The sequence below is a fragment of the Phyllobates terribilis genome, unplaced genomic scaffold (assembly GCF_046119375.1).
Source record: "Phyllobates terribilis strain yellow unplaced genomic scaffold, ASM4611937v1 Scaffold_11__3_contigs__length_659146591, whole genome shotgun sequence".
Lineage (NCBI taxonomy): Eukaryota > Metazoa > Chordata > Amphibia > Anura > Dendrobatidae > Phyllobates > Phyllobates terribilis.
Genome location: NW_027362771.1, coordinates 506,642,540 through 506,714,628, shown reverse-complemented (window position 1 = coordinate 506,714,628; position 72,089 = coordinate 506,642,540). Strand labels below are relative to the sequence as shown.

The 72,089-nt window shown below is 45.3% G+C and overlaps 1 protein-coding gene and 1 long non-coding RNA gene across 2 annotated transcripts in view; one reads left to right on the top strand and one right to left on the bottom strand.

Annotated features, from left to right (window-relative positions):
• The window catches only part of LOC141165258 (uncharacterized), a 14,121-nt gene extending 8,670 nt beyond the window's left edge, over positions 1–5,451 (bottom strand). The window contains exon 1 of the long non-coding RNA XR_012251120.1: positions 5,348–5,451. This is a non-coding gene — a long non-coding RNA (uncharacterized lncRNA). The remainder of the gene's footprint in view (positions 1–5,347) is intronic.
• A 28,130-nt stretch (positions 5,452–33,581) lies between these two features.
• LOC141166670 (hexokinase-2) lies at positions 33,582–68,049 on the top strand. Its single transcript, XM_073653584.1, has 18 exons — positions 33,582–34,338; positions 42,996–43,158; positions 48,907–49,055; positions 50,461–50,580; positions 51,468–51,563; positions 53,006–53,105; positions 53,188–53,371; positions 54,345–54,500; positions 55,530–55,763; positions 55,871–56,175; positions 59,590–59,738; positions 59,857–59,976; positions 60,935–61,030; positions 61,152–61,251; positions 63,129–63,312; positions 65,270–65,425; positions 65,732–65,965; positions 66,260–68,049. The coding sequence occupies exons 1-18, from the start codon at positions 33,874–33,876 to the stop codon at positions 66,402–66,404; spliced, it is 3,156 nt and encodes a 1,051-aa protein (XP_073509685.1). The 5' UTR covers positions 33,582–33,873; the 3' UTR covers positions 66,405–68,049.
• The last annotated feature ends 4,040 nt before the right edge of the window (positions 68,050–72,089 follow it).

The following is a 72,089-nucleotide window of genomic DNA, read 5'->3' as shown; positions in this document are numbered from 1 at the left end:
CTCGGCCAACGACAAAGGGTAGATACGCCCATGGGGTGGATTGGCACCGGGTACCAGGTCGATATGGCAATCATATGGCCTATGAGGTGGCAGTGTCTCTGCTTCCTTCTTGTCGAAGACATCTGCATAGGACCAGTAAGGTGCCGGTAGACCAGGTAAATTAGCCGGAGTAGACGGAGGTCGAGCCGGGCGAACCGGGACCAGGCAGGTCTCATGGCAATCCTGCCACCAATGGAGCACCTCACCGGATTGCCAATTCAGAACGGGTTCATGTCTCTGTAGCCAGGGTAGACCTAGCAAAAGGGAGTGAGTGAGACCAGATAGCACATGGAAGGAGATCCTCTCCGAGTGCAGCATTCCCACCTTAAGGGTTACAGGCTCAGTGACGAGCTAGATGGTCACCGGAAGAAGTCTTCCATCCACGGAAGCGACTGCCAATGGTTCAGCCAGAGGTTTGGTAGGAATCTGATACTTCTCTACAAGGGACTGAGAAATGAGATTCCCAGCGTCTCCGGAATCCAGGTGGGCGGTTTCAAAGAAGTGGTTCTCTCCACAGGAAATAGAAACGGATAAAGTCAAGAACGGAGAGGATTTACTCTTGCCTAGGACGACCTCTCCGAGTGGTCCTAGACACTGGAGTTTCCCTGCGTTACCGGACAGGAACGGATCAGATGATCCTTACTACCACAGTAGAAACAGCTCCCCTCAGCTCAGCGTGTTTCTTGGCGAGACTTGACCATCTTGGTCTGGTCGATCTGCATGGGTTCGGGCGAGCGTGCCCGGGGAGTTGCTGGTTGGGAAGCAGGTTTCTGGAAAACAGGAGCAAGACGAGGAAATCTCTCCTGGGTAGTCTCCTTAGCATGTTCCAGGAAACGGATGTGAATCCGGGTAGCTAGTGACACCAAGTCATCCAGGGTGGTAGGAATGTCCCAGCCGGCTAGCTCGTCCTTAATCCGACCGGAAAGACCCTCCCAGAAGGTGGACACCAGGGCCTCGGTGTTCCAGGCAAGCTCAGAAGCGAGGGTACGGAACTGTATGGCATACTGGCCCACGGTGAGACTCCCTTGGTGGAGATGGAGCAATGAGGAGGCAGTAGAAGTTCTTCATCCGGGCTCATCGAAGACCTTCCGGAAGGCAGTGAGGAAAGCCGGAACATCGGACACCAGGGGATCCCCTCTCTCCCATAGAGGGTTTAGCCATGCCAATGCTTCCCCGGTGAGGTGAGACATGATGAACGCCACCTTGGCCCGGTAGGAGGGAAACTGATGTGCCAGTAGTTCAAAGTGCAGTGTGCACTGGTTCAGAAAACTCCGACATAAGACGGGGTCACCTCCAAAAGGAGGAGGCGCAGAGAGTCGGGGTCCAGAGCTGGATGCCGTGGTACTGGTAGGCCGTGGCACCGCCTGAGCGGGTGTCGCTCGGCTCGAGGCGGGCACAGGTGGGACACACAGCGTGTCCAGGTGAGAGTTGACAGACCGCAGGTAGTTCAGGATGGTTTCCTGTTGGGATCTCTGACAAGAAACCTCCTGGTACAGGTCAGCAAGCGAAGGAGCCTGGGGGCCACCGGGTTCCATGGCTCGTGCAAACTGTTACGGATCCGGGTGGTGGAACCTCTGTGCTGCGGTGCAAGGAGGAACCAGAGGGGCATAACTAGGTATCAACTCGGACTGACCAAGGTTGCACGGCGGCTCAATCGACTCCGTGAACCAGGGAAGGACCGAGCAGAGGGACCAGGTGGTACTCTGGGCCAGTCCTTGTATGAGAGCAGGTGACTCCCACAGGTAACTGGCAGGAGCCTCCAGGTAGGCTGGCTGATAGGCACGGCAGGTAACTGGTAGGAGCCTCCAGGTAGGCTGGCTGGTAGGCACGGCAGGTAACAGGTACGTTCTCCGGGTAGGCGTGCAAGCCGGGCCCATAGACAGACTGGCGGGTTTGGACCGTAGGCAGACCGTCGGGCTGGAGAGTGAACTTGGCTGGCGGGGAGACAGGTAGTCAAGCTGGCGGACTGGACTGGTAGTCAGGCTGGCGGACTGGACTGGTAGTCAGGCTGGCGGACTGGACTGGTAGTCAGGCTGGCGGACTGGACTGGTAGTCAGACTAGCAGTGGGACCTGAGGGCTGAAGCAGAGTTTAGAACACAAAGCTACAACCTTGCACGGGCACTTCCATTTTGGAGGAGGTGCCTTTTATATGACAAGTCCTCCGGCCACTGGCCGAGGACTCCTTAGGACGGCGCGGCCCCTTTAAGAGGGAGGGAGCGCGCGGCCGCGCACCCTAAGCACAGTGCCCAGGAAGCTGCGCGCGCTGGCAGCAGCAGCAGGAGAGCCGGAAGCCTGTCAGGGGGCAGAGACGCTGATGCTACAAACGGTTTATTTGCTTCATAAACCGGTCAAAAGCAAAATGCAAACAAACAGTCTTTAGTGCAGGCAAAAACAAAGAAAACAGTCCTTTAAGCAAAGTCTCTGGATAGCCAGTCCTGTGGTCAAACAGGCTGGTAGGCATCCAGTCCACGGCTCAGTCTGGAGACAACAACACACCGGAGGCCTTCTCCCTCCTAACACACAGACCATGTGCCAAACAATGGCCTCCATTTTATAGGCTGTTAACCACACCCAGAGGTGAGGTATGTGGATAGCTGGACCCGCCCAACTCTGTCAGCTACCCATAACCTGGTCCCAGGTGCACCAAACAGCCTCCTAGTGGTTATGTGCACTAGCGAAACACTCTGGGCTACATCACAGAAGGCAGCCATCTCTGCGACATATACCCCCCATCGACTATGTGACCATTAGCCACCTTACAATATATATATATATATATATATATATATATATATATATATATATATATATATATATATAAAAATATATATATACTGCTCAAAAAAATTAAGGGAACACTCAAATAACACATCCTAGATCTGAATGAATGAAATATTCTCATTGAATACTTTGTTCTGTACAAAGTTGAATGTGCTGACAACAAAATCACACAAATATAATCAATGGAAATCAAATTTATTAACCAATGGAGGCCTGGATTTGGAGTCACCCCAAAAATTAAAGTGGAAAAACACACTACAGGCTGATCCAACTGATCCAACTTTGATGTAATGTCCTTAAAACAAGTCAAAATGAGTCTCAGTATTGTGTGTGGCCTCCACGAGCCTGTATGACCTCCCTACAATGCCTCGGCATGCTCCTGATGAGGTTGCGGATGGTCTCCTGTGGGATCTCCTCCCAGACCTGGAGACCTGGACTAAAGCATGCGCCAACTCCTGGACAATCTGTGGTGCAACGTGACGTTGGTGGATGGAGCGAGGCATGATGTCCCAGATGTACTCAATCGGATTCAGGTCTGGGGAACGGGCGGGCCAGTCCATAGCTTCAATGCCTTCATCTTGCAGGAACTGCTAACACACTCCAGGCACATGAGGTCCGGCATTGTCCTGCATTAGGAGGAACCCAGGGCCAACCGCACCAGCATATGGTCTCACAAGGGGTCTGAGGATGTCATCTCGGTACCTAATGGCAGTCAGGCTACCTCTGGCGAGCACATGGAGGGCTGTGCGGCTCTCCAAAGAAATGCCACAGGACACCAGGATTGGCAAAGTCGCCACTGGCGCCCTGTGCTCTTCACAGATGAAAGCAGGTTCACACTGAGCACATGTGACAGACGTTACAGAGTCTGGAGACGCCATGGAGAGCGATCTGCTGCCTGCAACATCCTTCAGCATGACCGGTTTGGCAGTGGGTCAGTATTGGTGTGGGGTGGCATTTCTTTGGAGGGCCGCACAGCCCTCCATGTGATCACCAGAGGTAACCAGGAGACCATCCGCAACCTCATCAGGAGCATACCCGGTCATACAGGCACGTGGAGGCCACACATAATACTGAGCCTCATTTTGTTTTAAGGACATTACATCAAAGTTGGATCAGCCTGTAGTGTGTTTTTCCACTTTAATTTTGGGGGTGACTCCAAATCCAGACCTCCATTGGTTAATAAATTTGATTTCCATTGATGATTTTTGTGTGATTTTGTTGTCAGCACATTCAACTTTGCACAGAACAAATTATTCAATGAGAATATTTCATTCATTCAGATCTAGGATGTGTTATTTGAGTGTTCCCTTTATTTTTTTGAGCAGTGTATATATATATATATATATATATATATATATATATATATATATATCCATACATACACACACACATTTTTTTGTGCATATACTGTACTTTTATATGTTTTGATATTGGTTGTTTTACTAACTTTCTGGCTTTTTGCCGTACAGTGCCTAGTAACGTGGAAGAAAGTCATTTGCTTCTCTGTACTGTTACACCCCTCAACACTTGAAAATTGAAAGAAAAAAAGAGAGTTTGTATCGGCTCACCAAGTGCAGGAAAATGCCTCGATTGGGGAGCGGTGGACGGAAACTCCAAACCGTTTCAAGCCTAACCACTCTTAGTCCAGAAGGCTCGAAACACGGAGACCTGTGTCTGTCTTCACTATCCCTGTATGTCTTCCATGTGAAATTTTATTCCGTTTTTAATAGTCGCAAATAAAGTCATGTTTTAATATACTTACCTATTTTTCCTGCGGATGCTGGATTTTTTTGCTTTCTTTTCTACTTGAAAATTGAAACCTTATAATGGAAAAACTACATTATTTTTTTTGCTGTGTTTTTCCTGACATTTTATTTTGCCTTTTTTTTCTTTTATGTTGCAAAATAAACTGCAGTCAGATAGTTTCTGCACAATGCATGAAATTCATGGTGTTTTTTACAAGCCAAAAAAAGGCACAAAAAAACCTACTTATGATATCAGAGTAAGAGTTTAAGCCAACCTCAGATACACATTTTCAGTCCTTACTCAAAGCCACCTTAAGTCTTTCCACCTCTGCGCCTCTTAAAGTATGTGCACATGACGGATTTTAGGTGTGTGCGAAACCGGAATGTTTTTGAGGAAGGAGTGGAAACACGACAAAACAATGACAGTCCAGTTTTTGTTTTAACTTACAGATTTAGGATGTGCTTCTGCAACAGAAATTAATATTTTAAAAAAGTAACAAAAGCTAATATCCACACAGATTATGAACCAAAAATAAAACTACAACTCATCCCCCCCCCCAAAAAAAACCCCAAGCCCTCATACGGCTATGTGCATGGACAAATAAAAGATATGGCTCTTGGAGGAAAGGGAGAAAACAATGAAAGAGAAAATGAATAAATAAAAATTTCCTGTCACGAAAGGGTCAATTTCCTATGGATTTACAATGGGATGTCATAAAACCCCTGTAGGTGTAATGTGTACATGAGCCTAAACTTTTGTCCTTTTAGTGTAAGTACTTACGGTGGTGGGGGTCTGCTGTCCCTCCATCTGGGAGCTTTCCTCCTCTCAATTTCTCACCATTTTGCACCTGGAAGGAATGTCTTCATGTGTTGTTACGTCACATACCCCAGGGAACAAATGCTGCAAGGACTGGAACTGCTCTGTAAGCAGAACCTTAGCATCTTCTAGATCAAAATGGTAATGTGGTGAGGAGGAACCTACAGCACAGCGAAAGCCGTCGCCGCATCAAATCAATGTGCTGCAAGATGGACCAACATCTCCGAGAACGGGGAACACACTGATGTAATAAAATGGGACATTTTGATGGAAATAGATGTGTAACAATACAATATATAAAGTAATTGAGATGGGCTTACCATGTCCGTAATGTCATGTCCTATGTCAGGCATTTCATTTAATATGGCTGGTCTAAAGAAAGGGAACAGGAGTCTTACTCCTGTTGTGTGCTTTCCCTTCGTGAAAAAATAGAGGAGAGCCGGCACATCCGTAGTTTTTTAAAATCACTCTCCTTTATTGAATATTCATATTAAATATTCCATAATAAAAAGCTTGGCATAAAGTATTCATTAACACGTTTCGCGTTTGTTGCCAGAAACGCGTTAGTGATAAATAGGGTGAATTGCTTAGAGCTGACCTTCATTACCTACCCAGTACCGGGTCAGGAATGACATTTTCCATGAAAAAAATGCCATTGTGTTTCACTTCTGATATTGTGGGAGTCCCAGAGACAGGACCAGATTAATATGCAGGAGCTCATCCTGGTGCAGAATATTTGCATCTTATTTGATCATTTTTTGGAGGGTGTGTTGCCCCCTTTAGCCTGTGGCGATTGTCTTTTTCGTCTTGTAATCTAGCCATGCTCAGAGATGGACCCTCCATATCAGTAAGTGGTTCCATCGCCTAACAAAATGCACCCAACATCAATAGGAAAGGAAGCCTACTGTATATAAAAAGTATGAAACAAAAAAACTTCTACTCACCAAGGTGATGTCTCCAGTACCGCAAATAAAAGCACAGAGATCCAGCAAGCCCGTAGGTCAAGGTAGCAAAATGTCTATTTGAAAAAAGAAGAAAGCTGGTAACTCCGTAAAATTTTTGTTTGCTTAAATTCCATTAAAAAAATCCAATCATCATAGCAAAACAGTAACAAATGTTGATGCGTTTCGACTAAACTATCTTAATTGTACACAAAGAAAAACGGCCACTTGTTCCCTCAATGTTAATCCATCATAGATGAACATAGGGCTCACGTGTCAGAACAAACGCACGAAATCCTCGGGAACGCGAGTGCCGACACTGCTGGAATGGCGCCAGTACGGGAGGTGAGTATAGGTATGTTTTATTTTATTGTTACCAAACATTCAGATGGAGAAAGGGTCATCGTAGCAGTGGATAACCCCGTTAACAACCAACAATCTAACGAATCTGTTAACATCCATTAGATTAAAGTCACATGATGGTACAAAATTTAAACCTTTACACAACACTTGTAATTGAAAGGAACAAATATATATAGGAGACAAAATTATTTTACTTTGTTGCCATAAATCAACATCAATTATCTTTTGTTCCTGATTAGGTATCGAGTTCTGGATATGTATATATATTTTTTTTCGGAGTTCCCCATTTTTTTGATTCAGGATAATAGTCCCGTCGAGAATCATCACCTGATGATAATGACAATTCCTCAGAGTCTCCTTTATTTGTAGATATTGAATCTGACATAGAGCCAGAAGTGTCCAAATCCGTAGATGTCAGGTCAAAATTCAAATGAGACAATCCAGGTGACTGTTTCCACTGCCATTTAGATTTTTTTCAAAATAGATTTAGGGAAACGATTAAAGTCCTTTTTCCACGTTGTAGCACAGCTGGGAAGGACAGGGTTACATCCCAGCTCCGCAGGGTCTAGATTAGATGCACCTGTAGGGTTTTGCTAAGAACCAGGAAGTAGCTTCATGGAGCATTGAGATAAAATTTCATTACATTTCTCCATAAATGTATCAGAAAATTAGGTTGTAAGCAATTTTTTTGATCCTCAAACCATGGGGGATCATCTCTTTTTCAACATACTTTTTAAGAAAATTATGATCGTGTAGTGAGCTGGCCGGCTCTGGCTGTTCTGTGATAATTGAAATAGAGCCTGTGACAGAAATGATAACGCAGGATGGTGTTGCCACCTTGTGGCCACAGGTTGCACCTGCGCAGTGTGTGATGACAGAGAAAAAGACTGTCACGTGACCAGAGTGAGAAGCAGGAAAAAGCACGCGAGAGTCTGAGAGAGTCTGTGTAAAGAACCAGGACGGTGTGCAGGTCCTCGTGTGTGCCGTAGAGGATACTCTCAACGTGGCTGCTGCTATCTGACATCTTTTCCTCAGAGCTTTCCCCAGCTTCCGCACGGCTGAAGGATTCAGCTGTTACACTCCCCACTACTGGAGTGTGGACTACACAAGGGAATCCACAGGAGCTGCTATCCGGATCAGAGAGACTGTAAGCGGGACCTCTGGCGAGAGGCCGAAGTATTCCTTCCTTTCAGCGAAATTTGTTGTTCCTGTTTTTTTCTTCGGCTGTGACGCCTTCCTGCAAAGACAGACAGGCCTGCGACGGGGGACACATCCTTCTGGAGTAAAGGACTGGTAACGTGTGAGTAGGGACAGTGAGGGTCAGCTTATAAGTACACGTTATTGCTGTGAACATTTACGGTTGTCATTTATTGTGTTCTGCTGTGTTAAAAATGTATACAAGTAAAGATACGGTTATCAAGATAGAGTCTGTGTGTGGGGATCTTGCTGGGCCAGATCATAGATACCAACGCGCGGCCTTGCCCGCGGTCACTTCAATCCCACCAAATCTTCATATCTTGAATTAGTAATTTTTCCAATTTAAAGATCTCTACAACCTCTGTCAATACCTTCAACGCAGGTATCAAACACCAGGTCTACTCTAGCCAGCCTTGTAGTATCCATGATATGTCAGTCTCACCCAAAACAATCAATATTATTTGTATTTTACTCCAGAAAAACAGTCCTTAGTCCATTCATATTTATATTGGCACTAAGAAACTTCCACTTACCAAGGTGATGTCTCCACTACTGCACATAAAAGCACAGAGATCCAGCAAGCCGTCAGTCAAGGCAGCAAAATGTCCATTAAAAAAAGAAGAAAGCTGGTAAATCTGTAAAATTGGTTTCTTTATTTAAAAAAATATCATAGCACTGCAGTTGTAAATGTTGGCGGGTTCTTTTTTTCAAATGTACGGTATATAAATAGTGGTAGCACAAACTTGTTAATAACTGGAGTTGGGCGCATCGATTCATGGGACTCCAGTCCATCGGCCAGGTCAGTAGTCTCTGGCCACAGGATAGGAGGCTCGCAAATCTCTTACCTTCTGGGATCCCCAGCATAGATTGTGATCAGCTGGCTACATGTGACGTAATTTACGCATCACACTGCAATAATGATGTTGTGAAAGCCCGGCTAATGAAAATCTGCGCTGGGGATCCTGGTAGCTGAGAGATTAGTGAGCCACCGATCCATCGGCCAGAGACTACTGACCTGGCTAATGGACCAGAGTCCCGTGAATTGATCTGCCCAAATCTGTTAATAACATAAGGTGTTAACCTCTTTGTGACTATAAAGTGTAAATATATTGGTGCAGGGGGTTTGCGCCTGCTCCATATACGGTGGGTGCTGACTGTGTTATACTGCTGGCACCTGCCTATTGCTGCAATTGACAGCGGCATTTATGTGGCTAAATAGCAGCGAGCTGTTATTTTGCTTCTCCTTGCCTAGTTGCCGCCATATTTTCAATCCCAAGAAGCCCAGTCACTTGCTAAGTTTCATAGGAGATTTCTTCTACTATATACTGCAATACTGAAGTACCACATAAGCACAAGGTTTCGAAAACTTTCATTCCCTTGCATGTAACAAGTTTTCAAAATAAAAAAAGTTAAAGTTCTTGGAAGTATTGGAGTTAAAAACAAAAGCACATAAGCAAACAATGGATCGCACGGGAAGGGGTTGAGGTATAATCACAGTTCTAATTAGTTCTTTTTCAGAGGTCTATTCCTACATTGTCTGCTCCCTAATTCTTTGTCACCTTGTGGATTCTTTACGGGACCACCTATAATTCGAGTGACATTCTCTAGGAAAAAGACCAGTCAGAGGGTAAGAAGTCCCAACCCCCCTACAATCACAGAGAACAAGTGTTTTCCACTGGTGATATTGTTTGATGTGAGGATTACAAGACCAGTGGTTTACACAAACAACCTTGGAATCAGAAACAACCTATTTCAAATAATAACCTTTGTTAAAGGGGTTGTCCACTACTTATAATCCCCCCACAATGTATCTCCCCGGGGCCCATAAGTGTCTTTGTAATTACCTTCTGTTGCAGTTACTGCCTGTGAGTGGCGCTATCACTGGCCGCTAACAGGCATCACGTGACCCCGGCTGCAGCCGGCTCTGACATCTGTTGATGTCACGTCATGATTCCGGATGCAGCCGGGGGTCTCTGTCTTCTGCGTTCCACCGGTGGATGCTGGGTTGTGGCACCTGGCATCGACCGCATGCTTTCCCTCTCCTCATTCATCGGGAAAGCGCGCGGTGGATGCTGGGTGTGACGCGTGGGGTAACCCCGCCCACATGCTTCAGGTAAGATGAATCTTCTGTCAGGTTCCTTTTATGGTCATGTTCACACGTTCAGTATTTAGTCAGTATTTTACCTCAGTATTTGTAACCCAAAACCAGGAGAGATGTATACCCCTGTATACTGGACGTACAGTATATCCTAGGACCAGCGGGCATACCCAGTATCTATCCTCTGCAGGTCCCACAAGAAAGACCTAGCGACAGCCCTGTAGGTGATTTAAACATGACTCTAGCTGTCGGGATTGTCACAAGATATTGCTCTGCAACTACACAGGGACGTCCATGTACTGTAACACAATCCAGGGGTGCAGATCTAGTTGGTGGAGGCTGTTACAGATTTTGCGTTGGTGCCCAGGAGCATAACGTTCTGTCTCTCACAGTGTATCATACTCTATTTTTTTTATACGTGATGATTTATTTTTTACCCCTGTCTCGTAGTGAATAGTGATGAGCAAGCATGCTCGTTACTCGAGATTTACGAGCATGCTCTGGTCTTTTCCGAGTATCTTCGGTGTGCTCGGGTGTTATGTTTGAGTCACTCCTGCGCATGATTTGCGACTGTTTGACAGCTTTAATACATGGGAGGAATGCCTGTTTCTTAGGCAATTGGTGAGGAATGCTGGGTGTCAGATCCTCATCAACCTGATATTGATGAAAAATCCTAAGGATATAGTATCATCAATACTACACTGCTCAAAAAAATAAAGGGAAAAATCAAATAACACATCCTAGATCTGAATGAATGAAATATTCTCATTGAATACTTTGCTCTTTACAAAGTTGAATGTGCTGACAACAAAATCACACAAAAATCATCAATGGAAATCAAATTTATTAACCAGTGGAGGCCTGGATTTGGAGTCACCCCCAAAATTAAAGTGGAAAAACACACTACAGGCTGATCTAACTTTGATGTAATGTCCTTAAAACAAGTCAAAATGAGGCTCAGTATTGTGTGTGGCCTCCACGCGCCTCTATGACCTTCCTACAACGCCTGGGCATGCTCCTGATGAGGTTGTGGATGGTCTCCTGTGGGATCTCCTCCCAGACCTGGACTAAAGCATCCGCCAACTCCTGGACAGTCTGTGGTGCAACGTGATGTTGGTGGATGGAAAGACATGTTGTCCCAGATGTGCTCAATCGGATTCAGGTCTGGGGAACGGGCGGGCCAGTACATAGCTTCAATGGCTTCATCTTGCAGGAACTGCTGACACACTCTAGCCACATGAGGTCTGGCATTGTCCTGCATTAGAAGGAACTCAGAGCCAGCCACACCAGCATATGGTCTCACAAGGGGTCTGAGGATCTCATCTCGGTACCTAATGGCAGTCAGACTACCTCTGGCGAGCACATGGAGGGCTGTGCGGCTCTCCAAAGAAATGCCACCCCACACCATTACTGACCCACTGCCAAACCGGTCATGCTGAAGGATGTTGCAGGCAACAGATCGCTCTCCACGGTGTCTATAGACTCTGTCACGTCTGTCACATGTGCTCAGTGTGAACCTGCTTTCATCTGTGAAGAGCACAGGGTGCCAGTAGCGACTTTGCCAATCCTAGTGTTCTGTGGCAAATGCCAAGAGTCGGCACGGTGTTGGGCTGTGAGCACAACCCCCATCTGTGGACGTCGGGCCCTCATACCACCCTCATGGAGTCGGTTTCTAACCGTTTGTGCAGACACATGCACATTTGTGGCCTGCTGTAGGTCATTTTGCAGGGCTCTGGCAGTGCTCCTCCTGTTCCTCCTTGCACAAAGGAGGAGATAACGGTCCTGCTGCTGGGTTGTTGCCCTCTTATGGCTCCCTCCACATCTCCTGGTATCTGCTCCATGCTCTGGACACTGTGCTGACAGACACAGCTACCCTTCTTGCCACAGCTCGCACTGATGTGCCATCCTAGATGAACTACACTACCTGAGCAACTTCTGTGGGTTGTACTGTGCAGCATCGGCATCTCTGCCCCCTGCCAGGCAGAGACGCCGTCCCACTCACCTCCTCGCTCCCCGCTCTGCGCTCACCAGCGCTCCTCTTCCTGCTGCCGGCGCGCGCAGCTCCCTGGGCACTGTGCTTAGGGCGCGCGCTCCCTCCCTCTTAAAGGGGCTGCGCGCGCTGTCCTAAAGAGTCCCCGGCCAATAGCCGAGGGTCCTCCCATATATAAGGCACCTCCTCCGAAATGGAGGTGCCCGAGCAAAAGTTGTTGCACAGTGTTTCTGACCTCTGCTTCAGCCCTCAGGTCCCGCTGCTAGCCTGACTACCAGTCTTGCCCGCCAGCCTGTTACCTGCCAGTCCGCTCACCTGGGAGCACTTGCCTGTTGCCTGCCTGTTACCTGCCAGCCTGCTCACCTGGGAGCACTTGCCTGTTGCCTGCCTGTTACCTGCCGTGCCTGCCAGTCTGCTCACCTGGGAGCACTTGCCTGTTGCCTGCCTGTTACCTGCTGTGCCTGCCAGCCCGCTCACCTGGGAGCACTTGCCTGTGACCTGCCTGTTACCTGCTTGTTACCTGCCGTGCCTACCCGGAGGCTCCTGCCGTCACTTGTCGTGACCACCTGACAGCTCACCTAGAGACTCCTGCCATCACTTGCCGTGACCACCTGCCAGCCAACCTAGAGACTCCTGCCGTCACTTGCCGTGACCACCTGCCAGCCCACCTAGAGACTCCTGCCGTCACTTGCCATGTCTACCTGATAGCCTACCTGGAGGCTTCTGCTCGCCAGCCTGCCTGCTGTGCCTACCAGCTATTCCGGTCAGTCCCTGCCATCTGTACCGTGGGAGTCACCTGCTCCCTTACAAGGTCGTCCCCAGAGTAGCACCTGGTCCCTCGGCTCGGTCCCTCCCTGGTCACGGAGTCGTTAGCCACCGTACGACCAGGGTCGGTCCGGGTTGATACTTAGTTACGCCCCTCTGGGTCCCTCCTTGCACCGTAGCACAGAGGTTCTACCTCCCGGACCCGTAACATACTGTAGACACCGCCTCATGCTACTGTACCTCTAGGGGTGACAGCAATGGCAAAATGAAAAAGTTACCAAAACATCAGCCAAAAAGGATGAGAACAGAGAAATGGTCTGTGGTCTCCACCTGCGGAACCACTCCTTTATATGGGGTATCTTGCTAATTGCCTATCATTTCCAGCAGTTGTCTGTTCCATTTGCACAACAGCAGGAGAAATTGATGCACAATCAGTGTTGCTTCATAACTGGACAGGTAGATTTCACAGAAGTGTTATTGACTTGGAGTTACATTTTGTTTTTTAAGTGTTCCCTTTATTTTTTTGAGCAGTGTATATGGCCAGACAACCCTTTTAAAGACATTCAGTTTGTTCTGCCAGTACCTGGTGCAACACTTCACTTTCCTGTGCTGAGGAATAAAAATATAAGGAAAAAGAAAGGTGAATTAGTTTCTAGCTAAGCTGGTGGTGACTCAGTACTGTACAATGTCTCCCTAGATATAAACAGTCCTCCTAGGTATCCTCTGAGCTAAACAGCCCAGACTCTAGACTGATAAACTTTACTTTTCCTAATACCTAGTGGTAAACTATCAGCCAGGAGAGAGATTTGTGCTGCTGATATGATTTGCCCCAAGACATTGCCTGGACTGGAAGCCTTGGAGCAAACGATCAACTGTAAAAAGTTTCAGTCTCTGAAAGCAGTAAAGTTTCTGAGTTTATTTTGACAATTATAATCAATGAGATTAGCTGCTAAATGTGTGTTCCAAAATTAAAGTGATTGTCCCACGAAGGAAGTTCATTTTAACCCCTTCACGACCTTGGTATTTTCCATTTTTGCGTCTTTGTTTTTTGCTCCCCTTCTTCCCAGAGCGATAACTTTTTTATATTTTCCGTCAATATGGTCATGCGAGGGCTTATTTTTTGCAAGACAAGTTGTACTTTTGACTGACACCATTGATTTTACCATATAGTGTCCTGGAAAACGGGGAAAAAATTCCAAGTGTGGTGAAATTGCAATAAAAGTGCAATTCCACAATTTTTTTTTTTTTTACTATGTTCACTAAATGCTAAAACTGACCTGCCATTATGATTCTGCAGGTCATTAGGAGTTTGCAGATACCAAACATGTATAGGTTCTTTTTTACTTAAGTGGGAAAAAAATAAATAAAAAAAAAGTCGCCATTTTCCGAGACCTGTAGCGTCTCCATTTTTGGGATCTGGAGCTGGGTGAGGGCTTATTTTCTGCTCGCCAAGCTGATGTTTTTATTTACACCATTTTTGGGGTAGATATGATGTATTGATCGCCTGTTATTGTAATGTTACGGTGTCCAAAAAATAATAATTCTGGCGTTTTTGATTTTTTTGATTTTTTTTCTCGTTACATTGTTTACCGATCACATTAATTTGTTTTATATTTTGATAGGGCAAATTCTGAAAGCGGCGATACCAAATATGTGTATTATTTTAATTGTTTTATTTTGAATGGGGAAAAGGGAGGTGATTTGAACTTTTTATATTTTTTAAATTTTTTAAATATTTTTTTCTACTTTTTACTTGCTTCAATAGTTCCTTTGGCTATCTCCATCAGTGCAATAGTGATAAAAGGCAGTGTGTAAGCATGACTGCAGCCTCATTGAAACAGGGGACATACGTCCCCCCAGTTCTGGTGATCTGTGGAGGTCTTATTAGATTACTAATAGTTATCGCTGATGGATAGGTATTATTATCAGGAAACCTCCTTAGTGTGATAGTACACGTTGGTACTGGCTGCATGCCTCCGAATCACCACTCACCTCAGTGACCATTGTCCGCATGATTTGTTTTAAAAAACTTTGGGCATCATGGTGGGCAGAGTTTCAGATGGGTTCTTTGACAATAAAATGATCTTAAAGTGTCTCCCTCGCTGGTACCCCCAGCAATAAGTCATTATTTTATGGAGAAAAGTGGCAGTTTCCATGCTTGTCACCACACGTACATACACATTTCACATTCATTTCACGCTGCTGTATGCTTTGTTTAGGAACAGACAGTTTCTTCATATTTTTTGATACCGCTCTCTGCCCTGACAAAGAAATGAGGATATTTTTGTACCCCCAATTTATTAATTCTGAATTCCATAAAAGGGGAATGAAAATTTGGCTTTCTGAACTGGACAATCCCTTTAAATAATTTCCTTAAATATAAGTCTTCATGTTATCTTCTACTGTAATGTGCATAAAACACTTTGCTGCACAGATTATTATTCATGTAGGGAATCACTATCTTAAAGCTATGGGTAATATTAGGTAATATACTTGTATCATCCAAATTGTTCCAAGCAGAAGCAGTTTAGGCAATGGGGGTGACGTGTGGTCTGCAGGAGAAATTGATCCTATATATTTTACCTATTTCTATACACATTACCTGGGTTGCCCATACTTATAAATTCGGCAGTTTGGATACTAGAGGTGAACTAGAGAAGTGAGACATATAGAAAATACAAATCTAAATGTATGAAACCGAGATGTCCCTTCTTTACATGTGAATCGGGTTGTGTCTTCAACACGTGACACAGATTAATGCAAGTCCCTCACAGATTAATAGGACAGTCGCAGCAAATCTGACACGTGTGAACATGCACACATTATATGGAGAAAAGTATTGGGACACTCCACTTAATCATTGAATTCAGATTATGCACTCAGTTACATTGCCCCAGATGTATAAAATCCAGCCCATCACCGCGCCGCCAAAATTTTGTAGACATCGTTGTCAGAAAAATTGGAGCTGTTACAGCTGCAAAGGGAAGACCAACTCCATACTAATGCCTATAGATTTATAATGGGATGCCATGACCGCTCCTGTGGGTGGAACGTGTAGGTGTCCCGATGCTTTATTCCATATAGTTTAGTTACCAACATTGCTGTTAGCAAGGACGTTTCAGCCTCGGCCCTCTCAGCTCCATCCAATCATGAGAGTGTACGCCCCACTTGTTTTATACATGGGACATCCCCGAATTTGCAGGACTGTCTCTACAAATATTGGTGCAGTGCTGGCAGATCCAGGATTGTTGCCAAGTACACATACAATATAGTTATTTTTTGTTGGAGTGATGGAGCTTGACTTTAGCCTGGAGGATATTGATTACACAGTGACCGTCACAACCTTACAGTCATGTTACTGTCATGCAACAGAAATCATATAGTCTCAAAAAAAAGACTGTACATGACAAAGAAATAACATAGTAAAGCAACAACTACATATGATGCATAGTATGTGAATGTTTGTATAAATGTGTGATTGACTGTCACTTCTGTAGCTAGATCTGCTCCAGTGATTTCTGCTTTTGTCACCAGGTGTTGCCATATTCACTCTGCGGGGGCGCTAGAAGAGGTGTCATGGCCAATATCTCTGGGCAGAGCAAGTTCTGTTCAGCCATGAATACTAGTGTGTCTGTGTGTTGTCCAGCATCTTAGCAAGAGTAATTAGCTCCCTGTGGCCAACAGGGCAGTACCACACCCTACTTAAACTCCCCTTGTACTGCTGGAAGTTGCCAAATACTGTGCTTGGTTTACTAGTAGGGCTCTGATGCTATATTCCAGGTGGTTCCTTATTGATTGTGACTCATATTGTGGTCTTGACTATGTCTCCCTCTGTGACTGCCCCCTGATCTTGAGCTAGGCTTGTCTGACTTTGCTCTTGCTACTTTTGGTATCAGACCCCGGCTGCTTCTCTGACTAGGGTTTGGCTACTGAGTCTGTACCTTCTGTTATTGACCTGGTTTGTTTGACTATCTTTGCCTCAGGCTTGCTACTCCAGTCATCAGCTACTCCGTGGACGCAACCCAGGGGGCTTCCATTGTAAGTCCAGATCCCTATATAGGTGTTTAAGGGTGAAGGTTCCTCTGGGACCTGTTAGATAGAGTAGAATGACTAGTACCAATTCTGTCTGAGGTTGCCTAAGCCAATGGCTTCAGACAGACTATAGAATAGCTAACCTTAAAGGGAGCCTGTCACCTTGAATAAATGCTGTTTACCTGCAGGTATAGAGTTAATCTGAAGGTAAATAGTGTTACAATGCTGCCCAACCTCCTTACTGAAAGTGCGGCTACCAGTAGAAAATTGACTTATTTCCTCCCGGAAGCCACTGGCCTCTAGTTACAGGGGCATACATGGAGCGGTTGCGGTCATCGCTCACAGCACCACTCACTATACTGTACTGTAAGCACACCCCGACACTATGATTTACAGCTCTGTCAATCAAAGCGGCGATCAAAGTCAACTAATACCATAACACAAAAAAAGAGAAATGTTATCAAAAATTCTGAAAAAGATGAATCGCACCCTATGTCTAATCCCAAGGTGGGGACAGGAGAACGTAAATGTCAGAAAGAAAAGCAGAAAAGTACAGAGAATTTATCATACAATAGTAACTCCCGAATGAATATATATAATTTTCATTTCTAGTTTCTGTTTAACTACAAGTTAGACTTCCTAAACACTTAGGCAATCCCAATGAATGGAGCAGAGATCGAGCATGTGCACCTCAGCTCCACTCCACTTAGGTGCCTGCAGACCCCGTTACTTAGGTTCTAGAATTCGATCTTTAGATTGCGAGGGTCCAGCAGAATAAACTATAGGACTTCCCGGAACAAGTGACTGTGTTTCAAATTTTGGAATAATGAATGTCATTTGTTGAAGCGATTCTCAAAACTTCCACAGAAAAATCCAAAGACAATTTGTATTTTTTCTTGAAAACTATGGAATGTTTCTTGGAGGTTTTTAAATTGTTTTCGACACAGAATACGAGCCAAAATCCATGTGTAACCAGATTCTTGTGATCGAATCGTAACTCTATAGGACTAGAGTGGTGTAACTTGAAGCTCGTGGGCCCCAATGCTAAACCTTCAACATGGCCCCCACGCGTCTTTAATAATATTGATCTTCTTATGGGCCAAAGGATCTTTTTGGGTCCCCCTCAACTGCATGTCCAGGGTACAACCACAACCCCTGCACCCACTATAGTTACACCCCTGACTCTGTACTGTAATCATTTATTACATGGTTGCCTATTCAAATTAATAGGCACGATCAAATACCCTACCCCTAGCCTAGCACACTACTGATGGTGCCAGTGGGTTCACTTTAAAGAAAAGGGAAGTCGTGATAATCCAGCACCCAACATTAAGAGTAAAGAGATTTCTAGGATTAGAAAAAAATGTTTGTTTTTAAAAATAGTGCCACTCTTGTCTGTTGGATGTGTCAGGTATTGCAGATTATCCTATTCAACAGAATGGGGCTCAGCTGTAATATCAAACAAAACCCAAGGAGTTGTGCCATTTCTAGAAAAAACTAAAAGTGTGCTCCTTTATTTATAAATATGCCATATACAGGTCCATATCACTAAATTAGAATATCATCAAAAAGTTAATTTATTTCAGTTCTTCAATACAAAAAGTGAAACTCATATATTATATAGAGTCATTACAAACAGTGATCTATTTCATGTGTTTATTTCTGTTAATGTTGATGATTATGGCTTACAGCCAATGAAAACACAAAAGTCATTATCTCAGTAAATTAGAATAATTAACAAAAAACACCTGCAAAGGCTTCCTACGTGTTTAAAAAGGTCCCTCAGTCTGTTTCAGTAGGCTCCACAATCATGGGGAAGACTGCTGACTTGACAGATGTCCAGAAGGCAGTCATTGACACACTCTACAAGGTCCCAGAGTTCCAATTTTCATTTGGAAATCAAGGTCCCAGAGTCTGGAGGAAGAGTGGAGAGGCCACAATCCAAGCTGCTGGAGGTCAAGTGTGAAGTTTCCACAATCAGTGATGGTTTGGAGAGCCATGTCATCTGCTGGTGTAGGTCCACTGTGTTTTATCAAGACCAAAGTCAGCGCAGCCGTCTACCAGGAAATTTTAGAGCACTTCATGCTTCCCTCTGCTTTTTGGAAATGGAAATTTCATTCTCCAGCAGGACTTGGCACCTGTCCACACTGCCAAAAGTACCAATATCTGGTCTACAAACAACAGTATCACTGTGCTTGATTGGCCAGAAAACTCGCCTGACCTTAACCCCATAGAGAATCTATGGGGTATTGTCAAGAGGAAGATGTGAGACATCAGATCCAACAATGCAGACGAGCTGAAGGCTGCTATCAAAGCAACCTGGGCTTCCATAACACCTCAGAAGTGCCACAGGCTGATCGCCTCCATGCCACGCCGCATTGATGCAGTAATTGATGCAAAAGGAGCCCCGACCAAGTATTGAGAGCATTTACTGCACATACATTTCAGTAGGCCATTATTTCAGATTTTAAAATCATTTTTCAAGCTGTTGTTGTAAAGTATTCTAATTTACTGAGATAATGACTTTTGTGTTTTCATTGGCTGTAAGCCATAATCATCAACATTAACAGAAATAAACACTTGAAATAGATCACTCTGTTTGTAATGACTCTATATAATATATCAGTTTCGTTTTTAATATTGAAGAACTGAAATAAATTAACCTTTTGGTGATATTCTAATTTAGTGAGATGCACCTGTAGGTCATGTGTCCAGAAACTTGAAGACTCTTTATCTTCCATGTATCCTCTCCATTATACTCACTGTCGTCAGTTGTGAGATTGCATCAGCCTACATCCGTGTAACTATGCATTCCTGGTGACATTGCAATGCCCAACCCACAGCCGAACCTCCAGCACGCTGACAATGACACAATGCAAAGTGCTGTCCTGGAAACACTGCATACATGTTAACCATGTCCTTGGGAGGTGGCAACGCTCTAGTCACATTATCTCGGAGGAAGATGATGTCTTTCACCGTCTCAATGTGACCACTGAACAACTTGTGACATACTAAGCAATGCTCTGGCAGTTACACATATCCTGTGATGTCACATGTGTGACAGTGCTCCAGTCATCAATCACAATTGCTGCAAATTAGTTTTAAAGGGGTTTTCTCTCATTGTGACTGCAGATTGGCAAATTCTGACAGTTTGCATTACGGCCACATTGTCAGGATTCCCCAGATCAAAAAGGCGATCACTTGCCAACTGGATTCTTATCCACGTTTCTCAACTGAACATTGAAAGAAGCGGATGAGAACTGAGAACCTGGCAAATAAGGGTAATCCTGACATCGTGTAAAATGCACACTCTTAGGGATTGTGAATTTAATTGCGGAAATGTATTTTAAGAATAGAAAACCTCTTTAAGGGTATGTGTACACAGCGTCTGTTTCAGGCGGATTCCGCCCATAATCTGCCTTGAAAAAGCATCGCAAAAGTGCCCCATTAAATGAACATACTGCACAGAATTGTCAAAGCGGAATCACTGTGCACATGTTCCATCTTATATCACTTCTTTTAATGGGTTCAGGGTTCGTAAACCCTGAAGTGGTTAAAAGAAGTGACATATTCATTCTTCGTATTATAGCGTGATAGACATCGGCGGTGGAGCTGCCGCCAGAACAATGGCGAAGCCGTCTCAGGAAAATGACCACTGATATTTTCCTCAAGCGGCTTAGCCTGGGAAAATTCAGCAGCTCCGCCATCGTCTAAATCAGGGATGTCAAACTTAAACACACAGAGGGCCAAAATGAAAAACTTGGACAAAGTCGCGGGTCAACCAGTATACAGTATAATGTGCCCCACATAGACCTCCATACCTAATAATGGGCCTCACATAGTCCTCCATACATAATAATTGCCTCACATAGTCCTCCATACATAATAATGGCCCCACATAGTCCTCCGTACATAATAATGGGCTTCACAAAGTCCTCCATGCAGAATAATGGGCCTCACATAGTCCTCCATACAGAATAATGGGCCTCACATAGTCCTCCATACAGAATAATGGGCTTCACATAGTCCTCCATACAGAATATGCCTCACATAGTCCTCCATGCAGAATAATGGGCCTCACATAGTCCTCCATACAGAATAATGGGCCCCACATAGTCCTCCATACAGAATAATGGGCCCCACATAGTCCTCCATACAGAATAATGGGTCCCACATAGTCCTCCATACAGAATAATTGGCCTCACATAGTCCTCCATACATAATAATGGCCCCACATAGTCCTCCATACAGTATAATGGCCCACTTAGTCCTCCATAAAGTATAATGGCCTCACATAGTCCTCCATACAGAATAATGGGCCTCACATAGTTCTCCATTCAGAATAATGGGCCCCACATAGTCCTCCATACAGAATAATTGGCCTCACATAGTCCTCCATACATAATAATGGCCCCACATAGTCCTCCATACAGAATAATGGGCCCTACATAGTCCTCCATACAGAATAATGGGCCCCACATAGTCCTCCATACAGAATAATGGGTCCCACATAGTCCTCCATACAGAATAATGGGCCTCACATAGTTCTCCATACAGAATAATGGGCCCCACATAGTCCTCCATACAGAATAATGGGCCCCACATAGTCCTCCATACAGAATAATGGGCCTCACATAGTCCTCCATACATAATAATGGGCTTCAAAGTCCTCCATGCAGAATAATGGGCCTCACATAGTCCTCCATACAGAATAATGGGCCTCACATAGTCCTCCATACAGAATAATGGGCTTCACATAGTCCTCCATACAGAATAATGGGCCTCACATAGTCCTCCATACAGAATAATGGGCCCCACATAGTCCTCCATACAGAATAATGGGTCCCACATAGTCCTCCATACAGAATAATTGGCCTCACATAGTCCTCCATACATAATAATGGCCCCACATAGTCCTCCATACAGTATAATGGCCCCACAAAGTCCTCCATACAGTATAATGGCCTCACATAGTCCTCCATACAGAATAATGGGCCTCACATAGTTCTCCATACAGAATAATGGGCCCCACATAGTCCTCCATACAGAATAATTGGCCTCACATAGTCCTCCATACATAATAATGGCCCCACATAGTCCTCCATACAGAATAATGGGCCCTACATAGTCCTCCATACAGAATAATGGGCCTCACATAGTTCTCCATACAGAATAATGGGCCCCACATAGTCCTCCATACAGAATAATGGGTCCCACATAGTCCTCCATACAGAATAATGGGCCTCACATAGTTCTCCATACAGAATAATGGGCCCCACATAGTCCTCCATACAGAATAATGGGCCCCACATAGTCCTCCATACAGAATAATGGGCCCCACATAGTCCTCCATACAGAATAATTGGCCTCACATAGTCCTCCATACATAATAATGGGCTTCAAAGTCCTCCATGCAGAATAATGGGCCTCACATAGTCCTCCATACAGAATAATGGGCCTCACATAGTCCTCCATACAGAATAATGGGCTTCACATAGTCCTCCATACAGAATAATGGGCCTCACATAGTCCTCCATACAGAATAATGGGCCCCACATAGTCCTCCATACAGAATAATGGGTCCCACATAGTCCTCCATACAGAATAATTGGCCTCACATAGTCCTCCATACATAATAATGGCCCCACATAGTCCTCCATACAGTATAATGGCCCCACAAAGTCCTCCATACAGTATAATGGCCTCACATAGTCCTCCATACAGAATAATGGGCCTCACATAGTTCTCCATACAGAATAATGGGCCCCACATAGTCCTCCATACAGAATAATTGGCCTCACATATTCCTCCATACATAATAATGGCCCCACATAGTCCTCCATACAGTACAATGGCCTCACATAGTCCTCCATACAGTATAATGGCCCCACATAGTCCTCCATACAGAATAATGGCCCCACATAGTCATCCATACAGAATAATGGGCCCCTCATACTCCTCCATACAGAATAATGGTTCCACATAGTCCTCCATACAGAATAATCAGCCATCCATAGTCCTCCATACAGAATAATTGGCCTCACAGAGTCCTCCATACAGAATAATGGCCCCACATAGTCCTCCATACAGAATAATGGACCCCACATAGTCCTCCATACAGAATAATGGGCCCCACATAGTCCTCCATACAGAATAATGGGTCCCACATAGTCCTCCATACAGAATAATGGGCCCCACATAGTCCTCCATACAGAATAATGGGTCCCACATAGTCCTCCATACAGAATAATGGACCCACATAGTCCTCCATACAGAATAATGGCCCCACATAGTCCTCCATACAGAATAATTGGCCTCACATAGTCCTCCATACAGAATAATGGCTCCACACAGTCCTCCATACAGAATAATGGGCTCCACATAGTCCTCCATACAGAATAATGGGCCCCACATAGTCCTCCATACAGAATAATGGGTCCCACATAGTCCTCCATACAGAATAATTGGCCTCACATAGTCCTCCATACATAATAATGGCCCCACATAGTCCTCCATACAGTATAATGGCCCACATAGTCCTCCATAAAGTATAATGGCCTCACATAGTCCTCCATACAGAATAATGGCCTCACATAGTCCTCCATACAGAATACTGGCCCCACATAGTCCTCCATACAGAATAATGGTCCCACATAGTCCTCCATTCATAATAATGGCCCCACATAGTCCTCCATACAGTATAATGGGCTCCACATAGTCCTCCATACAGAATGGCCCCACATAGTCCTCCATACAGAATAATGGACCCACATAGTCCTCCATACAGTATAATGGACCCACATACAGTGGTGGCCAAAAGTATTGGCACCCCTGCAATTCTGTCAGATAATACTCAGTTTCTTCCTGAAAATGATTGCAATCACAAATTCTTTGGTCTTATTATCTTCATTTAATTTGCTTGCAAGGAAAAAACACAAAAGAGAATGAAGCAAAAATCAAATCATTGATCATTTCACGCAAAACTCCAAAAATGGGCCAGACAAAAGTATTGGCACCCTCAGCCTAATACTTGTTTACACAACCTTTAGCCAAAATAACTGCGAACAACCGCTTCCGGTAACCATCAATGAGTTTCTTACAATGCTCTGCTGGAATTGTAGACCATTCTTCTTTGGCAAACTGCTCCAGGTCCCTGATATTTGAAGGGTGCCTTCTCCAAACTGCCATTTTGAGATCTCTCCACAGGTGTTCTATGGGATTCAGGTCTGGACTCATTGCTGGCTACCTTAGAAGTCTCCAGTGCTTTCTCTCAAACCATTTTATAGTGCTTTTGGAAGTGTGTTTTGGGTCATTGTCCTGCTGGAAGACCCATGACCTCTGAGGGAGACCTAGCTTTCTCACACTGGGCCCTAGATTATGCTGCAAAATTTGTTGGTAGTCTTCAGACTTCATAATGCCATGCGCACGGTCAAGCAGTCCAGTGCCAGAGGCAGCAAAGCAACCCCAAAACATCAGGGAACCTCCGCCATGTTTGACTGTAGGGACCGTGTTCTTTTCTTTGAATGCATCTTTTTTTTTTCCTGTACACTCAATGTTGATGCTTTTTCCCAAAAAGCTCTACTTTTGTCTCATCTGACCAGAGAACATTCTTCCAAAACGTTTTAGGCTTTCTCTGGTAAGTTTTGGCAAACTCCAGCCTGGCTTTTTTATGTCTCGGGGTAAGAAGTGGGGTCTTCCTGGGTATCCTACCATACAGTCCCTTTTCATTCAGACGCCGACGGATAGTACGGGTTGACACTGTTGTACCCTCGGACTGCAGGGCAGCTTGAACATGTTTGGATGTTAGTCGAGGTTCTTTATCCACCATCCGCACAATCTTGCGTTGAAATCTCTCGTCAATTTCTCTTTTCCGTTCACATCTAGGGAGGTTAACCACAGTGCCATGGGCTTTAAACTTCTTGATGACACTGCGCAGGGAAGACACAGGAACATTCAGGTCTTTGGAGATGGACTTGTAGCCTTGAGATTGCTCATGCTTCCTCACAATTTGGTTTCTCAAGTCCTCAGACAGTTCTTTGGTCTTCTTTCTTTTCTCCATGCTCAATGTGGTACACACAAGGACACAGGACAGAGGTTGAGTCAACTTTAATCCATGTTAACTGGCTGCAAGTGTGATTTAGTTATTGCCAACACCTGTTAGGTGCCACAGGTAAGTTACAGGTGCTGTTAATTACACGAATTAGAGAAGCATCACATGATTTTTCAAACAGTGCCAATACTTTTGTCCACCCCCTTTTTTAGGTTTGGTGTGGAATTGTATCCAATTTGGCTTTAGGACAATTATTTTTGTGTTTTTTCATTGAAGACAAATTAAATGAAGATAATAATACCAAAGAATTTGTGATTGCAATCATTTTCAGGAAGAAACTGAGTATTATCTGACAGAATTGCAGGGGTGCCAATACTTTTGGCCACCACTGTAGGTGTGGCGTTTCTGGTGTTGCGGGCCAAATATAACCACCGTGCGGGCCAGATTTGGCCCATGGGCCAAAGTTTAACATGCATGGTCTAAATTATGCTATGTGCACATAGCCTATGAGTATGTGCACGCAACGTCTTCTGCCAGTGGATTCCGTCTGGAACCCGCATGAAAAAGCACAAAAAAAAAAGAATAAACAGCAATCAAAATGACTTGCTGTGCACATATTTTGTCTTTTGTAACTTCTTTTAACTGCTTCAGGCTTCGAAAGCCGCAGAACACCTAAAGAAAGTGACCTGAACATTCTTCAGAGCTGCCATTATTTTATAAATTTAGAATGTAGAAAAAAAAGCCACAGCAAAGACGTCCGTAAAGGCGTCACAAAAGGAAAAACACGTCTAAAAAGACGACTTGTGCACATACCCACAAAATTTGAGATTCCCAGACTGATCACATTGGCAAATTGCCGACATATCTGAGTCCACGTGCAGCTCCGTGCACTTGTCCGCATCAAACATGGATGCTGAAGTTGCAGCTAAAGAGGAGAATATTGCATACTGTGATTTTCAGATCTGTGTTGAAAATTGACTAAAAGGGACCATTTTTCATCATTGAGGTGAATTCAGTTTACGTCTGATTTTGGGTTGTGTGTCCATTTTTCTTTTGAGTGGAAAAAAACCAATGGAGGTTTATTGCGCTTCTCCTACCAACCAGTCTGGGCACTAGAGAATAAAATTGGCACCAGATGTTGTGATTTGTTGATGCCAGAAATCTGGCGTAGAAGCAATGATAAATGCCACAGCAGGGTTCTAGTCCTTTGTTAAACAGTAATCGGTAGGATAATTTCCTAATGTATACCGGAAAAAGAAGCCTCTGATGTGCGCCATCATATAGGCGCCGTAGGTCACCCATAGGGTCATATACTAATATAATGTATATTGTGAGGCAGTGACCGGGATCGTATACAAGGGACGTTATATATCCCCAGAATGTGTACAGAGACCTATTAAATCCATTGGAGTGCATTGCAGTCACAAAGTCACCTGCGGCTGCAATGCAGGAATGAAGGTGAGCATTGACCTGGTCAGGCTTTCTGGCTAAGGCAGATTAGTAAAACTCGGCAGGGCCTTCATTTCTTGGGGGAGGTCACAGGAGGCAGTGGGACGGCCTCCTCCCTCCAACCCGGGTTTTCCAGTGGCTCTTGCCACAGGTCCTTTAAAAAACCCTGCAGTAAGGATTAGGGTTGTTCAGTGTTGGGACCTGCTAGGAGCATAGCAGTAAAACTCGGCAGGACTGTGTATAGCTGAACCTACGCCTGGGAAGGCTCTGCACCCATCAGGCTCTGAGCGGCCCGGCCTATTGTGTATGGACTTTCTGTTAACCCGGCTGCGAACCGGAGGACTTTTCTGTTAACCCGTGAGTTGCTGAAATGAAAGCTGTTTATGTTGGACTTGCTTGGGTCACTGCCTCAGTTACTGCACGGTGTGAACACTGCCGCCTTACAGCTTGGTGGAGAATGCGGGCATAGTGACTGAGGCATATCCCACCGGCAGCTGCATGACCACAATCCGGCCGGCCACCTTTCAGCCTAACCCCGTGGACAAAATGGAGGAGCTGTTAAGGCAATTGGCCCTCAAACAGTGACAGCAGCTGGAGCAGTTCAAGCAGCAGCAGCATACCAATGAGTTGATTGTGCAGCAACTCACAGCCCTGCGGGAGACGCCGACGGCACCAGCCCTGGAACATCGAGAGGCCCGGGACAAGGTTCGCTCAGCATTGAGGAAGATGGGACCGGAGGACAATGTGGAAGCCTTCCTGACCATTTATGAGCGCACAGTGGAGCAGGAAAACCTACCAGCCGGACAGTGGGCAGAAGTGGTGGCTCCGTTTCTGGTCGGCGATGCCCAAAAGACTTACTTTCGACCTCAGTCGGGAAGGCGCCCAGGACTACCAAAGGCTCAAAGGTGAGATCCTTGCCCGACTGGGGGTCAATACATACTTGAGGGCTTAGCACGTATTTTCATGGGCCTATGTGGAGACCTGACCCACCCGGTCTCAGGCTTATGACCTCTTGCAGCTGGTAAAGAGGTGGCTCCAGCCTGAGTCTTTGACTCCAGCCCAGATGGTGGAGAGGGTGGTGGTCGACCGGCTGGTGAGGACTCTGCCAGCTGCTGTCCAACGTTGGGTGGGGCCAGGGGAGCCCGGCACCCTCGACCAGGTGGTCAGCCTGATCGAGCGCTACTCGGCCACTCAGGACTTTATCCGAGACTCTGCCCCCTCGCGGCTATTCCGCCGATCCCTGCCAACTCAGGACCCGGAAAGGGGTCGCGTCCCTCTGCTGAGGACAGTCAGCACCATCCCCATGCTAAAGCGGTACCCCGGAGTGAGAGTGGCAGGAGACCGGTTCCCACCCAAACGGTCATAAGGCCTAACAGTACCTCCACCATGAAGTGCTGGCGGTGTCGGGGGCCGGGTCATGTGGTTGCTAACTGCGCCTGACTACAGAACCCATGGACTGCGGGTATAACCGCTGGGTCTCAATGTACGCACAGACCGTCTGCACTGCGAGTGCCGACCCCTCGGACAGTGAACCTCAACTGTGCCTGGTACTGGTTAATGGGTACCCTGCGGAGGCCCTCTTAGACTCGGGGAGCCTAGTGACTTTGGTACATGGGTCGCTGGTGGCAGGAGACAACCCCAGTGGACGGACAGTCGGGGTTGTGTGTATCCATGGGGACCTCCGAGAGTACCCAACTGCGGAGGTAGTTTTGTCCACGCTCTTTGGAGACATAAAACATGTGGTGGGTGTGATAAAAACTCTTCCCTATGGGACTGTGTTGGGAAGAGACTTGCCTGTCTTCTGGACTCTGTAGAAAAACAAAATCCACTCTCCCCGGTAAAATTTGTTACAGGCGCTGTACCCAACGAACCTGAGTCAGGGGTACCTGTCGTAGGGGTGTCCAGCCTAGGGACAGGGTGTGACCCCGATAGGACTCCCCTAGAGGTGCTGGCAGGAGAGGTCGAGGAGACCCCATCAATCCCCGAGCTGGAAGTGTCCCGGGGCACGTTTGGGACAGCTCAGCTACAGCATCCCACTCTGACTCGGGCGCTGGAAAGGGTGTTAGAGGTAAATAGCGTAGCTTAACATCCCGGTGCAGATACTGTATTTCCACGCATGGTAGTCAACGGTGACTTGCTCTATAGGGTAGACAAAATCAGAGACGAGGTCGTGGAACAGTTAGTGGTACCTCAGTCATACCATCGGGCGGTTCTGGAGTTGGCACACACACCTGCTGGGTGGACACTTAGGGGTTAAAAAAATGCAAGAGCGTATCTTGCAGCAGTTCTTTTGGCCGGGGATTTACGCGGAGGTCCAAAAGTAATGTGAATCCTGCCCCGAATGTCAGTTGACCACACCCACTACAAGTTTCCATAGCCCATTGGTACCCCTGCCAGTGATAGAGGTACCATTTGAACGGATTGCAATGGACTTGGTAGGGCCCACTGTAAAATCCGCTCGTGGCCACCAACATATACTGGTGGTCGTCGACTATGCACCCGGTACCTGGAGGCTATACTGCTATGCCACACCTCAGCGAAACTGATTGCTCGGGAGCTGTTTGCCATGTTCTGTCGTCTTGGACTACCTAAGGAGATCCTGATGGATCAAGGGACCCCTTTTATGTCCAAGGTGACAAGGGAACTGTGCAAACTGCTAAAAATTAAACAATTGCGCACATCGGTGTACCACCCTCAAACCGACGGGCTAGTAGAATGGTTCTATAAAACCCTCAAATCCATGTTAAAAAAGGTGGTTTGTAAGGATGGAAAGGATTGGGACATGTTGCTACCCTATTTGATGTTCGCCGTCCGTGAGGTACCCCAGGCTTCCACAGGGTTCTCTCCCTTTGAGTTATTGTACGGCAGACACCCTAGGGGTCTGTTGGACGTAGCCAAACAGACGTGGGAACAAGAGCCGACTCCACCTAGGAGTATAATTGAACACGTGGCTAGTATGCAGGACCGGATTGCGGCGGTCATGCCCATCGTGAAAGAACATCTGTTAGATGCCCAGGCAGCCCAGAGGCGCACATATAATAAAAGAGCCACGGTCAGGTCTTTTAACAAGGGCAATTGGGTGTTAGTACTGGTACCCACAGCCGAGAGTAAACTCATGGCCAAGTGGCAAGGGCCATATGAGGTTCGAGGAAAGGTGGGGGAGGTAAATTACCGGGTGTATCAGCCCGGAAGGAGGAAACCTGAGCTGCTTTACCATGTAAACCTACTAAAACCTTGGAAAGATCGAGAGTGTTTGGTTACAGAGGTCACTTCGGGCATGCCGTCAGAGAGTTTTCTACCTTCAGCCAGGGATGCGTCCGGGGGAGAGGTCAGGATAAGTGATGCTCTCACTAAACAGCAGCGACGAGAGGCTCGCCGCCTGGTGCAGCCGAATACTGACGCGTTCTTCGAGCTACCGGGTAGGACTACAGTTCTCCAACATGACATTGTCACCGAACCTGGGGTAAGGGTGCGAATGAGACCGTACTGGGTACCCGAAGCCCGGAGGCAAGCCATAACGGCTGAGGTAAAACAAATGCTCCAGTTAGGCGTCATCGAGGAATCACGAAGTGAGTGGGCTAGCCCCATCGTACTGATTCCGAAATCAGATGGATCGTTACGCTTCTGTAACGATTTACGGAAGTTAAATGAAGTGTCGAAGTTTGACCTTTAGCCAATGCCCAGGGTGGATGAGCTGATTGAGAGACTGGGGCAGGCCCAGTACTTTACCACGCTCGATCTCACCAAGGGTTACTGGCAGGTACCTCTCACGAAATTGGCGAAGGAAAAGACCGCCTTCATAACTCCGGAGGGTCTATATCACTATGTGGTCTTACCTTTTGGGTTACATGGGGCCCCAGCTACATTCCAGAGGTTGATGGACATAGTGCTCAAGCCTCATCAGGAGTATGCGTCCGCGTATCTAGACGACATTATCATCTTTAGCACCGACTGGCATACGCATCTATCCCAGGTACAAGCGGTGCTGGATTCTCTCAGAGCTGCGGGGTTAACGGCAAACCCCAAAAAATGTGCGATAGGGCTAGAGGAAGCCCGATATTTGGGGTATGTGATTGGCCGAGGAGTTATCAAGCTCCAAGTCAATAAAGTTGAGGCCATAAAAAACTGGCCTAAACCGTCAAGTACAAAGCAGGTGAGGGTGTTCCTTGGCATCCTTGGGTAAAACCGCCGGTTTATACCTAATTTTGCTGGGAGAACGGCGGCCCTGACCAATGTCTTGAAAGGAAAAAAATCGGTAATGGTTCGGTGGAACCCTCAGGCAGAAGAAGCCTTTCAGTCCATGAAGTTGGTCCTGTGTGGACAGCCGGTCCTCATCAGCTCCAACTTCAAGGAAACCTTCATTGTACAGACAGATGCCTCAGAGGTAGGCCTAGGGGCAGTATTGTCACAAAAAGTGAATGGTGAAGAGCACCTGGTCACCTACTTGAGTAGAAAACTTGTCCCGGCAGAGAAAAACTATAGCGTTGTAGAGAAGGAAAGTGGGAAAAAATTCCAAGTGGGTTGAAATTGCAAAAAATGTGCAATTCCACAATTGTTTTTTGGATTGTTTTATTTACCATGTTCATTATATGGTAAAACTTACCTGACATAATGATTACCCAGGTCAGTACGAGAACACAGATATCAAACTTGTATCAATATATTTTTTATTGAAATGGTGAAAAACATTTAGGAAATTTGTTAAAAAAACAAATTTTTCTTTTGTCGCCATTTTCCGAGACCCGTAACATTTTACATTTTCGGGATATGGGGCTGGGTGATGGCTTATTTTTTGCGCCATGAGCTGATGTTTTTATTGATACCATTTTGGGGTAAGTATGATGTTTTTATTGCCTTCTATTGCAATTTTGCAGCGTCCAAAAAAAGTAATTCTTCCATTTCAATTTCCTTTTCTGGCTTTCACAGGAGGATCGTAGTGACAGGCATTGGGGGTAATCAACAGATCCCCAGCTGCCATGGCACACCATCGGTGCCCCGCGATCACGTCTCTGGCACGCCGTTGGGAGCATGGAATGATGTGCCTCCTGCCAGTGCAGCTGTTAGAGGCAGATGATGACTGATTAAATCAGCCATCATCTGCCGGGAAATATGCGGGCTCGGCGTGCGAGCCAGAATCACAATAAAAGGACCTGACATATGACGCAACTGTGTCATATGTCATGAAGGGGTTAAAAAAAGTATGCCAGTGCATACTATGCCAACATAGGACTTGCTTTGGCCACAGTCAGATGAATGGCGTCCTATGGATTTATATATACTGGAAACCTTTCCTGGAGTATATGCCAGATATAAGGATTGTACACCGTGTGCAGAGGGCTGAGCCTGGATATGTACTGCACCCATTTCCCAGCACCTACTACTTCTAAAGGAGCAAATCTGAGAATTTCTGCATTAGTCAGATCTACCAAATCCATAATAACGTCCCTAGCCTCAGTCATGTCACTGTGTACACTCCTACTACTAGTTTTCATAGGAGACCTGAAGCAATCAGTCTTCTTCCAGATGAAAGCAGACGTCTCACCATGCAGTCGCTGTGGGCTACCAGGCTCTCTCCATTGTGTCTGCTGTGTCCCGTACAAAATCCTCCTGGTGATCGGGTCAGGACTCGTGTTCTTCAGGATGATAGGGACTAATAGGAGGTCAGCAGGTGACTCTTGTAATAGTGAAGGGGTTAACCAGGTGAATGCTGAGTGCGGAGCCGCAGGCCACATATCAGGGCCAGCCCTGCCCAAGAACCGTCTCCTGATCAGACATAGCTGAGGCGGGCGGTGATCATGTGCCCTAAATGCCTCAAGTATTATATGTACGTACAGTGTGGAGATGGACGGCTCCCTGGAGGCTCAAGTGCCATTCTGCCCTCCGCTATATATAACCCTATTTACTGCCCACCCCGGTGCTCAGGTCAGAGCTGCTTCCAGGGTTCAGGTCAAGAGAGGCTGCAGTAATGACAGTCAGGGACACTGCTGCTTGTTTAATGCCAGTATGGCTTATTGGGGGTGGCTTAATGTTACCCCCATCCATAGGATGAGAACAATTGCTGGGATCGCCACAGATCAGTTTATGGCTAAAGCCGCCATACACAGTAAATAGCTGTCAGATGAATGATCGTTCCGCTGGCAGCCATCTCGCCGGGCTCTCCCATACGCAGGAGCACTCACTCTGCCGAGCGCTGTGTTCTCTATGAGAGTGCCGCTACCAGACACCCCAAACACAAAAGGATCAGCAGTCACGCCGGATCCTTATCTGGCAATCATCTGTCGGGGGACCCCCATACACATTAGAGTGTTCCCGAGCCCACCTACATCAGTGGGTTCGGCTGACAATAGTATTATGTGGATGGGGGTCTTAAAATATGAAATAGAATTCAAAAGGGTAAGACAATCACAGTAAGGCCTCATTCAGATATCTGTTTTTCACATTTTTATTCTATCAGTGTTTTTCACGGCGAGAACACAACCATTTTAGTCTGTGGCTGTTCACATGTCCGTTTTTTTGCGGTCCGAGTACAAAACTGAGCTCAGCAATAAGACACAAGGTAGTTATACTGCATCAGCAAGGTGTCTCCCAGGAAAAGATGTCAAAGTAGACTGGGGAGTACAGATGTGCTGTTCAAGCTCTTTGGAAGATGCACTGAGAATGGGCAATGCAGAGGACAGAGCGGCGGCCACGGACACAGTGCAGCAGATGAAAACCACATCATGTGCACTTCTCATTGAGATTGGAAGATGTCCAGCTGTGCCATCAGCTCAGCCCTGGCATCAACGCGACCCAGCGACACCCAGCTACTAGCTGGGGAAGTCTGGCCAGAAGTAATCTTCAAGGAAGAACTGGAGCCAAAAAGCAAACCTTTGGCATAGAAAGGATAGGTGACTCTTTAATTTCCCACAGAATCATTGCATGGCTTATATGTCTCCTTACACTGGCATCTCACTCCCCACAAGGAGAAACCTTTCCTCTTGGCTCCGTATATCACTGCATAGAGCTCTATCACCTCTCTATACACATACTGAGTATGCGCCATCCCCCATCACTCCTCAGCCTCCCTGACTCCATCACATCTGTACACCCCACATTACATAACACCCCCTCCCCCGCCAGATGCGCGCACGTGACCGCTGCTCTCCGCACGCTCCTGCACATGACGTAGTCGGGGCGGGGTCAGCCATTGTCACTTCTCATCCAGGGGGAAATTCCAGGACCACCAAGAGCGGCCGCAGATAGCCCCGCCCACCTCCATCAGCCTAACCGACCAATTCCAGTGCCGCATCCATCACACACCCCATTACCAGCCAATAGGCTGCCGTGCCGGCTCTTGCCGATGTTAACTACTGAAGTCCCGCTCGGGATGCTGCAGACATGTATGTACATAGCGGTCCGTGTTGAGTATACGGACGGTCCAGTCCGGGGTGTACGGAGGAGGTTGTCACTTCCCGGTATTAGTCACTGCTGGTGGCGGCAGGGGCAGCGCGGTGCTGTACAGACGTGAGTCACCCAGGATGGAGGATGCTCCGGACGTGCGGCGGCAGTGCAGAGGTTAATTATGGGCGTGACGTCAGCGGGGGCTTGGCTGCCGGGTATCAGTGAATGAAGCACATTGTAAAGAGAGACAGCGAGGAAAAAGCCGGCAAAGAGGAGCGCGGAGCAGAGCACCAAGAGGCAGCAGAGCACCAAGGGGCAGCAGAGCACCAAGAGGCAGCAGAGCACCAAGAGGCAGCAGAGCACCAAGGGGCAGCAGAGCACCAAGAGGCAGCAGAGCACCAAGGGGCAGCAGAGCACCAAGAGGCAGCAGAGCACCAAGAGGCAGCAGAGCACCAAGAGGCAGCAGAGCACCAAGAGGCAGCAGAGCACCAAGAGGCAGCAGAGCACCAAGGGGCAGCAGAGCACCAAGGGGCAGCAGAGCACCAAGAGGCAGCAGAGCACCAAGAGGCAGCAGAGCACGGAGGAGCCGCGGGACAGAACTGCTACATCTCCGGGTCGGCCACAGACATGATCGCCTCACATCTACTGGCATACTTCTTCACCGAGCTCAACCATGACCAAGTGCAGAAGGTGAGGATCTATCTATCTATCTATCTATCTATCTATCTATCTATCTATCTATCTATCTCTCTCTCTATCTCTCTATCTATCTATCTATCTATCTATCTATCTATCTGTTATAAATTCCAAGGTATGCAGCAGCACTCCAAAGTCACAGGATGAAAAATGTATTTTAATTAGCCTAATTAACATTAATCTTTGCATGGAAAAGTGCTACTCTGTCTATCTATCTATAGATCTCATATCTATCTATCCCCGGGGTAGGATGCATATATACCATTTTTGCCCGATAGTCACATGGTCCATACATCGGCCATTATTCGCCTGGTGTAATCTGACAATCACAGTTTGGCTGCTGTGAACCACTAGAATAACCAATAGCAAAGAAAAATGTGTATGACTGCAGCAGAGGAGCGATCGTACACCCGATCAATGGTTGTTTTAACCGTCAACCAACTTCCATCTGTGTATGATCATCTAAAGGGGGCGCGTCTGATGCCAGAGTCCAGGGGGAGGGGGGCGCGTCTGATGCCAGAGTCCAGGGGGAGGGGGGCGCGTCTGATGCCAGAGTCCAGGGGGAGGGGGGCGCGTCTGATGCCAGAGTCCAGGGGGAGGGGGGCGCGTCTGATGCCAGAGTCCAGGGGGAGGGGGGCGCGTCTGATGCCAGAGTCCAGGGGGAGGGGGGCGCGTCTGATGCCAGAGTCCAGGGGGAGGGGGGCGCGTCTGATGCCAGAGCACCCGTTATACTGTAAAGTGCGTAGGAATGTACATTTTGAAGGATTGGGGTATGGCAGAGGTCTCTGGTATTCTATGACGTTGGTAATTCATGCAAAGCTTGCAGTAAGTTGCAGCCTCCCCCGGCTAGTAATTGGGTTATAATGAGGGGTAAGCGATGTGACCATGCCATGGCATGATGGCACCTATGTGACAGTGGGATTTCCCTGCTGCATATTTCCTCATAACTAAGCAGCGATTACTACAACGTGGAAAATGTAAATTCCGGCTCAAACAGGAAGTTTGTTTAGTTGTGTAGACAATTGAAATAAAGTCCTGGCCGGAGCTTGTTCTACGTATTAACTCTTTCCTTCCCCATGAGACGAGCGGCTGCCATCCTATAAGATACTCACACAGATGAGATATATATATATATATATATATATATATATATATATATATATATATATATATATATATATATTATAGCGACATTGCTGATCCCTCCACAGTCCAGCAGTCAGGGCTGTAATATTCACAGCGACCAAGATGATGGAAGTAAATTATTCTTAACTTCTAGTAGGAATCAATATAAATTTATGATTTACAGGGGAATTTCTGGGAATAAAATATCACCACACTATTGTGCAAAACCCTTTGGGATGAAAGTCCCAATACCAGGAATCCCAGGACTTCTAGGACTTCTGAGTCTTTGATCTGCAGTGAGGAGAAATCGGCACATGCACGGATAAGAGGAGCAGTCTGCCTGGGTAACCCCCTTATTTCCAGAAGCTTCCCCTTGAAGGGGGTTCTGCGGGAGGCTAAAAATGTAAAGAAAGAAAAATATCATCATGAATACATTCCTGAATACCTTTTTAATTAGCAATTTTCACTCCTTTTTGCCTGGAGTTAATGACTACAGAAATAAAATGGCTTCCGTCTTGTTACATAGACAGAAGCTTGTCTTAAAATATTACCAGGTCAGGGGTCTGCGAGCATGTGCAGTGGGGGGCTCGACAGTCTCTAGGTCACAGTAGTGGAGTTGCACATTGCACATGCTCACGGGCCGCAGTGCTATTAACATTCTAGGATAGATTTCTGTCAGTGTAACAAGACGGCGGCCATTTCAATTCCATAGTCATTACCTCTCTAGACAAAACAAGCGTAATTAAAAGGTATTAAGGAATGTATTCATGATGACATTTTATTAATTTCTTTATATTTTTCTGGAGAACCCCTTTAAAATAAGCTAATCACAGGGTACCTTGCTGCTGAACCGCGGAGTGATCCCTGAGGAAACATGGCAGCATCACAAGGGTTACTAAACGATTACATGGTGTGTTGGAAGAGCGGACTGTCCCTGTGAGGCTCCAGTATGAGAGCGCTCTCTGCTCTGACTAGGTGGTAATGAGAGTCCTAAATGAGGGACCCTCTTATATTCAGTCAGAAGGGTTTTCAGACACAAATGACAATTGACGTCAGGAGCCATTTTGATTTTTCTAGTAGCCAGGCGATATGAAGCACAGGCCTCTATGGAAAAGAAGATGTTAAATTCCCATAGATATGCTGCTATCTGGTCGCAGACGTCCCATATCACTGTTTGGCGATAATAATTGCTTTTCCTCCATTGGATTGTGTATAGTAACTTATTGGTTGTTAGGGGGTTTCTAGGAGAATTCTCTGAGCAAGCGGGCTCGCTGATGAGCATGCTTTATCTTCATGGGCCGACGGATGACCTTTCAGTGTGCGCAGGAATGTATGTATGGAGCGGTCCTGGTCAACGAAAGGGGAAATCTGGGTTAGAAATTGTATGGCATTGTAGTTGAGAGTCCGAAAATCTTTGTAGCCATCGTTATATGTAGTGTACCTCTTTAAAGCGGACCTGTTACTAGGTCAAAAGTGGCCAGTACTTGCTCTAATTTGATTCCCGCTGCTCCCCTGAGAATATATATATTATATTATATTTTTTAAATCCACCATATTGTTTGGTGCTAATTTGCATCATCTTTGCCAAGGGGGTGTAGCCCAGAATATTCTGAGGGCGTGTCTTTAACCTGCTCTGCATGATTTCCCTGTGAGCCACACCCCCTTGAGATATATATATATATATATATATATATATATATATATATATATATATATATATATATATATAAAAAATAAAAATTAGCATTAAATAAAAAGTTCCATATCTCTAGAACCATATGACGGATTAAAAAGAAACTTAAAAAAAACAGAGCTCTTGTGAGCAGCGGGTATAACATTCGAGCACAACCTGTCTACTAGTGATCGGTCCTGTAAGACACTGATCAGGATGGCGTAGAGGGAGATCCGGCCACTCCTGACACCAGCAGCAGTGACTCTTCTTCTATAGAGCGGTACATTACAGGCAGGTTTGGGATTGTTCAGCTCGCAGTCTACTGTGACCTCATTTTTATCCAATCACACATTTGCTGGAGCGCGAGGCCAGATCAGATATACAGTCAATCACTTTTCTTTACTGACCTCATAGAGGAGCGCCCCCTACCGGCATCTCTCGTGAAAGGTCACATTTTCGAGGAATGGGTGGGCTATGTGAGTGAGCGCTCCATAAACAGGTGGGATCACAATCTGAATGACGTCATCTTGTCATTGGGTCGTGAAGTCTGTGCAGTGATTTGCTTCCCAGGAAATCTTCTCAGAATTCTATTTGCTGCTGAGTATTGGAAGCCGGGAGATAATATACAGATATATGGGCAGGATATTAAAGGGAAAGTAACACACCCTGGTACATACAATACCACAGTGCCAGTAATTCGGGACTTAGCCCCTTTGGAGGACAGAAGCCATAACTGATACGTTTTACTTGTAATGTGGGTAATTCAATTTAAAAGATAACGAGTCTTCTGAATGAAGTTGAGTCATTATAGATCTGCATGAATGAGTCAAAGTACAGAGATGAGCCGTCTCTAGAAGCGGCATGTGATTGTATCAGCGCTTCGTTATATTCCTTATTAACTAGAATCCTATACTGAATGGTGCCGGTACTTGATAAATGTATGAAACACATGCCATAATTCACCATTTTATCCTGTTGATATTTCTATTTAGAGTGGATTAGGTGAGGCTGGTGTACTGACTTTGAAAGTCTATGTCAGAATGGCTGTATAATCCTCTGTGAAAGCTTTGTAGCATCTCGACTCAAAATGCTCATGTTAATATCAGGATTGTACAGCCATTTTGAAGTGGATTTTCAGAGTAAGTACACCAGCCTCAATAAGAGGTCTGTGTAGTAATGTGTTCTGAAATCTGGTGACCCATCCTCTTTTAAGGAGGACCTGTCACTTTCCATTACGGCTACAGCCCCACTATCAGTATTTGGTTGTTATTTTCGCTCAGTATTTGTGGGTGATAAATACAGAATTGGTGACATGCTTCTATTATTCGATTATATATTTTTCCTGATTGTTCCACTCCTGGTTTTGGCTTACAAATACTGATGTAAAATACTGACCGAATACTGATAGTGGGGATGTGGTCTTATTATATATGTTTTTACCTGGTATAAATGGCGCTGTTCTCCTCAATCTGCATGATTTTTTTTTTCTGCATTTCTGAGGCCCAGCAGTCTTTTTCCCTGTCTATAAATCTAGTCTTTTTAGCCAAGTGGGTGTGATCCTAGAGCTACGGGACTCTGTCAGGGCCTCACCTACTTGGCTAAAAATGCTATAGATAGATAGATAGATAGATAGATAGATAGATAGATAGATAGATAGATAGATAGATAGATAGATAGATAGATAGATATAGAGGGAAGTGGGAACAAAGACAAAACACGCCAGATTCAGCAGAACAGCTGCGTTTACAACATATTAATGGCAAATGACGGGTTCTCTTTAAAAATAAACTTTTCTTGTTAGTCCCAATATTGCAGCAAATGTAGGATCTCATGTTTAGTATCTACATATAAAAATCTATAGAGTAGGACAACTAAGACTATATCCTGACTAGCAGAATAGGGGTAGTAGTTAAGTTTAGACACTCCTCCATCTTTTACTCTGAGAAAACCCCTCTGCAGTTTGGAGAAGTTCTCCCCCTGTCACGTACATTGGGCTGAAACCAGACACCCTCGCTGGAGGAAACTGAGTCATTTCTTCATCCAGCTCCAGCGTTGCTGCTGCCCCAGACGTGGTGAGAGCGCAGCATGTGATGTGGGCGCAGAGGAGGCAGTGCCCGGGCACCGTGTGTTTAGAGAGGGGACCGGTTTCTGGCAGGCGTGGCGGCGGCTTACACAACTATTAATTGCCTATAGCGTTGCCATGAAGACGCTCGTGTCGCGTTTTATAACACTTATCTCAAGACTGTATTAAATCTAGAAGAGTGACCTCACTTTCCAGCTGCAGCGTTTCGCGAAAGGGAGCTCCGAAGTCTCCGGCACAGATCCGAGAAGGAAATCTGTCAGACTCGGAGCGTGTCCTATTTTCATCCAATTTTGAGGACCAGAATTTGCCATTACACCATGAGTTTTTGTGCTCTTCGATATAAAACAGCAGGTGGACATTTCACAGGGATGTCTGAATGCTGCCTAAGGCCACAGCCCCACTATCAGTATTCAGTCAGTATTTTTTCTCCGGAATGGGAGCCAAAACCATGAGTGGGTGATAAATGCAGAATTGGTGACTTGTTTCGATTATACCTTTTCTCTGATTGTTCCTCACCTTGTTTTGGCTCCCACTCCTGAGGAAAAATACTGACCAAATGCTGATAGTGGGGCTGCGGCCTTACACTGTATGTTGTAGGCTGGAGACACACAACGTTTTGTTCCAGGCCATGTTGAACCACTTCAAAAGGGCGCTATAAATCGTAAAGCTATTGCCATCTGAGACCTTTATGGCATATTCTTTTAAGGTGCCATGAATGTCTGATCTAAGCTCAGGGATTCCACCAACTGGGAGGATGAGGATGCCCTATGACTACAGATGAGTGAACCCGAGCTGTAAAGTTCAAGGTTCGTACTGGACACTCCTGGAAGTCCGTTTTATAGTTCGGGAGTCCGAGGAAGATAGAGAGAGATTTTCCTGCTCCAAAGTTTGGGTCCCCATTGATTTCTATAAGGTTCTGGTTGAAGCTCTGGTACAATTCTGGTACCCGAACCAAACTTTGGACTAAAGTTCAGTAGAACCCTACAAACCCAAACTTCCACGGATCCACTCACCCCTACCTATGACCAGTCAGCACTTTCAGAGATGAGGGGACCATACTTCCACATGGTTCTCACTATTGAAGAATATGGGGGTAATTATGGCCTAACATCTTTACAACTACCATAAACTACAATGAGAAGAACCACATGCACAAACCACCATCTTTAACTAATTTACTCTTTCCAAAGGAGTCAAGGGGCCCATTCTCCATGTATTTCGGAGAGCTAGAGATGGCCACACAATACAACCTTAGTACGTGGTCCCAAAAAAGAAAAAATGGGGCTCACACACCTTTTTGTTTTAAACCTTTTTAAATTAATACACAGGTGCACAAATGTACAAACATATACATACATGATGCATCAGCACACTGCGACTAATGAATACATGAACTCCAATATCGCTGCAAAATGTTATAAACGTAAAGGTAAAGCGTTTTTGATCAAAGAGCGCAAAAGCCATCCAACCACATGAAGGTGAGCTTTTATTATGGATAGTCCCTAGCCACTAAATGTCTTACCTCTCCATCTGCCAGACCAGCCTCTTGTGAATGGGAGTGAGAAGGAAACCAGGTGTAGCTTGCAATTAAAACCTTATGTGGGAAAGATGGGTGGATAAGTGTGCTCAGCCCTGGAGGGGCCACACTGCCCCCGATATGTACTGCACAAAAAAGAAAAAATGGGGTCCGCACACCTTCAGGAACCATCTATAATAAAAGTACACCTTGACGTGGTTGGATAGCTTTTGCGCTCTTTGATCAAAAAAGTACCTTTTGCGTTTTTAACATTTGCAGCAATATTGGAGTTCGTGCATTCATTAGTCGCAGTGTGCTGACGCATCGTGTATACTTATATTAGTAGATGCCCATCCTGTGCTTTGCACCACTCCTTTCTGGCATGGAATAAAGGCACTACTGTAGTGCACACAGCAGACGTGCTTTTACAAATTACCATAGGCTTAAAGAGGTAGATCCACAAACAGTTATCATCAGTCCTTACTCTGTAGTGTAGTGTACGACCATGGCTTCCTTCAGACAGGGTTTACAGGGCTGAAAATTTCCAAACAATTAAAAAAATAAGTATTTCCAAACACAAGACAGTGCCACTATTTTCTTTGGTCTGTATGTGGTAATGCAGCATAAGCAACAAAAATAGCTGAGCGATAATACTATGTCTAGCTTAAAGATCAGAATAGCGCTTTTGGGTGAAAAAAAAAAAATTGAATTTCTTTTAAAGGGAATCTGTTAGCAGGATTCCACCTCCCTCCAAAAAATTATTTATGTGCATGCAGCTTCTGTCACTCCAGCTCTATCCCCCACCCAATGCTGCCTCCTTCTGCTTGGCTTGTTGGCCTCTATGCTGTGTGACTTCAGGCACAGGAACCATCAGTTAAGCAGGAGGAAATAGAGTTGGAGTGACAGAGGCTTCAGATCTACCATAGCTCTTCAGCCTCTTTTGCATATAAATTTAAGCACCGATTTCTCCGTAACGGACTGGCCATGTAAAGGTATTGCTGGACTTGTCTATGAAAGAGCAACATGCGCATATAAGTAGTTGATTAATTACTGATTGAGGCGCACCAATTTTACATATTTCGCCTGTGAAAACAATGTCACTTAATTTTGCAGGAAAAAGCTGTTCCTCTCGGTTTTGCGGGTGACTCAGTTTTGGGCGCTAACTGTTTATCGACAGATTGACTCTATCATGTAACACGTGGTGCTGGATCAGGCAGAGGGCACAGTGAGATTTCGCTGTGAGATCTTATCCGGTCCAGTTTAGCGTAGACCTCGCCCTCTATGTTGTGTTTGGCCAGCTCACCGGCAGAGTCTCCAACAGACCATAGCCAGATACTGCCATGACCATCTCGGGTGCTTACCAGGTGACTCGAGACGCTGATGTCATCCAGGAGACCTTCTTAGCTCTTAGTCTGTGATGCACTAAGGTTACATCTTCATTATTTAAGGATTAACACAATCTGAGTTCTGGCTTCAGGACATCCTGGAGAAGACTGAAAGCGTGACTAGGTATTATAGGGAGTGTTCTGCCATTACAGTGTGTAATTACAGGCCATACCGGAATCATCACCGACTGCTTAACTCCTTCTGTCTCGGACGTTCCTTTGTTCCTACTTTCTTACTAGCATTTCATTATCCTAGGTGATAACGTTTCCTAAACAGCAGCACACCTGGCTTACGTCTCCAGACTTAAGGTACCGTCACACTTAGCGACGCTACTGCAATCCCGACAACGATACGACCTGGCAAGGATCGTTGCTGCGTCGCTGTGTGGTCGCTGGTGAGATGTCAAACAGTCAGATCTTCCCAATGACGCAGCAACGATACGGCGACCTGTATAACGATGCAGCGCAAATGCACGCCTATGTGTCTTAGTTCTGAGTCGCCAACGAGGTCGTTGGTAAGGTGTCAAACACACTGATGCATGCTACCCAGCGGGACCTCAATGATCAAAAAATGGTCCAGGCCATTTCGACACGACCAGCGATCTCACAGCAGGGGCCTGGTCGCTGCTATGTGTCAAACGTAGCGAGATCGCTGCTGAGGTCGCTGTTGCGTCACAAAACTTGTGACTCGGCAGCGATCTCGCTTAGTGTAATGGGGGCTTTAGAGGACCTAGAGTATCTATACCGTGCAGGGTGCCCCATGTGCCAGCCATGCCTCGGCTTTGGTATCCAATCCTCTGTTCTATGGGAAACTGGTAGAAGAAATAAGCAGCAGAAGCTCACTGCCAATTGTCTCTGTTTTCTTTCCAGGTTGACAAGTACCTCTACCACATGCGCCTCTCTGATGAGACTCTCTTGGAGGTATCAAACAGATTTGGCAAGGAGATGGAGAAAGGACTCGGGACTGAAACCAATCCCACCGCCTGTGTGAAGATGCTGCCCACATTTGTCCGGTCCACACCAGATGGCACAGGTAGGTAGGGGCCTGTGTGACACCCAGAGGGACTATGCAAGAACTTCATGATGGTGACCTGAGACCTAATGCAAGTGTCTATTTTAGATCAATTCATTTTCTAAAGCTCCACCTTGAAGCCACACTGATATCAGTGTCGGAACAACTTTATGATCCGTTTTCTAAAATATCTGTTCACATAATGTCTCACTTTACAAGTGGGAGAAGTATAGGAAGCAGAGGAGGGGAGTAATCGGGTTTTTCCTGAAACTGCACAGGCGTAGAATTCGGGTCGTGTTTTTGTCAGCCATGTTGTCGAGCGGAGCGTCTACGTTGACAATCTAATAGGTAGTTATTATACAGCTGCAACATATACCTCAGCACTTTACAGACATCATCACTGTCCGCATTGGGACTCGCCATCTAAATTCCCAATCAGTACGTCCTTGGAGTGTGGGAGGAAACCCACCTAAAATATGGGGAGAACACTGAGAAGACGACATGAACCTTGATGCTCCAAGGGATGCAATCAGAAAATCCTTTGTAGGTTTATCATGGTATAATGATACATACTGGGGCGTTATGCTGACACTATAATAAAGCTACTTATGATCCCTTGGAGTGCTGAGGTGGATTTCCATGACCACTGATTGTGCCGAACCATTATGTTTAGTGTCACTGACACCATGCACGTGTAGTTAATTTCTCAGCTACAGGCAATGTTGAAAAATCTGCTTTTTTAGATTGCCATAGTTCTATGGTGTTTTGGGAAACTAGTCTAGCACTTTCTTTTTCTTCCTGCCCAAATGATTAAACAAATACCCACAGACAAACCTAATATTGCAGGTGGCCTGTGTTTGATGGATAGGAGTCTATGGTTTTGTTGGGCGTACGTGCCAGGAGCTTTCACCTGCCCTCCTATTATAAACAGTGAGTAGAGAATCCCACCATAAATGGGCAAACAGTAGTGAATGCTGTAGTGTAGAAAAGCAGGGTATGCCCCCCCCCCCCAATGATCCGGTGGTCATCTGCTCGCACCAGGGAAAGCTCCGTTCCTCTGTCCAGCACCACCATACATACGTTGGTTTCAGTCCTCTCTATATTTAGCATTAGACGTGCCACTGCCTGGCATTTTGGCAATTATGCAAGAACAAGAATGTCTTCGGGCTGTGAACCTCTCCATCGTAGAAACATGTCTTTGTGCTAAAACACTGCAAGGACTGTAGTCGGCAAAGCCCCTGCGTGCTGGCACGGTGCATGGCTGCCACATTGATAACATATCCTGCTATCGCTGCAGGATCGTTTTATTGCCCTTGTAAAGCACAATGGAGCGTCTGTTTAAAGCCGTCTAAGCGTGCCAATCCTGTGTAGTGACATTATAGTCAGATGTGGAGAGAGCTGTGCAAATAACTGCTGCAAAGAGTAAAAATGACACCTATTGGGAGACTAACAGCAATATAGAGGGATTATGTAGGGAAGCTACACATAGTATGTCTTCATTAATATCCTACATGATGCCATCATTGCCTGTCCATGTGAACAACTTGTTTCTAGGAAGACTCCACTCGGTCACCATTATCACTAGTAAGGCCATATGTGGACTTATGTACGGGTCGGCGGTCTATATAAAGGGGATGTGTCTGCTCTCCTGACATGTTGTCACGGGTGTGTCAGATGTGACAGTCGCCCTGCAGTTGGTTGCAGCAGATCTCTTCGTTTGGCATTACAGACACCTTCCTAAATCTGTCTCACGCTAGGACCCAGCGGCTACCTCTTTCCTGCTAATTGACACCCTGACCTGGGTGTTTAAATAGTTTCACTTTGCAGCAGGAAGGGGCCAGTGATACTCACATGTTTCCTTGTGAAGGCTTGGAGCTCTCAAGCTATCTTCCTCTGTGGTGCTAGGAGGACGCTTTGAGTTATCTCTCTGAAGTCGGCTAAAGCTAAGCTACTTTTCCCCCGTGTCGGTCTACCTTGTTGTCTTTAGTCGTTAGTGGGGACTGACTAGTGCTCACCCCCCCCCCACCACCCCCTTCCCTATCCAGGGCCAAGCGCTAGGGAAATGCAGGGTTTAGGTTTGCGTGTGGCGATTGGTGAGGAACCAATATAGGGACGTTAGTGAAGACAGGGTGATATCAGATCAGCATAGGAGGTCTCCACTCCCCCCTTAGCCTAGAGTCTGGGCTCCCTTTCTCCATTCCCTTTCTGTTACACTAAGTCTTTCACACACCTTGTGTGACACATGTCATGAAATTCCAATAGTGCTGGACCTATTCTTGTTAATTTACACTGTACAGTCCCTCTATTATTCCTGCTCAAAATGTATGCATAAACCGACAACTGGGCGTTACCACTTGCTTTATCACAGGGGCGTGTCCATACAGTGTGATACTGGCTGTGCTGATTGGACAGTGTTGGTGTGCAGTGACACACCCCCAACTGGTAACTCCCAGTTGTCAGTTTATTCATAAGTTTATCTGAGGCATATCAGAGGGGCGGCGCAGTTCAGAGCTGGAATAAAAGCCGCTCCAGATTGATTACACAGAATACAGCGGCCATGTCAGGAGGGTTGATGGGGCCACTTCAAGGTTTTCTTGCCTCCGTTGGTGGTGTGAACTGTGCAGTGACTTCCCAAGCCTGCCTATCCTGGCATTAATCAGCAGCAGCAGGGGGCGCTCCTCGCTTATCTAAGCCCCCCTCATAATGTTTGCCATTACAACAGGTTATTTTGAGGAATGACTCACTGCATTCAGCTTTTCAGAGATAGGACTGCTCTGAATCCAGCAGCTGAGGGACACATACGAGCGTTTGTAGGAGCAGCCATGTTTCCTCTCCACAGCTGTGCACATAGAGGAATAGCTCAGGTTATTGGCTTCTATCGTGATGACACAGGTTGGGCTCCCATTGTATAAATATATCAGACTGGTGTCATGTCAGAACAGCTGCTGCTGACGTGCAGGTGAGGCGTCGGCCCATCAGGACAATGGTGACGTCAGAGCAGGGTGGAAGAGTGCACGGGAGCAAAAATGTAAATCCTGTGACCATGCACACACCTTCGTCTACGATACCTCTATCTATAGCTTTACAACCTCCTTTGGGCTCCATTTAATATTTCTTTTGCTAGAAGTGGACAATAAGGTTATGACCTAGAAGAAATATTAACAAGACTTACTACTTTTGATATGAAGTGAATCAAAGTGAGCATCATCGCTAATGTCTACCTAGAGCAGCCTTTCCCATTAGAATAGTCTCCTCTAGGGGAAGTGTTTCCCAAACTCCGGTCCTCACGGACCCCACAGGTCATGTTTTCAGGATTTCCTTAGTATTGCACAGATGATGGAAGTATCATCAAGGCATCAGGAATTCTCTCACCTGTACAACACTATGGAAATCCTGAAAACGTGACCTGTTGGGGGTCCGTGAGGACTGGAGTCTGGGAAACACTGGCATAGAGGAGACTATAGGATCACACATGGCCACCACCTGGACATCAGCACTGCATGTGGCTCTCCTCCATATTATACTGTCAGCCTTCTTCTATCAATCATTGAGCCTTGTATATAAGCTGCGGCAGTGCCCATCACAACCAGTTGGGTCTCACCCATCATATATAAATAAATTAATTTTAGCTGGATGTTCTAAGGACAACAGGTGACAGAGGAAAGGATGATCAGGCATGTTGGATTTCATCTGCCTGGTCCTATGGTTCTACGGGAAAAATGATTTCAGGACCCAGTTATTGGGATTACGATCCAGTTTGCGTAATGCTAAGAACTTAAGAAATGGTATGTCCCTCTGGACGGATACGGAGTGCACACACCCTCCACGAGGCAGAGGCCCTGGGGCTGGATTATACAAGTTTTTATAGTGAGACTGCAGCAAACTAATAGCAAAGATGGTGACAAATACTTGATTGGCAAGAAATTCCAGTCAATCCCCCTACCGAGCAGTGCTATTAACATTACCTGCTGCTAAATAGAGCGAAAAAGTTTTTTTTCTTTTTTTATTAATTGCTACTCCAATAAAAAATGAAGAACTTGTCACCTAGCGTGGTATACCTTTCCTCTAATGGCTATACCATGCTGCCCCTCTCCGACTGATACGTACCAGTCCCCAACTAATCGTATGATATCCAGATGGTTTGTTACACCATGTTTTCTAATACAGTATATGGACGTGGGCTGAATGTTATAAAGAAATGATCTAGAGAAATTCATAGAAAGCGGCTGTTTCCCATCACTTGTCGGAGGCAGAATTCATCGCCTTATTGACAGAGGAACCTGGTGGTGCTTTTGTATATCCCCTCCACCCCCCTTTAATTTTCAGTCCTTTGGAATAGATCTGTCTGGTGTGATCTACATTGTTGTTTTCACCCAGCAACTTGGCTTTAAATGGGTTAAATCCGTTGGCATCCTTTGGTTTGTGCTGCCATCTGATTGTAGGAGCACAATGCTCCCGGGTAGTGTAATCCTACTTATTAGTGCCAGCGCAGCACAACCACTGCCTGGGATGGAGAGCTGGGGTCACTCCAGGTCATCTACGCTCATCCTAGGCCGTGCCAAGCTGATGCACCAGGGTCACAGTATCTGAGCCACTCTTATACCAGCAGGCTGGCACGCCGACCCCCTTAGTTCATTGCATGGTCCAATGATGTCTGTGTGCACCATTATGGGGTCCTCTAAGATGAAGAAAATGGGCTCTTCAGTGACACTCTTGAGAGACTGGAAGGCACGAGTCTGCCAGCTTTCTTATTAGAGAGCGACTAGTTGACATTGCCTATAGTGTTACCTGCACCACCGACGTGTTCTCCCCGAGATTTCTGCTGCGAATTTGCAGTTTGAGCAGCCCCAGATCCTCATGTCATCCAGGGGGGCTAATCCTCGGCTTTTCCGTACAGATCATCCTAAAAAGTAGCAGGCACTGGGTCTTTCTGTTACATTTGATTAGGATTTCGGAAACTCATCTGATATGTAGTTTATCATCAGATAAAGATGCATTTAAAAAAAAAAAAAAAAAAAAATCCCCAAAAAAGTTCATGTATTTTGGCTAAAAATCAGTTTTGCAACTGGGTTTCATTAAAAATTTTGCATTGTCTTGCTTTTTGTTTCTCTGCACATTCTACTTTGTTGTGGTTATAAATCAGCAGAGAGGAGCTCAGAGAAAGTTAGTTACTCCCAAATGGAACAACCCCCTGGATTTTGGTTTAGAATCTGCACTAACATCCAACATATCCCATCCCACCCATGTTGAGGTTTCCTAAGTGACGCTACTATTCTAGGTGATGATGTGACTATTCCTAGTCCGGGGCCTGGAGACTGGTTAGACCCTTTCTGAGCTGTAGTTTTTCTAATGCCTGTATAACGTGTAGGGCGACATCTTTTTAGGCCGCCTTAAATAACCAGTATTATTGGTATTTTACACAACCAAGAATCAGTCATTATTACTGAACATCCCAGTTATCTCCAGACCCTAAAGACACATTCCCACCAGTGACCACACTCTCAGTAGATGTCCATGAAAGAGATAAGACAATGTGGATGTAGGCGTCTTCCCGTTCCTACATCTTCATTGGACTTGTATGATTAGTCCTGGAATTATCCATGAGATCCCCGTCTGCTGTACACTATTCTTCTGCTATTCTCTTCAGGTAGTCCCTTCCCTACAGCAATCTGCTCCATTGAAATGTACCAATATCTGTTATGCTCAATGGAGAGACTACTAATAAACTCTTTGGATAACATACATTTCCTATTTTCTTTATTTTTATAGAAAATGGAGATTTTCTGGCTTTGGACTTAGGAGGAACGAATTTTCGAGTCCTTCGGGTGAAAGTTTCTGATAATGGGATGAAGAAGGTGGAAATGGAAAACCAGATTTATGCCATCCCAGAAGACCTGATGAGGGGCAGCGGAGGACAGGTAAGAGCGCAGACTGGAGGGACTGAAAAAGAGCCGCTCTGAAAAGACCATTCTTAAAACATCGTTCTGGCAGACTCTCTTGATCGATGTAACACCGGGCATAAAGTGGTGCAATTACATACAGGACTGTCCGACTGCCATCTGTCCACCACACAACCAGAATTTTGCACTGATCTGTGCTTGATATCTGACTTGGTGGAGGAGTATGCCAAGACCTCTTCTTAGTGGACAATTTTAGATCATTTTTAGCCCCAATTACATACAAAAAAATATATATTTTATTTGCTATTGGGTTTCATTAATAGATTTGCACCATTGGCCTTCTATAGCCGCTGTGTCTTACTGTCTATTGCTGGCTGCGGAATGAGTTAACTGAAAATATATCAGTCACTTTGATTATTTGACGCAAATTTTGTGACTCTTTTTACCTGTATGACTACCGACCACATCAAAGTTAAATGTGCAGAGAAACCTAGAGCCTGTAAAAGCCAAACTGTGCATAATGTTTATTGAAGCCCTATTGTAAATGATTTTTTTCCCCAAATACATGCATGAAAGAAAAAAAAATCGACAGTCTCCAAAAGTGGACAACCCCTTTAAATTGATTATTATTTATTTTTACTCTAGTTGGTAACCTGAGGAAAAAAAAAACATTTGCCTGGAGGAGTTTTTTTTTTTTTTTTTGGGCATAATTTTCCACGGTCGTGTATATCTTTTCTCTTTTCCCCCTGTTCCCTTACATTATCATACAACAGGTGACATGACTATGATGGAAGTCATCGCGGATTGCGCCACAGTTCAGAATGTGCCGTCCTCAGCACCGCGGCTGCACGTTGCTCCCCGTCACACACAAGTGTCATTTTTCTGCCAATGAGTGATTTCTGGAATAATAACATAACTGCCCAAATACAATAACTTGCACAATGCCGGCTCCGATCTGCCCGGCTCCTGCCATCTTTAATGCTGTGAATCACTTTGACATGTTTTGTTGGGGGCTTGACAAAAAAAACAGTGAAATTAAAAACCTAACAAAACAATGTTCCGCCTGATATTACTGAGCGAGCTTTCAGATATTCCTGTGCTGCCAGCCGCGACTGAAAGTCCATGTCCGAGAAACTGATCAGTCATCGGACCATTTTTCTCCGTTTTGGTGACATAGGTCGTGTGCACCTACCCTAAGACCGGCTTCACACGGCCAACAGTCATGATTTGAGTACAGACCGCCATCTCCTGACCTGCATATTGCGTGACCAGAATTCGACAGATCCACAGCAGGTCCGGAGATCATGGTCTTGATTTGGATCATGAAATGGAAGTCAGTCTATTTGGGGTTTCTCAGGGTAATATTCGGCACAATAGATTGGTCTCCGCTACGTCTTATATCATGTTCCTTCTCCAATTCCAGCTGTTTGACCACATTGCTGAATGTCTGGCCAACTTCATGGACCAGCTGCACATCAAAGACAAGACGTTGCCCTTGGGATTCACCTTCTCGTTCCCCTGCCACCAGAATAAACTGGACGAGGTGAGTGGCAGACAGTCCGGTATGATGGACATTTCCTTATATACTTTTCCAGGTTTCTTAGATCATTATCAGAACACCAGGGCTTTTATATTACAACCTACTGACAGATGGACACAGCCATACACATTAAGGTCTAGGCTAATCTGCACTATGGCCGCTATGGGCAGCTTAATGGCCGTCATTGGTGGTTTGCAAAAAATGTATTTTCTGCTTTTGGATAATCCCTTTTAGTTAGAAGTAAAGTACCTTCCATAAATAAGCTGATGACAGGGCTTTCTGATGCTGCAGGCAAACAATGACCTGTGATCTGTTGGGGAACTTTTAGCCTTACAGCGCCACCACAGGACCATGTAAACATTGCATGATGCCCATCAGGCTGTCCTTCTAATACAAGAGTCTTTGTAGCTTCTGGCTAATTAGGGGTATTTGTGTAGGTATTTCTAACTTCTTCGTTATGGCAATTTCTGGATTTAAAAACCTAAATATCCAACCCCGGGGATCATATTATTCCTCTACTACACTAGACCCAGCCTGGAAAATGATTTCTGTGTAATGGCATGATCGGGTACGTTTTATCAAGGCCGTGGAGTGCTAGGTCTGTCAATCTCATCAGCTGGCGTCCTGGCCATGCTCAGGAGATGGCCTCTGCTCACTTGCGGTGGTCTCTAGATATGTTCCGTATTCCTATGTGCGCCTTGCTACGTCACCTAGGTACAGTAGGCCTAAGCTTAGTCAGGACTAGACCTTAATAAGCCTAAGTCGTACGCTGCCCTTCTCGCCTGCTGACTAGGGTGCTACACTATTAGGGTTCTGGGGTTTTAGATATGGCACCTGATGTTTTTTTCCAGCAGAATGTTATGATTGCTCCAATTAATCTCTTTCTGCAGAGCATCTTGGTGAACTGGACTAAAGGGTTCAAGGCGTCCGGTGTGGAAGGAAAAGATGTGGTTACTCTGCTAAGAAAAGCAATTAAGAAACGTGGGGTAAGCGGGAGCGTCATTGTGCCCTGGCTGGGCTTTAATAGGTATTCTCTGTTGGCTATGGTGGTGAATTTTAGAATAATCTGATTTATAACTCAGACTGAGATGGGGAAACTGCATAAGACAGTTGCCAGGACGCTTTTCTCCTCTGCCGTCACTGCAATCACTAATCCAGAGCCATGAGAACCAAACTCCAGGGAATGAACGCATTGCCGGTCATGTCTGCGCGTGTCTGTGAGACTGACGGAGATAAGAAAATGCTTGGCTGTCTCCACCAGTCCCACAGACTCTGAAAGAGGTGGCAAGGCAAATGCTTAATCCCTGCTCTATTCATAATGAAGAACCTGGGGCCTCTTTATTAGTGGAGGTCTCCGTTTTGGGACCCCCTGAGATCAGAGAGTTATCGCCTATCCTGCAGGGAGGTGCCGAGTTGTTCGTGTGCGACATTCCTTATAAATGGGGCTGTTGCAGCTCCTTGGCCGTCTGGTGGAATTCTTCCATCATCCACACTTTTCTTACTAAATTGCCTTCATGTTAATCAGATTTTGTAACCAGACGTTCTGGTTCAGTGCGCCTGAATACTTTGATTTATTATATATGAAATGGGGTTTCTCCTCGTTAAAGGGAATCTGTCAGCAGGTCCCTGCTATGTAATCCAAAAGCAGCATGATTTAGGGGCAGAGACCATGATTCCAACGGTGTATCACTTTTTGGGCTGCTAGCTGTGATTTTGATAGAATCGCAGTTTTCTCTGCTGCAGATCTAGCAGTGCTCTTAACGCTGGACTGTGTATGACCCCGCCCACACCACTGATTGGCAGCTTGCTGTCAGTGTTGGGGGAGGAGTTACACAGAGCAGTTGACTAGGAGGCACAAGGCACCTAGTCATGTAGTGATAATCTCCTGGTAATAAAACAGTTTTTTTTTTTATTTTTTTTATTGAAAGTACAACATACAGCTTAGTAAATGATACATTGCTGGAATCAGGATCTCGGCCCCTACATCATGCTGCTCCCAGATTACGTAGGAAAACCTGCTGACAGTCTCTTTGATGGGTAAAGATGCAAAGAGATTGTAAAAACAAGCAGCTTTGCAATTTTCCATCTTATTATAAATCCTCTACATCCTCAAGAACGGAGTTTTTTTTTAAAATTCTATAGCTTATTGCTCATTGCCTAGGTTACAGACCGCTGCTGCAGTTTCAGAGGTGGCCTAACTCCTATGTAAAGAGCACAGCACTTACAAGCTATACAGCTCGTCAGTGCTGCTCTGAAGCTGGCCCGGTCACTGGCACAGCTGTCTGTCTCACCACTGGCCCAAACTGTGCAAGCAATGTCGCTGGTCTGGGCGGTCACTCATTCAGGAATGGGCTGCAGGGGAGCGCCGTGCTCCTGGACAGAGATCACTAGAATTATCCTTCTAACATTCTCCTTCTTCTCATTTCAGGACTTTGATATTGATATTGTTGCGGTAGTGAACGACACGGTGGGCACAATGATGACCTGTGGATACGATGACCACAACTGTGAGATTGGACTGATCATTGGTCAGTGGGTTATTATATACTATATATGAAGCTGTATATAGCCAGGCCTATAGAATCTCATCAGTACTTCCCTTCTTTTCAGGTACCGGTACCAATGCCTGCTACATGGAAGACATGCGACATATAGACCTTGTAGAAGGCGACGAGGGGCGCATGTGCGTGAATATGGAGTGGGGGGCTTTTGGGGATGACGGATCTTTGGATGACATCAGAACGGAATTTGATCGAGAGATCGACAGGGGATCCCTAAATCCAGGAAAACAACTGTAAGTATCCAAGGGGAGAAAATGTAAACTTCCCTTGTGCCATTCTATTCAACGCAGAATATTGCATTGCAGCTTATATTGAGCTCCAAGAACCTTCTTACAATGGCTTCTTATGATGGCGTTTATCACATGATCGTCTTACATCGATGCCCGGGACAGCCTGCTCTGCAGGTTGTGTCACTCCGCTCCTCGATTTCCAGCTCCTATTATTCATAGTGTCGGTCCATTGTTCTCCAGTGATATCAGATTGTGAAAGAACAATACGACTCCTTCCCAGCCATGTGATTTACATCCTAGGTTTATAAATCAGCTAACCCTATGGCTTCTTTTGCATTCGCGGGTCCCGTGGGGGCTTACATCTGAACCCCCCCTGCAAAATGGGATTCAGATGTATGCGTCGACAAAGGACAAAGACTAAAATATTGCCGGCAGAGTGAACGTGCGCTCTGACGTCCATCATTTTTAGGTGTATACGCCTACTGGAGGCGGACACTCAGACGAACGCAGTCTCCTACATATCTGGGTCCGCGACCAGTAGGCATATACACCCAAAAACTATGCACGTCGGAGCACGTCTGTTCTGGGGTTCGGACGCAAGCTCCGATGGGACCCACGAACATGAAGATGAGCGCAATGTGAAAGCACACTAAGGCTTATCCCACAACATGGCTGTACCAGTAGACCATGAAACGTAGGTCTTGTGCTGTCTCCTAGATCAGTAGTGTTTCTGTACAGAGACGCCATATCCAGGTGCAGGCGGTAATAATCACTTCACTATTACACAACACAAGGACAAAGAGTTTTATAACTGCAACATCGCCGCCTGCTGGTGATTTTGGGTACTGACACCTAAACCCAATGAGGATGCAGCCCTGGCGGATATAGTGTCAGCTGTTTTATCTGGGTACTGTAAGCTAAGTCGATATTATTGAAATGCAGCTGATATCTGTATAATGGTGACTGTCTCCCACAGGTTTGAAAAGATGATCAGCGGGATGTATATGGGTGAGCTAGTCCGGCTTATCCTGGTCAAGATGGCTAAGGAGGATCTGCTATTTGAAGGAAGGATCACTGCTGACCTTTTGACCACTGGACATTTTGAAACCCGCTATGTCTCTGAGATTGAAAAGTAAGGTCCATAAATATTCTGCTAATTAACTTTAAGCATTTAAAGAGGTATTCCCATCTCCAAGATCCTATCCCAATGTGTAGTAGTAATATAATATTAGCAAATACCTCCTATTAGAAATATAGTGTAGTTCTCCTGATAACCTATGTCGCTTACCCCATATGCAGGTATTGCAGTAGCTTAGGTATCCATGATTACGACCACTCATACAGTGACAGTTAGTTGCTAGTGGTCGAAACCATGGATCTGAGCTACTGCAATACCCTGCACAATGGGGTAAGCAACATAGTGAATCAGAAGAACTACACTATATTTCTAGTTGGAGGGAGGTATTTGCTATTATTATTATTATTATTATTATTATTATTATTCCTACTACATATTGAGATAAGATCTTTAGTTAAAGGGATATTCCAATCTCCATTAAGTATTTAAAGGGGCAGTCCCACGAACAACATATACACAAGATAGCTGATAAATGTGCGATCACTAGGGGTTTAACTGATGAGACCACTACAGATTACAAGAACAGGAGTCCCAAAGTCCCCTGTGTGAATGGAGCTGTAGCGGGCATGTGCTACCATTGCTGTATGCACAGTCTATAGGAATGGCGGTCTCACATGCGCACTACTGCTCTATTCACACAGGGAGACTTGAGGAGCCTCATACTCGTGATCCACGTTGGTCCCCAGAGATTATTTAGAATTATTCCTGACTATAGATTAATTTTTTTTTATAAAAAAATATCTCCTCTATTTATTAAACCATATTTTTATCCATCGGGGACAGTATTATAATAGGGGCTGGTTTATTGAATATGTTCTTAGTTGGTCAGGCCAAGGGTTGATGTGATGCACAATTATACTTTGTTGCTTAAAGTGCAGTTTTCTGGAATCTTGGTGCCGCCATCTTTCCGGAGCCATGATGTCTTACTCTGTGTATGATGTCATCACCATATATATGATCTACATATTGCAATATAAATGACATGAGCTGCTATTAACTCTGTAGATTCTGCTGTTTTTGCAGGGATAAGGAAGGGATCAAAACGGCCCATCAGATCCTGAGTAAGCTGGGGCTGGAGCCCTCCCACGAGGACTGTGTGGCCACACACCGCATCTGCCAGATAGTCTCTTCTCGCTCCGCCAACCTGTGCGCTGCAACACTTGCCGCTGTTCTGAGACGTATCCGAGAGAACAAAGGTGTGGAGCGATTGAGGTCAACGGTTGGAGTGGATGGGTCTGTCTACAAGAACCACCCACAGTGAGTCTGAGATATTCATGGGTGATAGAAGCCACTATGCCTTTTCTTGGTGATGTGAATATAAAGCTGCCCGATATTCAGTTCTGTCCCCTGATTTCTGTCCTTAGCTTTGCACGGCTCCTTCAGAAGACTGTCCGCCGACTTGTGCCGGAGTGTGACATCCGATTCATCCGATCAGAGGACGGCAGTGGTAAAGGAGCGGCCATGGTCACAGCTGTAGCTTACCGACTGGCAGACCAGCGCCATGAACGGGAGAAGACGCTTGAAGCCCTCAACCTTAGCACCAAGCAGCTGCTAGAAATCAAGAGGATCATGAGAGTAGAAATGGATAGGGGCCTGAAAAAGACGAGCCATAACGAGGCCACGGTCAAGATGCTACCGACATATGTGAGGTCAACGCCGGACGGCACAGGTAAGAGGAGGCTGCCAGCTCCGTGCTCATGGTGCGGTCATTATGGGTCATCTCATTACTCAGGAGCTAGAAGTGTGCAAGAAGTTAGACTATCGAATGACGCAGACTCCTTAGGGTCTTCACACTGTGTCTTGTTATGGCTGTCAAAAACTTTTTTTTTTTATTCAAGCAGAAGACACTTTAGGAATCGCTCCTTCTTTCTGGCATTTGGAGTCCTGTCGTGTGGTGTGTGTGTCTTTTTTTAAGTGTTTATTTTTTGATAGCATTTTTTTTTTTCATTGCTTTATGGCTTTCATAAAACCTTCAGAAAACACCGCTAAAAAGATGAAAACAAAAAATCTCAGGACTATAAAATTCTCATAGATGAAAGCGACCCAATATCCATATAAACCTAACCATGAACAAATGAGTCATTGCCACTTCCAATGTTAAATCAAATACATGGTTTAGGCTAATACAGCTAAAAAGATGGCCAAAAAATTCTGAAAAAAAATTGACAGAAAAAAAGTCAGCATTTTTTTTTCACCAGCGTTTTTTGGATGTTTTACAAAAGCAATGAAGAAAACACTACTGGCTTTTCATGTAAAAATGCCTACAAACCACTAAAAAAGATTCCCGGGCTTTTTCCGAGCCTCTTTATTGCCTTCCCAGTGACTTCTAATGTATGGTGTGCATCTTCCTTGTATGAAACGCCTGAAGAATGGAGCGGTCATTTCTTTTAAATGCTTGAAAGCCTGAATATATGAACAGAAAGGTGTTTTACCATCCAAATGAATAGGATAAATCTTTCTAGCATGTTGTGAGTGCTTTGTGCTGCATTTAAATGTGCAGACCTGCTCAAAAATGGCACAAAAAAACCACTGTGAACATACCCTTATACTAACTCTTTTGGAGACAGGGCTCCATTTGATTTAAAGGGAATCTGTCAGCAGGATTTTGCTGTGTAATCTGAAGACAGCAGGAGATACAGACTGAAACACAGAATTCAGGGATGTGTCACTTGTCAGTGTGTGCTGCTGTTGTTTACGAACGGTGAAGGATTTATCACTAAGAGATTAACATTGCTGGACTAGTTAGGCAACGCCCCTTGCTGTGATAAGGACCTCACTGTCTATGGACTTTGTGCAGGAAGAGACTGGTGGGGGCGGGGCTAGCTGTGGTGTGGGCGGGGTTAGCTTTCCCAGCTCTGCTTCATTGCTAAATCTAAAAGCTCTGATTGTGTCAGAAGCGCTGCACCCAGTCATCTAAGTGATACATCGTTGGATTCAGATTCTCTATGCCTACATTATGCTGCTCTTAGATGAGGTTGAAAAAAATCTGCTGACAGATTCCCTTTAAGCAGCTTTCCCGGTGATAACGTTGATGTTCTATTCTTGGGATGATTGCTACCTCCACCAACCAAAAACGGGGAAGCACTGTGCCAAGTGCAGTGCCTGACAAAACGCCACTTTTGTCTGCGTGGCTGTGCCTGGAATGGGGCTGAGTGTCAGTACCAGATAGAGACGCATGGATAAGAGCTTTACAGTGAAGGACACTAGACTATGATGGTCGTTGATCCATGGAACTAGTTGGTTGTGAAGTCGGGAACTCCCTTTTTCCCCTACTATTGGGTAATTTGGATTTTCCTCAGGATCAACATGTTTTTGCTATAGGACTGGGGTCTTCCTTCCACCCTAAAACTATGAAAGACTCCAGTCACATGCTATCGCCAATCTTAACCCCTTAAAGGGGTATTCCCAACTCCAAGATCCTATCCCAATATGTAGTAGGTGTAATAATAATAATAATAATAATATTAGCAAATATCACCAATTAGAAATGTAGTATATTTTTTCTGATTCGCTATGTCTTTTTCCTCATGTGCAGGAATTGCAAGACCTTAGGTATCCATGGTTACGTCCACTGATAGTCAGTTAGTTAGCTAGTTGCTAGTGGTCGTAACCATGGATACCTAAGTTCTTGCGATGCCTGCACATGAGGTAAGAGAGATAGCGAATCAAAAATACTATACTACATTTCTAATTGGAGATATTTGCTAATATTACTATTATTACATCTACTACATATTGGGATGGGATCTTGGAGATGGGAATACCCCTTTAATGGCCTAGGGCGTATTAGTACTTCCCAGGCCATCACCCCCGTTCCAGCACGGGCTCCGGCGCTGTGCCTGCAGAAGCCGCGGGTGGAATCGCAATCCACCCGCGGCTGTTAACCAGTTAAATGCCGCTGTCAAACTGACAGCGGCATTTAACAGCGCCGCACCGGAAGCGCGGCATTGGCCCCGACCATCGGTGACCCCGTCACATGATTGCGGGTCACCGATGCGTGGGCATGACAACCCGGGGTTTGCAGCTGACCCCTGTGGTTATCATGTCTCGCTTGCCATGAGCGCCACCCAGTGGTCGGCGCTCATAGCAAGTGAGCATTTCTGCTACACAGGCGATCTGCTCATCGCCTATGTGTAACAGAAACTATCAGATAACTGCAGCTTCTAGTCTCCTATAGAGACTATTAAAGCATGCAGAAAGTGGGGAAAATAATGTTTTTAAAAATATAAAAAAAATGTATAAAAGTTTAAATCACCCCCCTTTCGCCCCATTCAAAATTAAAATAATACAAAAACACCCCACACATACATGTGGTGTCGCTGTGTTCAGAATTGCTTGATCTATCAATATAAAAAAAAAGAATTAATCCAATCAGTAAACGAGAAAAAAAATTCTAAACGCTAGAATTGCATTTTTTTTGGTCGTCGCAACCTTGAAATAAAATGCAATAACGGGCAATCAAAACATCACATCTACCCCAAAATAGTATCAATAAAAAACGTCAGCTCGACGCGCAAAAAAATAAGCCCTCAACCAACCCCAGATCCTGAAAAATGGAGACGCTACGGGTCTCGGAAAATGGCGGCAATTATTATTTTATTTTTTCTAGCAAACTTTTTGATCTTTTTTATTTAAAAAGAAAAAAGAAAAAAAAAACCTATACATGTTTGGTGTCCACGAACTTGTAATGACCTGGAGAATCATAATGGCAGGTCAGTTTTAGCATTCAGTGAACGTGGTAAAAAAACCAAAAACGTGGAATTGCATTTTCTTTTTGCAATTTCACCGTACTTGGAATTTTTTTCCCGTTTTCCCGTACACGATATGGTAAAACTAGTAATGGCGTTTAAAAGTACAACTCGTCCACCAAAAAATAAGCCCTCACACGGCCATATTGAATGAAAAATTAAAAAAGTTCTGGCTCTGGGAACAAGGGGAGCAAAAAACGAAAACTGAAAAACCCAAGGTAATTAAGGGGTTAAAGACAACTCATTAATGTATCCTGGACAGCTGCATTACTTCTGTACGGTAATAGTCCAGGTTCTCGGCTGTAAATGCTGAATAACACCCTGTAATCTTTCAGAGCGAGGCGACTTCCTGGCACTGGATCTCGGGGGCACAAATTTCCGCGTTCTCCTGGTGCGTGTCCGGAACGGTATGAGACGTGGGGTGGAAATGCACAACAAGATCTACACCATCCCACAAGATGTCATGCAAGGAACCGGAGAGGAGGTGAGAATTGCTGTATAGTATTGCCCCCATGTGGAGTTTACACCTCAGCCTCATACTGTCTGTACCCCTGGAGATTATGATAAGATATTCATTATATATGATCTGTGCTTTATTGCAGCTATTTGACCACATAGTTCACTGCATCGCTGATTTCCTAGAGTACATGGGGATGAAAGGAGTATCTCTGCCCCTTGGGTTCACCTTCTCCTTCCCGTGCCATCAGAACAGCCTGGATGAGGTAATTGGGGGCAATAGCAGAATGATCGTTGCCGGATGTGACCCATAATGGGATCACTGGTAAATTAGTGCTGGCCATACCCTGCTGAGGGGGTCTGTGCTTTCATTGTGGAGAGGGGAATAAGCGACAGTCGGGCATATTAACATTCACGAGCCTGACTCTCTTTCTCTCTCTCCTAAAATCTGCGGTGGGGGACGACAATCTATGTGCATATGAGATGGTCGACCATTCCAGCTCATAACTCCTGGTTTGTCCAACGTTAATTTAATGTGTATGGCCACCTTAAGGGAAGAGTCACACAGCCGTAACTAAGAGGATCGCAACTGGCCGACCCGAGCGTTACAGCATGTATTTCTATGCAGCTGCCACACTCGGGTTGGGAGAGCCGACAGCCAGTCCAAGCATTGCGTTGTGATCCTCTTCAGAGTTATACCTCTGACTCTTCACTTAGTCTGAAAAGCAGAAAGATCTGGTTGTAGCAGAGCGGACTTTCTACCATCATGGTTGTCTTTCTGCGGCTTTACATTGGACTGCAGGTAAAGCCATTTCAATATCACTATTATGAGACGCGACTCCTTTAGCTTCAGTGAGTCAGTGACCGAGTCAGCTCTGCTACATCCATTCTTGGCAGTCTCTTCACCGTCACACCCTTGTGACCCACTTTCTGAGTATGTATATTGCTCTTTTTGCAAAACAGAGATCAATATGATTATTTGAGCTTTTCCCACTGAGTCTAAATCCTATAATTTTCTCCAGCATTGTACAGTAATCGCTGTGGATTAATCGGCTTCTGAAGCAATCAAAGATTTTCTTAAGTTCTAATAGTTCAGTTGAGTTCAGCTAAAAAAATGAGCCTGTATGGGGACCTTGGTGACTTCTCTAGCCCCTTTCTTCTTCATCCCTCATCCCACAGTGTTCCAATCTGGACTATATAAATAAATGTAATGTTTTTCCATAGGGCATTCTCCTGAAGTGGACCAAAGGTTTCAAAGCATCTGGCTGCGAAGGAGAAGATGTGGTAAATCTTCTGAAAGAAGCCATCCACAGACGGGAGGTGGGTGTCCTGCGCCAGGCACCTAAGAGGCGCACGATGTACTGTGCTGCAGCACGGGGCACACCTTGTCACCTACATCGCTTATGTCCTAGTCTTCACTCATCTGTTCTTCTATCTGTAGGAGTTTGACCTGGATGTAGTAGCTGTCGTGAATGACACCGTGGGGACTATGATGACTTGTGGCTATGAAGACCCTTATTGTGAAATGGGACTGATTGTCGGTAAGACAGAACATTGCCCTGTGGTGTAAGCAGAGTCCTAACCAAGCTGTCAGGGTGGGAAACATCGTTTGTCTTTGTGCTTTATAAGGAAGAAGCCGTGCGGATGTGCAGTCATCATCATAGACCTTATTACTAGTTATTGCTCAAAGGCGTTTTACCAAGAATCCAGCTCCACTAGGTGGCACTAGTGAGACTGTTTTTGTTTTCTTTCTTTCCTTTTAATTTACTTTTTTTTTTTTTCCCATACATATGTGGTCTCCTTTAAGAAAGCCAATACATTAGCCAGGCGTCTCATTCATCTAAGAAACTACCCTGAAATTGTCTATAGATGGTGATTTGGCTTAGCTAATATGCCCCGGCATGCTGTAAGGGTCTGATATTGACTTACAAGGTACCTTCCATAGGTGGAACCAGCGAGATCATTTTCATTTCCTGTAAGAGAAATCGTTTGGAAGCCTTCGTTAATAATTCATTGTTTTATATAAAACACAAAGTGAATATCTCTCAAACGAAGCCAAAGAAGACTTGAATTATATATATTTTAGCATAACTTGATCACATGCAGAATATTATCTGATTTCATTTACCGTTTTGATGCTGAAGTGCAGGATAGACATTGATTCTTCCCTGTATCCATCCTTTTAGAAGGGGGGCCATCTAGTGGTGCAGCAAAGTTTTGCATTGCTTAAGGTGGTGTTCCAATACCTATGAAACCCTTTATAAATATCTTTAAGCCCTAACCACTTACATAATTAGCTTTATTAGTAAATTCCCTACACTTCTCCCTATCCTCCTATTTCCTATGTGTTTTTTTTACTTTACTTCCTGCAACATTTCATTGAGAGGAGTCTCAAATGGGACGTTACAGGCGGCTGGGGCTGCACTTGCTTCCCTACAATGTCTATCAACCCTCCTGAAATAGCACATTATCAGGGGGCAGTACTGCGGTCACTTAACACATCTAGTCACCGCCATCCCCTGATGACACCCTGGTTCAGTAGAGATGATTTAAGAAGTGACCATGTTTTCAGCCACCACTACGGCAGCGATCCGTCACTGCTTCTAACACCGCAGTTTCTTTCCCTGAAACTAATTGTCATCAGGGGGCGGTGATAGAAGCAGTGTAAGTGACACAGTGCCGCCTCCTGAGGGAGCGGATAGAAGCTGTGGGGCCGCGCTGATGTCACTCACCCTGCTTTTATCACCTCCCTCAAATGAATAATCATCAGGGGGTGACGCTGGCGTAACTCACCCTGCTTAACCTGTCATGTCCTTATTAGGATTAATCTGCAGGTAGATGGCATTACAATGCTGTTCAGCTGCCTTACCGACAGTGGAGAAAACTTTATTTCTCCCGGGAGACGCTGGCTTTCAGTCATAGAGGTGTGCCCGGAGTGGCTACAGTTACCACTCGCTATACTGAGAGGCGCGGCTCACCCGGCAGTGACTGGCAGCTGGCTCTGCGCTACACCATGAGCGATTAGTGTCGGGGCGTACTTACAGCTGCTGCTCACAGTATAGTGATGTGAGCGGTGATTAGTACCGCTCCGTACATGTCTGTGACTGAAAGCTGGCGGCTCCCGGGAGGGATAAAGTTCATTTCTTCCCGGTAGCCATGCTTTCAGTATGGTGGCCAAACATTGGCACTTTATTAACCCTATATCTGCAGGCTAATAAAAGTTCCCTTTAAGAGACCAGAACCATTATTATATATGGAATTACTTACTTGGGGAAAAAATAGTCATATACTTCAAGGAGTGATGGGAATATAAACTGTCTCCTTGTCTGACAGGTCATTACTCTGACAAGTGTGCGTACTCGTGTACGTAGGTATTGCTGTATGTGGATCATCATTTTTTCTTCGTTCTGCTCCTCAGGCACTGGCAGCAATGCTTGTTATATGGAGGAGATGAGACACGTGGAGCTGGTAGATGGAGAAGAAGGCAGGATGTGCGTCAACATGGAGTGGGGAGCGTTTGGGGATAATGACTGTCTGGAGGATTTCAGGACGGAGTTTGACAGGGTAGTGGATGAACTGTCACTGAATCCTGGCAAGCAGAGGTATGTTACCTAGTACAACAAATAGCCCGAATCCTAGAACAATACGTCTGTCCACAAGCCTAATGAGCTGTCATAGACTCGTGCTGGGGTTATGTAACATCAAGTGTTATTGCAGCTGTGGGATTGTCTTAGCGTCCTGCTCCTTACACAGTATTATTTGGTGGGAGATTAAAGGATCTGCCGGAGCATGGGACATGTTTCCTTAAGTCCTGGCCCCTGTGTTGTGTTCCCATGTAATCATATATATCTCAGTGCTGCACTCCAGGAATATTGTCACTTTTCTCTATTCAGTTTGCAATACTCTTATGAACCGTAATATAGTGGTAGAAGAGGTTTACAAGAATTATTTTATCTAGGAAACTATATGTTGTGCCGTTCTTTTCCTGATGGGGACAGAATTGCTTCTGAGATCCGAGATCGGCATGTTCATTTCCAACAAATAAGTACAATTGCAAACACACAGGTGTAGTGCAGCTTATCTTTAAGCCGTTTTGATTGAAAGTGATTCAACCCCTGCCCCCCCCCCACCATTCATCTGCAGAGCCCCGTCTTAAAGGAGTGTGGGTCGAGCATATGCAACTCTACTCCATTCATTGGCTATGGACAGCCAAAGCGCTCCACTATCTCTGGCAATCCCATAGACGATAAGTGGAGCAGAGGAGCGCCGGCTCGTCCTCCACGTTATTCAGACGGGACGGAGGAGCGCCGGCTCGACCTCCACATTATTCAGACGAGACGGAGGAGCGCCGGCTCGACCTCCACGTTGTTCAGGCGGGACGGAGGAGCGCCGGCTCGACCTCCACGTTGTTCAGGCGGGACGGAGGAGCGCCGGCTCGACCTCCACGTTGTTCAGGCGGGACGGAGGAGCGCCGGCTCGACCTCCACGTTGTTCAGGCGGGACGGAGGAGCGCCGGCTCGACCTCCACGTTGTTCAGGCGGGACGGAGGAGCGCCGGCTCGACCTCCACGTTGTTCAGGCGGGACGGAGGAGCGCCGGCTCGACCTCCACGTTGTTCAGGCGGGACGGAGGAGCGCCGGCTCGACCTCCACGTTGTTCAGGCGGGACGGAGGAGCGCCGGCTCGACCTCCACGTTGTTCAGGCGGGACACTGCAAGATCACTGGAGGTACAGCAGTCAGATCCCTAGCGAGCTGTAACTTTTCTCTTATCCATAGTTTACCATCTTGGGGAAAACCCTTTTAGAGGGTTGTGCATTTTTGGACAAATATGGAGGCGTCTGTCCTTGTCTCTGAATCATTGACTGTGTGATGGGTTAAACGCAAATGGAAGAAAAAAAATGAATACGTCCTATAGATGCCTTGAAAGATGCCATCTCTCAGCTATCTTTCACCTATAGGCTTCTATGTTTAAAAAAGAAAAAAAAGCTAAGCTTTTTTTTTTTTTTCTTTTGACTGGATGACAATATTTGTATTAAATTGGTATTGTGAATTGCATGTCTCCATGCAATCCAAGAAAACACTGAACAAATCTGTAAACTGAGGTCTCAACAGCAGGATGCACCAACAATTGGCCATAAAGTGGGGAAATCTGACCGCAGGAGTTTTAACTGCAGCTCCACCACAGGGTTAAAAAGTATTACACAGTTCCCATTGATAACAATGTCCAGCAGGTGTAATAAATGGATGTAACCGATCCTCCAGGAGAAGAGACAGCTCTGTCTTCATAGTGGATAAGGGGCCTAATTACTGGACTCTATTAAGCTTTAACCCCCTACCTTGGGACAAGAAAATAGAATGTTTGGTTCAGAAAACCTATTAAATTGTCCATGAACCTTTAGGACTAATATACGGTAGATGAATTAATTTTCTTTAGGATGTCCACTTTACTTTTTTGGTTGATGTTGGAGGTGTGCGTCAAGGCATAATAAACTCCTGTAAAAAAAAATATCCATTGTTAAATTCCTCAGCTCGTTTGTAACCGTGATCTTTCTCCCTGCAGGTTTGAGAAGATGATCAGCGGCATGTACCTTGGGGAGATAGTTAGGAACGTCTTGATTGACTTCACTAAGCGGGGGCTGCTTTTCCGTGGAAAGATATCTGAGAGGCTGAAGACTAGGGGCATTTTTGAAACCAAGTTCCTGTCTCAGATTGAGAGGTGAGTGATTGTACTTTTCGATTGTAAGGCTAGGCTCACATTAGTACAGTGCTCCTTGCCGAGCACTGTCAGAATCTCCATAAAACTGTATTCCAACGGGAAACCTGACGGAGCCATTTGTTTGAATAAACCGGACAGTCACAAAAACATGGTTCCATCAGAATATAGTTTTTGGTTGATTCTGACAAACTCTTATGTAGATGTAGTGCTCGGCGGAGACCCCTATACTAATGTGAACCTAGCCCGTATGAAACAACTTGTGAGTTGCAGGCCTTACCTTACTTGTTTCTCATCTTATGTTGACAGTGATCGCTTGGCATTGCTTCAGGTTCGCTCCATCCTTCAACATCTCGGCTTGAACAGCACATGTGACGACAGTATCATCGTAAAGGAAGTGTGCACGGTGGTGGCACGGAGAGCTGCTCAGCTTTGTGGGGCTGGAGTAGCTGCAGTCGTTGACAAGATCAGAGAGAACCGAGAGTTGGAGTCCCTAAAGGTCACCGTGGGTGTAGATGGGACCCTCTATAAACTTCACCCACAGTAAGTTATCTGGGCATACAATTACTGCACTGATCCCTATCGCCATACAGCACCTAAATAACACCGCAATTTAGTGCCCAAATAGCATCGCCATACATAGCCTAAATGTATAGACTAATGCTAATAATAATGCAAAGTGTATGGCATATATGCAACCTAGTCAATAATTATACATGATACAAGTCCTAAAGGTTGGCTTCTTGCACTACAATATACACTATGGAGTTATGACTGTATGCTCCTAAAATGTTCAGAGCCATTTATATATTTCTATCTTTTTTTCCCCACCTGTAGCTTCTCTTCCATCATGCATGAAACCGTGAAGGAGCTTTCTCCAAAGTGTCAGGTGACATTTCTCCAGTCTGAAGACGGCAGTGGAAAGGGAGCCGCTCTCATCACGGCCGTCGCGTGCAGGATCCGGGAAGCAGGACAACGTTAAGGGGGAGAGGATCCAAAGGATTTTTTTTTTTATTTTTAGCGCATCCCTGTATAGAGACTTATTACCGGTTCTTTACAGCCTCACTAACTCTTATCTCCGACCCTTGGGAAGGGTCGCTTAGTTGGATGCAGCTCTGGTGACGAGGAGCATGTTTGCCCACACCCAACCAGGGATATGTAAATAGATCAATTAATTTTATTTTTATAGAATAGACTCTCGGAAAAAGACCACTATATATATATATATATATATATATATATATATATATATATATATATATATATATATATATATATATATATATATATATATATATATATATATATATATATATATATATATATATATATATACTTCTCCTGAAACCCTCCCCATAAACATGCATGCTCAGCTTGGCCAAGTGTGCATGTATGCTGAATAGGGAGAGAAAATGAGCGCCTCTGGTGATGGCTTATCTACCCAGAGAACAAAAGTAAAGGGTGTAAAAATTTACCATGTCTTCCTCCTTTACCCTGCCATCTGTCGGGGCAGATTTGGGAAGCCTCCATACTCATTAATGATTGGTGGGTCCTGCCAACTTTTCTGTAATGTTTGGGCTCCTTGACTCGGTTTACATGCCTTTGCAGAATCTGTTTTCTTCTCTTTGCTGGGTTTGAGTTGGGGTGACCACCTTTAAATTTCAAGTACATATATGGTCACAGGAAGTTTCTGTACCACAGACTGCCTCTCCATTCTGTAAAGACTTGTTTCAGGTTTCCCTAAGAAAGTACACATGGAGATAAGGCTTTAAAATGTGCCCTTTTTATCTGGGTAAAATACCATTTGAACAGAACATTAGGTAATGCTGCATGGGAGAAAAAATGCCTTAATTTACTTTTTTTTTTTTTAGGAACTATTTACCTTTGCATTTTCCAAATGGTCTAATACTGTTATTTTCTGTATCTCTGAATGTGTAAATGGATGTATACAAGTGAGTCATTATATCCTGCAAGACTTGAAAACCTCATGCAGCCTTGAGGACTGTACATTGTGGCTATAGGAATAAAGCTTTTGGGATTAGTCTCGGGCTAATGCATAAGTTCAGCAATAATTCCTCTCTCTTGGGTGAGCCGCCTCCTAATGGACCCTGTACTTGTTTTTTTGTGGATTATTATATTAGCATTGTTGTAATATTAATTTATGTTAAGCTTACATAGGATAATAGGGGCACGTTATTGGTGTGAAAACCCTTGAATGCTGCTCTTTCCCAAAGAATCACAATGTAGGAAGCGTCAGACTGATACATGGAATTCTCTATGTACCGGACCGATGTCGGGCGTCTGTAATGCACAGAATTTACTTTTGCTACGTATAGACCTCACTATGTTTTGTAGTTCTTGTACAAGTACGTACGACTCTTCTCCTAACTAATATGCTGATTGCAGCAGATGTAACCTGCATGGGACGTGGTGATTCCTCATAGGATCTGACGGTCGCTCTGGTTTGGGTCTTCTCTTCGTGCACTGTATCATGTCCGTCTGGTAGACCTCATTCATCGGTTTCATGTACATAGTTCTAGTTGTGTTTTATTTATATTTTGCTATTTTATTGGCTTTCTGTACCTGTAACTTAATAAACTTGCTGAATGCTTTATAGAAAGAAGAAATATATGGCTAGATCTTTTTTTTTTGTGAAAAACTTAAAGGGGTTGTCTATGACTTGCATACAGGTAAACTATCCTTACATGTTATAAGACTTTCTAACTAGAAGAGACAATTTGCATACTAATCTGAGAGGAGGAGAAGGACTTGAATTCTATAGCGCCACCTGTTAGAAGCAGCGATCCTACAAGTCACTAGCAACCCTTTAACGAGTCTTGTAATATGACTTGGGATCAGGGCTGGCTCCAGGTTTTTGTGGTCCCTGGGCGAAAGTCTCAGTGGGCCCCTTTAACACCTACTACAATTCATGATGCACAGATACGGCAGAGAAATATAGATATAGTACAATGGCAAAGATTTCACTTCTTACATTACATGAGCGATATCTATTGTAAATTCCACAATAGCTCAGAAACCGGCGAATCGCTCCATGCAGGATACTGGCCCCCATAAAATGCTCCATGCAGGATACTGGCCCCCATAAAATGCTCCATACAGGATACTGGCCCCCATAAAATGCTCCATACAGGATACTGGCCCCCATAAAATGCTCCATACAGGATACTGGCCCCCATAAAATGCTCCATACAGGATACTGGCCCCCATAAAATGCTCCATACAGGATACTGGCCCCCATAAAATGCTCCATACAGGATACTGGCCCCCATAAAATGCTCCATACAGGATACCGGCCCCCATAAAACGCTCCATACAGGATGTCACCCCCCCCTCCTCCCTTTTAATGCCCCATGCAGGATGTCACACCTCATCCATGCCTCCATACATTTAAAAAAAATAAATAAAATCAAATACTCGCCTCACTCTTCACCTGCTGACGCTTCTCTGGTCTCCAGCGTCTTCCCGCTCTGCGCTGTGACAGCTCAGGAGAGAGCGCGGTGGAAAGACGTCACCACAACCTCTGACCTGAGACGTCACAGTCAGAGGACGGGAAAGAGACCTGAGCTGCTGCGGAGGCACGGGGAGAGGTAAGTATTGTTTTGCCGGCTGCCGGGGCCCTGAGCAAGTGGGGGGGAGCGGGCGCTGACACCGCTCTCCTACGCTCACGGGTCCCATAGCGCGGCGAGGGGACTCCCTCCCCCCCTGCTCTGGGCCCCGGCTCTTGCCTGGGTGCTGACGCCGGCCCTGCTTGGGATATAAGCCAAATCAGAATCTCAACTTACAGACACTGTGTTTCGGGGTATTGCATCTTGTCAGTGCAAAGCAGGAGATCTGATTTGGCTAGGTGAGAGGTTCTGGACTGAGGTCTAAGGGGCATACCAGGGCATTATATCACTCTAGATTAGTAAATCTGTCATGTATGGCATAGGGTTAACAAGGGGCTCAGCATCGGGGGGTGGCAAATCATATCGGAGTGGGCCCCTAACCCAGGTAACCCGGTTTACAACTATGGAGATTTTGTGTAATTATAGGGGTATAGCGAGCACCTCAGCAGATGACCATGCGGTTACTGAATAAAGTTCAGTACACAAAGACCAAAGCCGATACTACCGCCATATAGTGGTGGATACTAGAAAACTGGAATTCGCTTGTTCATGACTATTTTCCCAGGAAATTTGATTTGCGGAGAAGTTATGCGCCACCAATTTAATGTCCCTTGTTCTGATTGGGGGTCTCTCCAGAGCATAATAAACATAAGACCAAAAAAAAAAAAACTATCCTTATACTCCCCTCACCGCTCACATCTCTGGCCCCCTCCGTTCCTCGCCATCATCCGCCCGGTCCTCATGGCATCTTCTGATCTCCGCTGCTCACTGGTGATGTCCTTTCTGATGGGAGTCCTTCAATTTTCCCATCTTTTTCATCTGGCCCTGATTAAGACCACATTCTCCCAGCTAAGAGTTTGCAACAACGATATGCTGTTTCCAAACAACCAGGGCTGTGGAGTGGGTAAGCCAAATGTCCGATTACTCAATTTCCCTGACTCCGACTCCCTCATACATGGCTCATGTTTAAGTGATAAATTTACTGTAGCAAAATGGTAACATCAGGCTTTTCTTCACCGTGATACAATAATCAAGCTATTTAGATAGAACTTACAATATATATACTGCTCAAAAAAATAAAGGGAACACTCAAATAACACATCCTAGATCTGAATGAATGAAATATTCTCATTGAATACTTTGTTCTGTGCAAAGTTGAATGTGCTGACAACAAAATCACACAAAAATCATCAATGGAAATCAAATTTATTAACCAATGGAGGTCTGGATTTGGAGTCACCCCCAAAATTAAAGTGGAAAAACACACTACAGGCTGATCCAACTTTGATGTAATGTCCTTAAAACAAGTCAAAATGAGGCTCAGTATTGTGTGTGGCCTCCACATGCCTGTATCACCTCCCTACAACGCCTGGGCATGCTCCTGATGAGGTTGCGGATGGTCTCCTGTGGTGGGATCTCCTCCCAGACCTGGACTAAAGCATCCGCCAACTCCTGGACAGTCTGTGGTGCAACGTGATGTTGGTGGATGGAGCGAAACATGATGTCCCAGATGTGCTCAATCGGATTCAGGTCTGGGGAACAGGCGGGCCAGTCCATAGCTTCAATGCCTTCATCTTGCAGGAACTGCTGACACACTCCAGGAACCCAGGGCCAACCGCACCAGCATATTGTCTCACAAGGGGTCAGAGGATCTCATCTCGGTACCTAATGGCAGTCAGGCTACCTCTGGCGAGCACATGGAGGGCTATGCGGCCCTCCAAAGAAATGCCACCCCACACCATTACTGACCCACTGCCAAACCGGTCATGCTGAAGGATGTTGCAGGCAGCAGATCGCTCTCCACGGCGTCTCCAGACTCTGTCACGTCTGTCACATGTGCTCAGTGTGAACCTGCTTTCATCTGTGTAGAGCACAGGGCGCCAGTTGCGACTTTGCCAATCCTGGTGTTCTGTGGCAAATGCCAAGCGTACTGCACGGTGTTGGGCTGTGAGCACAACCCCCATCTGTGGACATCGGGCCCTCATACCACCCTCATGGAGTCGGTTTCTAACCGTTTGTGCAGACACATGCACATTTGTGGCCTGCTGGAGGTCATTTTGCAGGGCTTTGGCAGTGCTCCTCCTGTTCCTCCTTGCACAAAGGCGGAGGTAGCGGTCCTGCTGCTGGGTTGTTGCCCTCCTACGGCCCCCTCCATGTCTTCTGGTGTACTGGCCTGTCTCCTGGTAGTGCCTCCAGCCTCTGGACACTACGCTGACAGACACAGCAAACCTTCTTGCCACAGCTCGCATTGATGTGCCATCCTGGATGAGCTGCACTACCTGAGCAACTTCTGTGGGTTGTAGAGTCCGTCTCATGCTACCACGAGTGTGAAAGCACAACCAACATTCAAAAGTGACCAAAACATCAGCCAGAAAGCATTGGTACTGAGATGTGGTCTGTGGTCCCCACCTGCAGAACCACTCCTTTATTGAGGGTGCCTTGATAATTGCCAATAATTTCCATCTATTGTCTATTCTATTCGCACAACAGCATGTGAAACTGATTGTCAATCAGTGTTGCTTCCTAAGTGGACAGTTTGATTTGCTTGGAGTTATATTCTGTTGTTTAAGTGTTCCCTTTATTTTTTGGAGCAGTGTATTTATTGCAATACAACTTTAGAACACAAAAAACCTTAAAAAAATTGTTACTATGCAATACACTCTGCAGTAAGTGGAGGGGGGAAACAGTTTTCAACAAAAATATACTGAATAACATTTGTGTAGTCTATGAATTTTTGTTCTGAGAAATTCGTATCGCCTCCATCAGATCCTCCTTCATTGATGACCTCAAATTTGATCTCATTATTTTAAGGCTAGAGAACAGATTCATCTCAACTAAAAGCCGAGATCTTAGTTCAGGAACAGAATCGGCCTTTATAGGACATTTTCATAACTTTACCAAATTGTTATGAAAAAATATTCAGCACATCCTGCATTGTATTACTGTACCCAGTTTATATATTTGAGTAGGTCCATTTTATACCGACTCTGAAGCCACCAAAATAGGCACTGACTCAGACTCCACAGCCCTGCAAACACAAC

What these genes read in the sequence shown, in the direction of transcription:
- LOC141166670 (XM_073653584.1), top strand. Translation starts at nt 33,874, where the DNA reads ATGAAGCACATTGTAAAGAGAGACAGCGAGGAAAAAGCCGGCAAAGAG. An exon ending in ACCATGACCAAGTGCAGAAG is followed by an intron (nt 34,339 to 42,995) that starts GTGAGGATCTAT and finishes TTTTCTTTCCAG; the next exon opens with GTTGACAAGTACCTCTACCA. An exon ending in AAGCAATTAAGAAACGTGGG is followed by an intron (nt 51,564 to 53,005) that starts GTAAGCGGGAGC and finishes TTCTCATTTCAG; the next exon opens with GACTTTGATATTGATATTGT.